General features: G+C 35.5%; 1 protein-coding gene across 1 annotated transcript; it reads right to left on the reverse strand.

The window, feature by feature from the left end:
• Positions 1-1,653: 1,653 nt before the first annotated feature.
• LOC131031540 (mitogen-activated protein kinase 15) lies at positions 1,654-25,551 on the reverse strand. The gene is made up of 10 exons (XM_057962677.2): positions 24,695-25,551; positions 14,136-14,544; positions 13,463-13,590; positions 13,229-13,288; positions 3,913-4,062; positions 3,575-3,730; positions 3,231-3,442; positions 2,954-3,055; positions 2,608-2,798; positions 1,654-2,419 (listed from the first exon to the last, which is right to left on the reverse strand). The coding sequence occupies exons 1-10, from the start codon at positions 24,716-24,718 to the stop codon at positions 2,121-2,123; spliced, it is 1,731 nt and encodes a 576-aa protein (XP_057818660.2). The 5' UTR covers positions 24,719-25,551; the 3' UTR covers positions 1,654-2,120.
• Positions 25,552-72,089: the final 46,538 nt, after the last annotated feature.

The raw sequence follows: 72,089 nt of genomic DNA on the forward strand, positions 1-72,089 counted from the left end.
GTCTATTGCTCAAGACACAAAAGACAATGGTTCAATTTTAGTGCACCAATTGAAGTGTTTGCTAATCTATGAAAACAAGACACATAATGAAAGATCAAAAACCCTTGCCAAAGTCTTGCAAAAAAGATCTATTAGTAGTTTGGATTGTTTAAAATAATCACCCTTTCCTGCAAGCACACAAGTTAAGTAAATTTTAAATTCAAAAAATTTTGTGACATAGGAGCCTTCGACAAAACGATTTTGCTTTCAAGACAAGCTGCACCAATTTCATTAGCTAGATCTGAAGATGTTAGCTCAAAATAAACCAAATCTGAAATCTGAATGACGCAAAACCGAATCAAAGAAAACCCAAGATGTGTGAAAGCTAGATGACCAAGGCCAATTTTACATAAAAGATAATTTGTTGATATGTTACATTTTCTCTCAAGATGGATACAAAACTATATGTTAATTGGCATTAGCATGCAAATTTCACCATTACAAGAATGTACTATAAATAGACTCAAAATTCGGCACACAAATATTAAGTATGAACAATATATATCTTATTCCATTCTCTTGTGCAAAGCATTTCATTATAAATGACCTAAGATAGTGAGACATTCAAGTTTATACAAGGAATGCACTTTTAATTGTGAAGGGTGCAATAAATATTGTCAATGTGAGACAAAATGCAAACATGGACAAGATTCCAACAAACATATGCAAATGTGTAAATAGGAAGATGTGTGAAAGCTAGATGACCAAGGCCAATTTTACATAAACGATAATTTGTTAATTTGTTGATATGTTACATTTTCTCTCAAGATAGATACAAAACTATATGTTAATTGTCATTAGCATGCAAATTTCACCATTACAAGAATGTACCATAAATATTGTCTAAACATTTATGGAATTTGATATTAATCACAAATTGAAAAGAAATAGCCCCACAATTAGGGATTCAGTGTATAGATGTATAGATCACCCAAACTTCTGATTTTATATGAATGTAAAGCTAATACGCCTAAAATTAAATATTTGACAAGTTAAAAAAACAATAATTCTTTTTTATAAAAGCTTTAAAAACTGTTGTTATATGAAGTTCAGATTCATTCCATTATCGGACGAAATAAGGTTTCCTCAAAGTTGCTCTTTACTTAGAATTCGGTAAAGTCCATAATAGCCTCAAAATTAATCCTGTATATGCATCGACAGAAAATAGGATTACAATAAACTGTTTTTACAGGTTTTAAGTCCTACGAATTTTAAATAGAAATTCAACTTAATTCAGCATAGAGAATTTTGCTTGAACCATCCATAGACGGAGGAGCCAAAAGGCTCCTTGTATGCAAGTTATAAGACATTCAATTTTGAAAATTTGTTAATTTTTAAAAATATTATTTATCACATGACAAGATAGTGATAACTGATAAAGACGAAATTTTTTTAATAATTTCTATGTAGCCAGTTAACAAGAACAATTCCAAACCAAGGGAGTAAATAAAATTCATAAATCAGTGATATATCTCAAGTGCGTCGCTGCTTATGGATACTAGTTCAAAATCAAAATTCGAAGAAAAAAATTGTACAGCTAATGGTAGAATTAATTTATAAAGTTTTCAAAGAAAACATATAGATATTATAGTCCAATAAGGGGAGTACTCAACCTAAAAAAATAAGAATGTCCATTGTATTAGACATCAGCTCAAAATGGATTGCTGATCATCTCACTGGAATTTTTTAAAACAAATGTTCTAGCGTGTAGTTTCTAATGCCAAACTGACTGTAAGCTTGATGCCCCCAGCCAATCATTATTTGCATGCGCAATATAATGCATGCTTGTTTCAAATACATAAATTGATAATATAATTTGAAGCCAGATTTATAGGAGTCCGACTTAGTGTTACATTATAAAACAGTGACGGGTTCTTTGCTACAATCACAAGAAACGTCTATCTGAACTGTTAGTCGTCCCAAAATGAGGTACATCTTTTGTACACGAGCATCTGATTTGCAAGTTATATCAGTCATTTTGTTTAGATGCTACAATGTGAGAAACCACAGCAACAAAGAATCGAGTCAGTTTACAGGCCTTTAAATATGTTAAGGTACGAAAACATGTGATTCGGCTTCATCTAATACAAGTGAGATGCCCCACTTTGAACTGCAGCTATGTTCCTTGCTGAACCAACACCAACATACTGAGCCTTTGGTTGTGATAAACATGGTTGATTAAGACCATCTGCCCTCTTATCATCCAACTCTATTTTTGCTGCAGAACTTCTTCGTGGATAAGAGTAAACTGGCACAGGGTACTGAGAAGTTGTATTAGCAGAATTTCTGTTTAATCTTCTAGGATTATATGGCTCCTTCACGGTGCCATTTTCATAGGGCAACACAGGACCAATAACTTTTCCTGGTTTTGCAGCAATTCCTGCAAGCATAGCAAGCCCTTAGCACATTTTCAGGTTCACACTCTAAGAACAATGTACAAGAATTGACTGTGAACTTCATTATTGAATATTTAGTACAATAAATCTAGGAATCCAAATATATATATTCTCCGGCATAGGCATTGGATGACATTGTGGATTCAAAGGATTATTTTAAGCTATTTATTACCTTGCAAAACTTTTTGATTTGTAGGCAATGGAACCTTTGCATTTCTAGAGCTCCGCTCTTGGTGCTCTTTCTCTGCCTCTCTAAAACATCTATTAGGTTCATTACGAACTTCAATAGTGTGATCCCTCGAAGGGCCTGAAGATGCTTGCTCTGACAAAGGGCCTAATGGATTTGAATAGATGACACAAGGTCTGCACATTACAATAATTAATTTAGAACCACTAGTTTATTAGAAGTTGAAGAACAGAATAAAAATAAATACAAAGAATCTCTATTTATAGTAAAACCCGCCCAACATCATCTCTCCAAATAACATATTTTATTGAGATGGGAACAGCAATCCCACCTCGGTAAAGATGCATGCTGCCTGTCTAACGGAGGCACTGTTGAGCCTTTACTATAGTGCTCCTCCAAATGAGCAAATTGCCTCTTAAAATGATCAACAGCACTATAAGGAAAACAATAATGAAGGTTAGATAGGATGAGAATTTTTCATATAATGAACTATGAAGATCTAAGAAAAATAATGTCAGCTGATGCCTCAAAACACTTTTTAAAATTTGTTAAAAGCAATTTTCCATGGACAGGATATCTCAACACAACTTAGGTTAAGTCAGCCATACCTAGGATACATAAAATTTGTACGATCTGTTCCATTCAGATACTCTTTCAGCATCTGTGGATGATATTCAAGAATTTCACGATAAATAAGTTCTCTCACGTCCTCTTTTGTAACCCTTCGTCTCTCAAACTCAAACTCCAATTTAGTTATTGGCTGAGCTACTGGTTCTCGTGACACTCTTGATAACCCTCTGAAATAAGGATCAGCCAAAGCCTGTGGCATTATCCAAGGTAAAATTCAGAAATTTAAAACTCAAATTTAGCAGGATGCAGAAGCAACTTTTTGTTGTAAACAAATATGATATGCATCTTATGCCAATGAAAGGGTACTATCAGAAGTTAGAACCTCTTCTGCAGTAGGTCGATCCTTCGGATCAAATGCTAGCAATCTCTCCAAGAGCTTTAGTGCTAAGGGATCTGTTCCTGGGAATTTCTGTACAAAGGATATAGGTTGCTTCTTACGCATGCCATTCAAGTACCTTTTAGCTTTTTCATTGCGAACCTGCACAGACAGAAAAAAAAGGGTGCATGTTGGGAAAACAAATCAAGATGAGGACCAAAAGAACGGAATATGACAATTTTCCAAATAAATTATTGTTCACCATATGAATGGAACAGCTACTTAAAAACCTAGAAAGCCACTGAATTTGTGTTAAGAAACAAGCATAAGGAGAAAAAACAAACCCTTGCAATTGTTTCTGGGGAAGGTGTGCCGAGAAGATCTGTCATCAAATCAAGCTGATGAACAACATTTTTGCCAGGAAAAAGTGGTTTTCCGGTCAAGACTTCAGCAAAAATGCATCCAATACTCCAAATATCAATGGCAGGAGTATACTGCAAATACAGAAATATCAAGAAAATGCACACAAACATGGTCAGTAACAAAAAAATAATCTGCATGATGTTTCTAACATAATTTGCTTGCTGTTTCTAACAGTGACCGAAAGAAGTAAGCAAAATATTTATACATTGAATAAAGTACATTCCTACTAAGACGGGATCTTCTGTATGTAGCTTGGCAACCTGTACTTGTACTCAATGAATCAAATCAATCAAAGAGATGAAATAATGAATTTAATGAATTTATTAGTTTATTTAATAGAGTTAATCAGAAAATTGATTAAATGGAAGTATCTTTAAGTATCTTGAAAATTGATAATGAATTTATTAGTTTATTTAATAGATTTTTCAATGACAAAATTACTAATTTCAAGATTGAGTTAACTGATGAAGTGAAAATGGAAATTTTATTTATTTACTAAAAATGAATAATTAGCCCACATAAATAGAATAATTCAATATTATTCATTTATATGGATAAAATATGGAAAATGATAAATAGTATTAATTAATTAATTCATGATAATTAATGATAAATAATTAACGATGACATAAATAATAAAATGTAAATTAATGATGATTAATAACTGATTAATTAATGCTATGATTTTAGATGGATAATATGGCGATAATTAAATGTTTTGATGATTAGAGGAAATTTTTAGTCTCTACATCACATCACCTATATTTAGTATTTCAGATTTGTATGTTTATCACGGAAAGAATACTAAAGGAATTAACATAAATCTTGATTGGATATCAAATATACTGAAATGGCAAGCTGAGGAGAAGGAAAAAAAACTGGGAAGGTAAACCAATTGAAGAATCTAGATGGATGTCCATAGCTAGGTAGATCATAAGGTTTTCATTTACCTGAAAACCTTGATCAAAAGTACAAGGGTCACTTTTCAAATGGTTGAGGTGTATGAGACAAGAGCATCCCAAGCCTAAAAGTAATCTTGTAAAAACCAAAAATATGTGTTTTTATGTTAGTTGTATTTTGCAAATGTCATTTTTGCGTTACTGCAGTTTCAAAACAGTGAATTCAAGCGAGTCAGCAATTATCTATGTGCTGCTGCATTTGTAGCCAATCAGCATAGTGGTTCGAATGACATAAACATGTCCATGTGTCAAGTTTTCTATATTACATCTTACTGAATAAGTTGAGAGTTGTTTCCATTGTAAAATAGTACCTAATTGGATCATGCACCAAAGTAGGGGGTTATCTATTTAATTTATTAATCTTAAGAAGTTTCATGTGAAGAGCCACATCATATTTTGAGATCCGTATCTTGAGGTACATCAAAGGATGTCATTTAACACATTTCTACGAGATGCGCCCAATTCCAAAGTAGATTCCAAATAGTAGTCATCTAATAACACCATCAATCCTTATCTCACATGCCTAGGGTGATGTACTATTGGATGAAAGGAATATGCCGAAATGCTTTCTAAGCTAATATTGGTAGTCTTGTGCAATTTTGTATTTTTGCAATTACAGATAAGTAAAATATACATAAAATATAAACAAAATCATACAACACTTGTATGTGTGGGGAAAACCCTTTTGTACGAAAAAAAATCCCACACTCCAAAACAATTTAACCTACTATTTAGTAATCTAAACATAGTTACAATAAATTTAGAGAGCAAGGCTTTACAAGCATATCACCAACCAAAGATCTAGAGTAATTTCAGTTTCATAACAATAAATAAAAACTCACTATCCAATACCTCAACCTCCAGCATCCTATAAATAGAAGCCATACATGAAACCATCAAATACTAATTACAAAACCATAGGCTAGAACCAACCAAAAAGTGGTGCCAAAATACCTAGTTAGAAAACCAACACCCAAATCCAAAGACATGTTCATAAGCTAAAAATAACATATTCCTTTCACATGTCATAATCCACTCACCAACTCAAGCATTCCATTTTGGCTTTATTATCTTCATTTAAAGATGCCTTATGTGTTGTTGTGTACCTAGGTCGGATCCCTTCTAGGGCCAACCTAGTGCACAAAATGCCAAGTGGCTTGTCGGCCTTGGCATTTGGATGAGTCTAATTTTGGGGCAGGCCCTATTTGGGCGAACCACTTGTGTGTAACTTGTGATTAAGTTAAATGTAACTTGCAACTAACGGAGACTCGTATGTAACTTGTAATATATAGGTCTGACCCCACCCTTGGCGCCAAAAGTATATGGCCGGCTTGGGGTCTATTAGGAGGTATTGATTCATATATATGCAAGGTCATGATCACATTAATAGACATGAATTCAAGAACATGGACATGTAGTGTGCTCGGGGGTGAGGATAAGAGCTTATCGTCTATGGTTGGGAAGGCAATAGATCTGATGTTTGCTTGTGGTTAACGAGCACTACCATAAAATCAACATGGTATCAGAGCAGGTTCCTTTTGTAGAGCCTAACCGCTTGAAGGTAGATCCTGTGCTTTTGAGAGAACTCAAAAGAGAAGAGAATTGAGTTGAGTTGAATTGAATTGTGAATGAATCCGTTCAAATTCCCGGCCCCCGGAAAGACAAAGACAACAAAGATGCCCTCGCCCACGAATGGGGTGAATTTCTTCATCTCCCCAGCAAGTGTTTTTTTTTATTTCGCCACCATTCGGTCGGAGATTCAGGCTAAGACAAAGAGAGAAGTTGGAAGGGTGTATCTGATAAGCAAATCCAACTGAAAATATATTCACCACATGTCCTCAATATAACCTTGGTTGCCTTACCTGGTATAACAAGGGTATCGATGGGCGATCAACCTTCTGATATTGAAGCTAGAATCAGAACAATGATTATGTCCTATATTAGGCATAAGACTTGCATTATACTAGTTGTTTCTCCTGCAAACTCTGATTTGGCAAATTCAGATGCACTTCAAATGGCAAGAATGGCCGACCCTGATGGGTCTTGGACAATAGGTGTGATAACAAAGTTGGATATTATGGACAGGGGAACTGATGCTCGGAATTTTCTTCTTGGAAATGTTATTCCACTTCGGCCATGGGGACGAATAGGGATTGTTAATCGAAGGCATGGGGACGAATCAGAGATTGCATTCAAGGAAGATTGCTTGCATTTCTTCGCTGAGAAAGAATCAACATTCAGAGGGAGTCTGACATATCGCTAGAAGTAACCTTGGACAAAGAGGTCAGAAGGTTGAGAGGGAGCTTGACATTTCAGCTTCAGAGGGAGCCACGTCATCATGAAGATTTGGTTAATGAGTTCTTCTCTGTAACTAAGGGAGACTCATATGTAACTTGTAATATGTAGGTCTGACCCTACCCTTGGCGCCAAAAGTATATGGCCGACTTGAGGTCTATTAGGAGGTATTGATTCATATATATGCAAGGTCATGATCGCATTAATAGACATGAATTCAAGAACATGAAGGACATGTATTGTGCTCAGGGGTGATGATAAGAGCTTATCGTCTATGGTTGTGAAGGCAACAGATCTGATGTTTGCATGTGGTTAACGAGCACTATCATAAAATCAACATTATGATGTAACACACATCATAAGTTGGTCAACAAGTGTAACTCTCTCTTACAACTCTGTTCTATGTTTGATATGCTTCTACATTTCCATGCAAGATGCCCAACCTTTAAAGGCCATAATTGTTGATCTAGGAGGCCATTGGGGTCCCTTTTTTAAAATTTGTAGAGCTCAAAACAATCCTCACAACAAGTATCCCAAGAAGCAAGCCAAACTAACCAAAAATTTCACTTTGCCCAAAACTAAATTCTATACTCTAGAAATGCAATTTCTATGTTTCATAGTTCGAACAATGCATTCTTCACATACTTAACACATTAAGAGCGAGGTTGAGACACCTTTCCTAGCATTCTCCCACTTGTTAAGGCATAGAGTGCCAACACTAATATATTAATTGCTAGAGGCATAGAGACCTATTGACTTATGGTACCACCTAAACTTTTATGTGCTCATTGGCTTCATCATACATTTGCAACATTCTACGAAGTGTCAACTTTCTCCCAAATCACTCTCCCATCCTTTACCATGTCACAAACAAAACAGTACTATACATAAATATGCTTTGTCCCTACATGAAAGGTCAATTTATTTGCCAAGCATATGGCACTCTGAATAACTCTTGGACTTAACCCTACATCTAAACACTATCACTTAAGTGGCTTCCTTACATGCATGAGTATCTGCCATGCACTCTACTTCTATAATTGACAAAATAACCACAACCCACCACTTATTCATCCAATTGATAGCACCATCAAACATAGAAAAAACATATCTTGTTGTCAACATCCCCAACCCAATCCGAACCCACAAATCCATGAACAATCACTGAATGATGGTCCCCTATAGTATTACCATGATAACAAATAGTGCTAAGGTAACATGCAAGTATCTTAAGACCCTCTTCACTAATTTTGGCCCAAAAAGAGTACTATAGAATTACCATGATACAAATAGAGTACCTATTTTGGCACAACCACTATTACCTTTCTAATTGCCATCCCCAAGATGAACCTAGCCACTCCTATGTCCTATATCTCAAACCATGTTGAAAACTAAGATTTCAATTTAGAAATCATAGTCCTCCCATATTCATAAAAGACAATATATCATCAACATATATTACAATAATAAGGAAACAATCAGTACCCATCTTATAATACATACAATGGTCCGATTTGGAACTCAAAAATCCCAATTCCAAAAGAAATGTATCGAGTTTTTAATACCACATCCTAGGAGATTGTTTGAAACCATATAAAAATTTCAAAACTTAAAAACCAAATTTTCTTTAGCTCTTTCAATGGTGTGCTCTATTTGTGACATAAATTTCTTCCTCCAAATCACCATGAATGAAGGTTGTTTTCACATCCATGTAAGCCTCAAAATCAAACATTGTTGCAATAGATAATAGGAAATCAATGGATGTCAGCTTAACCACTGGACGAAAAAATTTCACAATAATAAATTCCCTCAACCTGGGAATATCTTTTTGCAACCAATCTCACCTTGTACTTCTCAATAGTAAATACTACAATCTAAACCTTCTTTTTGAACATCCATTTGGATCCAGCCACTTATATCCATCAAGAAAAATACTAAGTCACATGTGTCATTTTTCTTTAGCGTAGCCACGTCATTTGCAACTATTTATGGTGAAGGTTCTACCTCCTCTTCAAAACTCGCTGAAGTATCTCAGTTCTACTCTTTAGATCCTTCATAGGCTTTTGGTTCAACTTTCTTGGTCATTAGAATTTAGGGGGTATTTAAAACACGTCTTTCTTTTCATCTTTTTCTAGTTGCAATATAGTGGAAAAAGGCCAATTTTCTCTAAAGATAACACTTCCACTATAGAAAAATTTCTTGGCCACAGGATCCCAAAGCATGTACTCTTTCACACCAATATCATAAGTGATAAAATAGATTTTACAGCCCTATTCTCCAATTTTGACTTCTTTCCCTAAGCACATATGCATAAGCCTCACAATCAAAAACTCTAAGATGTCCCAATGAAATCTTTTTGCCCAACCACGGTCTTATCAACAAGAAACTATGTAGGAGACCTTTTTACCAAGTAACAAATCATAGCAACCACTTCTACCCAATTTTTTTGTTCCAAGCTAACCCCAATGAGCATACTCCTAGCTCTCTCCATCAATGCCATATATCATCATATTCATTCTTTAAGCAACTTTATTCTATTCAAGGGTGTATGTAGTCATCTTATGCCTTTCTATTCCATGCTCATTGCAAAAACTGTAGAAATCTATTGAACAAAATCACCACGCTTATCAATCCTCAAAATATTAAGCTTTTGAGTTTCATACTTTTCCACAAGAGCCTTAAACTCTTTAAACTAACTAAAGACTTTATACTTGTTCCTATGGAAATATGTGTATGTCCTACTATAGTCATCAAACGCATCTTTGTTATCCATGTAAACAATGTTCACAGAAATTGAACTCAAGTTTAAAATCGTTAAGTCCTTCGCTCTTTCTCACCAATGTGACCCATCCTCTAGTGCCATAGCATAGTTTCCTCTATAGGAAGCTTAGTCTCCAAAATATGAGCACCTTAGGTGCCCAAAAAACACTACCATTAAAAATGGATACAATATTCATCTTTGTTGATGGTTTCACTTTCAATAATTAAGGTGATGATTTTGCACATCTCTTCACTACGAAAACAAAAGAACTATTGCACGCAATCATGCATACATCCAATTGTAACAAAGTACCTATCTAAACACCCTTAGTAAACACCATAGCTCCTCTAACCATTTTACACCCTACGCTCAAGAAAACAACTTGCACACCCAAATCATTCAATTTACTCACAAAAAGTAGGTTTCATGCAAAATCACATATATGCAATACACCATCAATCCCCTTCACTCGTCCATCAAAGAATTAAATCAAGACTCTTCCACAACCAACAATCATGATATAAGAATCATCTCCATAGTACAGATTTCTACCATATTCTTCATACTTTTGGAAACCAACCCCAATGTGAGGTCATGTGAAAAGATGCACAAAGTCAAACAACCTTGCACCTTATGATGCATGTGTAGCCAAGGCTACAAATGCATCACCATCATCCTAGGATTCCTAGGAGGACTTCTCATACTTGTCATTAAAATCTCTCTTTTATTTCCTCTTCCTCAAAATCTCTTTTGAATAACCAATCTTGTCGCAATTCCAATATTTTGTTTAGGACTTACCAAGAGACTTAGATCTCCCACCAAATTTCAATTTAGACTTGTCTTGCTTCTTATCCTTGCCATTTTCTTTCCATCTTGCCACAAACAACTAGGACCTTCTTGGCATATTTGAAAATCTTTCTTCACATCTCTTTGGAAAGCAATGACGCCACCACCTCATCGATTTTCAATTTGGTGGTGGTGCTCCCAATAGCCATAATAAGTTGGTTCCATTAATTTGAAAAGAACATAGCAAAGTCATCCAACAATCCTCCTCCATTTTTACTTCAACAAAGTGCAACTATGTAATAACCATGTTAAATGCATTCAAATGCTCAACCACAAGGCCACCAACCTCCATCCTAACAGCCTACAACTTCTTTCTTAAAAACATTTTGTTAACCAAAGATTTAGCTTGATAAAAATCTCCCAATTTCTTCCAAATAAGTGTCATTGTGACCTCTTCATGTACAGTCAGCAATACAAACCATCCAAACGAAATCTACTAAGACCCTTAGATTCTTTATCCATTTTGTCTCAGATTTCTTGTGACGTGGCAATAGGTTTATATTTAGATATTGTAGTCCATAAATCCCTATTCATGAGCATATCTCCTTTTTGAGCTTCCAAAGCTCAAAGTTTATCCTTGAGAACTCCATTCCTATTCTAAATGTGCTTACCACCTCTTCCTACAATAAGATCAAACCCTTCTACACAAGCTGCCACTCAATTGGAAACTAGAGCCAAAAACCCTCTATCGAACACCTAAAATTGGAGGTGATCAGGCTCTATTACCACACGAAAGCAAGGTATTGGGAAAAGCTTTCTAAACTAATATTAAAGGAGAGTTATGTAAATTTTAAATATTTAAAATTACACAAAAGAGAAACACATCTAAAACATTAACAAGATCATATCACAACATAGGTGCACATGAGGAAGCCCCTTCTTGGAGAAAAACACCTCTCCAAAGTGGCCCAATGTATTATTTAATATTCTAAACATAATTACAATACACTTGCAAAGAAAGCCTTTATAGGTGTATCACCAACTAGAGACTTGAAGTAATTTTGGCAGCATAACAATACGTACAAATTCACTATCCAATACATCCATTTCAAGCATCATGTAAACCATCAAATAATAAATTAAAAACATAAATTAAAACCATCCAAAACTGTGGTTCCCAAATGCCTAGTTAGAAAACTAACACCCAAATCTCAAGATAAATTCACATGCTAAAATTACCAAATTCCTTCCAATTTCATAAGTGCAACATAATCCACTTACCAATTGAGGGATTCTTAGTTTCATTATCTACATTCAAAGATGTGTTATGATGTGCCATAACACACATAATAGGTTGGTCAACAAACGTAATTCCCTCTTACAACTTTTCCTATGTCTAATATGTTTTTCACATTTCCAATTTTTGGAGGCCCAAATTCTTAAGGCAACTGAAAAGCCTTTTTTTGGTAAATTAGAGCTCGAAAGATCTATGCAACAGGCACCCTAGAAGCAATGCCTAACAACCTAAAAAAATTACTTTGCATGAAAACAAAATTTATAGCCTAGAAACTGAATTTTTATGTTTCATAGTCCAAAAACTACATTTAAATTCGGAGCAAGGTTTGGACACCTTTCCTAACGGTTGAAAGCTTCAATATCTTAGAAAATTTATATGATATTCTAAAATCTATGATTAAACACTGTTGAAGCTTATGAAGTGTATGATGTATCAATATTTTAAAACAATAAACTTTGTTTCCATTGTGTCAATTTCTTTTAACTGCTGTGTAAATGAGTTGTATATTGTCATTTGTCACATGGTTCAAAACTTAGATAGTCTTTAATTATTAAACACTCCAATTGTGACCAAATCATATATTCTCTATGAAACCTAGATGATTGTTATACGTCAACGGTAAGCATTATGTATCAAATACATTGATAACTTGAAAGCTATTCTTGGGAGTATCCTCTAAAATGATCCATAATCCACAACTTCTGACAGGAAGTTTGGTTCTCCAGAAGCATAACCATATAAAATACAATGTTAAAAACTAATTTTAGTTAAACCAAACAGAATATAAGTACATTGACATGCTGTGTTTCAAAATGTGCCAGCATACTTACTTATGCAAGTTCACTATCTTTGTGCAATACATGGTTTCAACACGTGAATTCTAATAAGGCATAACACAAAACACATCTCACTTCTTAAGAGTTTACTTTAACTCCTGAGTAGTGTGTATCCTCATGTACTAGGATAACAGAAGTATAAATACATTAGGAACTAAAAGAAACAAAAAATAAATAAGTGGACATGCATTCATACCTTACAACCAAGCATATGAAATTACCCACAGTTGAAACCATGCTTGATAGAAACTTGTAAAGGCTTAAAATTAAAATCAATTCTATAAAAGTCAAACTATGTTATACCTTGGAGAAAAAGGAACCGCACAACTCAGGAGCCCTGTACCACCTTGTGGCAACATAATCCTGCAAAAATTGACTGTAATTTCAGGCATACTGAAAGAAGAATATCTCTAAAATGGCTAACTTGTAGAACAAGTCAAGCATCAATCTAAACCAACTCTAATATGAAATAATATATTTTGAATGCAAATTCTGTAATATGATAAACAAGTAAAGGATTGAGTGTTCAGGGCATACAGTCCAAAAGATTGCTGTGGGAGTGTCACTGAAGGCAACTCTTGCTAAGCCAAAGTCACAAATTTTGAGCTTGCAGTCCGCATTGGCAAGGACATTCTTTGGCTTCAGATCCCGATGAAATACATTTGCTACATATGAGTATTGCCCAAAAAATAAGTATAGAATGTTGTACCTTAATCCCAAATTTCAACATCAAACATCACTAAACAGATGGTCAGATCTAAAGGCAGTTAGCCAGACACACCAGAGATCTGGATAGATTTAAAGACAAGAATATGTACTCAAGACTTTGTAAGCATATAAACGTGCAAAGAGAGAAGTGGCTTCTTCTCTATAAATACTCCTGTTAGTTGATCAAACTCATTGCTGATGACAAGCTACAAATAATTGCCAATTATTACCTTAGCTATACTCAAATTGTACTCTAGAATCTAGAAAACCATCTAATCTTCTAATCGCATATGTTATATGTCTACAACCATTTTCTAGTAAACAAAATAGCTTTAGAATAAACATGGTTAATAGCAGAACTGGAAGTTTCGATCTTCCATATTTCTACGGAAAACTTTTGGCCTAGAATCCAAATCCATTGAAAAAGCAAAATTTGTAAATCAGGGTGGAAAATTGTTTTGCAAACACACAAATAGGAAGAATATGCTAAATGGAAAAGCACCTGTATGTATATACTTCAAAGCTCGAAGAAGTTGATATAAGAAAAATTGGTAATGTTCAGGTGTCAGGTCATCATTAGCCTTTATAACCTGATGTAGGTCAGACTCCATAAGTTCAAATACAACATATATATCTTTAAATTCTCTCTGTGAAGGAGGTAACATGATGTGCTTAATTTCCACTATGTCAGGATGACGCAGCAGCCTGAGAAGTTTGATTTCACGTAATATCCGTGTGGCATCAGACAAATGTTCAAAGATGTTGGTTATCTTCTTAATTGCTACTTTCTCCCCAGTATGTGTATCAATTGCAGAGCATACAACTCCATAGCTTCCTTTGCCTATCACTTCTTGGATCTTGTAACGACTAGCTCCTCCATACTCTGTAAAGAACTCTGTCTCTGCAGAGCTCTGCAATCAAACGCAAAACACAGACAAATTAGACAATTGTGTGTAAATGTTCATAAAAAATAAACATGACAATGAATAATTCTTGTCATTTGTCATCTGCCTCTTTTCAACTGCTTTTCTGATATAAACTGGCCAAAAATAGTGGACTTGAGGTATATTCCAGTAACTGGTTTTATTGACCTGAATTTTAAAAATGGTTCAAACGAATTATAATTGAAGAATTAAATGATTCAGAATATGATTCCACCTGGCTAGCTATCATAAATTTGAATAGAAGTCAACTGCAACAAATTTCACATCACAATTATATTTTCTTCCATGACAGGAAACTAAAGAACGGATTCCAACAGCATGCCTTTATATGTTTATTAAATAACTAAAACAATAATGAATAACTAACGTTCACATAAAAACTACAGTTAACTTTGATATTACTAGGGAAACAAATATGTTTTATGTAATCACACATCCATGGCTACATCAGACAAGCAACATTTTGTTCTTTTTCAGCTGTAAGGTCATTTGGTGCCAGAGCTCCTTGCATTCCAAAATCAATTGAAAAATGTTCCGTGTTAAGACTTGTCCTTGATGATTATAAACAAAAAACATAAGAAGAACAGCTTTTATTAGCTTTAGACAGAAATGCATCTCAATAGGACACTTGCTGGAGGAGGTTGTTGAACACAAAATCCAATTACTTTTTCAGATTTCATGAAGAATTTTTCTTTGCTTTCATCCCATTCATGAAGTTGCAGATTGGGAAGCCACTCAACAAGTTTTCAGTTGAATGAAAAGAATGAAACAATAAGCTGATTGTGTAATGTCCTCAAATTTTTATTTTTTTTTATTTTTTTTCAAAACAAGGTGGCGGTGCCACTTAATATATTTTATTATATAATGTCCTCAAATTTTTATAAAGTGGCTTAATCAAATTAATTGATTAAGTTGTCCAAAAATTAATGTAATTTGACTTTCTAGAGGATGACATTTAATTAACTAATTTAAAAATAAAATAAAGTGAAAATAATAAAATAAGTCACATTATTAAATAAATTTCTTCAACTATGTTGGCCTAATTTATAATTTCTAAGGACGGAAACCTTCAGGAGTTTGACAGAAGAGTTGGACGAAAACCTGACTCTTCCTGAGAGTGGATACGTGACAGAGTCCACAGCTGATCCAAATTTGTGAAGTCTTCCTTCGAAGACAAATTTGCAGTAAAAAAGATATTAGAGGTGTTTTATATCTCTGTCTGATCTGGCAAATAAAGATTATTTTATCCTGAATGTTATATCGGCAGAATATTTATGGGTCCCAATTTATTATTTGGCTTAATTGGAAGTACTGGAGTGAGGATTAATATTTGCCAGAATTAACTAGAGAAGCTGTTTCAAATAAATGCCTCATTCTTTATATCAAGCCGATAGATCAAAGTTAATGTTTATGTGGTGATTGTATTTTATATCAGTTCATCTCAAAGTGTGATATATTAATTTCTGCTCTAGTCTATATGCCGTTGCATAAGGAATTTATGGTTGCCGTAAAACTTTTGTGTATGTAATCGCTGTGAAGAGAAACATTTTAGCGATTAATATTTCTTTAGTCGTGGCTTTAATGTATATTGTAGGTTTATTGCAAAATTGAATATTAAGGGTCTGGGTATTCTATAGCGGCATTTTAATATTTGAAGAGGGGATCGATTTATTGAAGAGAAATATTAAAGTCTGTTGGTTCTCCAGTGCTTGGTGTGAGTCAGGTTCTGAACGGTGCACATTTCTGTTCAAAGGTTCTTGTGAGTGAGCTTTAAGTGTGCAGGTCGGGCCTATAACTAGAACCGAAGCCATCATTGCTTAAGGCTGTGGAGGTGTTAGCACCTGGACGCAATTCTTTCTGTAGCGTTGTTCGTCTGTGACATCTGAAAACAAAGAGTGTGATATTGAGGGGAAGTTGTGATATTGATGGAAAGTTCTCAAACGCATTCTGCTAGAAAGATATCGCAGGTTTATTCTGTTCGGAAGAAGCACTCCTTCAACCACCAGTCTCAGCTATCTACAGAATTCAGGTTTTTCTAGAATATTGTGATGTGTCTATAACATGAATGCTCAGTGCATTGAAACGCAAGCATTCTTTCCCAGTTACTAATCGCACTTTCCATCTACTGTATGTGCTGCATTTCATTATCAGAGAACTGAAATAAATGTCAGGATTGCATTGTTATGAATTTGTTGGTTCTGTAATCATATCTGTTCTTAATGCTTAAATTCAATGCCAAACTTCCTGTCGTATGCATCAAATAGACAAATTTATCTAGCTTACAATTTCTGAAACAATAAAAAGCAGAATTAGAAATTTGACTAGTTCAGAATTGAGTGTTTGTTGAGGTATCTGAAGGGGTCACCACAGATTGTTTGGAATATTGAAAACAAATTTCAGAACAAGATGTGAATTTGTAGTTGTTAATATGAGTTCACAGCATTTTTGGATTGTTTTAACCTTTTCTACTGATTTTCTAGTTATTTATGCTCACATGGAGGCACGTAACATTAATGTCCTTATTATTTCAAGAGATCAACAGATGTGACCTTCTTTTGATATTAGGACCACATAAGGAACCATCCTCAATGTTGCTTCTTTTGTTAAAGAGTATACAAATCACACTCACTTTTTAAACCTCTCTCCCATTCACTGGTCTACCCAGCTTTGTAAATTTTATCACAAAATGCCATTGTCATCTTCATATAATTCTGGCGTGTACAACCACTACTAGCCACAGATTCACCTGTTTCAGGCCAATCCATTCTCTTAAGGATACAACTGCAAGCCCCCTGCTGCCGGTTGTTCTATATATCGTAATAAATGTAATAGCAATACAACAGAGAATGGATTTGGAGATATTTTTGCCAAAAAAATGTTTTGCAATAAATTTACGATACAATTTAATGAGAATTATCATTAAAAATACATACATAAATTATGACAACTCATAAAAAACATTATAAAAAAATACCAGCATGACTCAAAAAAATTCATATACATTATACATACAAGATTTATACCAACATGGCATTGAAATGTTTGATTAGCACAAAAAAGTTTAATGTTCAAAAATACACTAGATAGTCAAACATAGATATTAAGAAGATAATCTCACCACAAATGAGCTGGGAGTCAATAATATGCTACAAAAGATTTGAACATATACTAGACTCACTACCCACTGAATTATCCTAACAGATGTGGCCGCCCAATAGTAGGTTTTTGCTACTCAGCATGCCTACAGGCCAAAAAGAATACTGTCGTGACATTAACCCCTCTACAATCTCTAGTTCAAGTTTGCAAGTGAAAACAGTGTTTTTGTCAAAGAGTTTCAAAACATCAATCCAAATTATTTTCGTCTTTATTATTGTTTTATATGTATTCTTTAACAGCAATAGTTTCTTTTCATAATTCTGGCTGCAAATAGTGTTTTAATGATTTAAGATTGTTTTATGCGTTTGTTAACAGCATTTGCTTATTTTCATAAATTCTGGCTGCCAAACAGCCTCTTAACACATGGTCATCTAGGTTTCCATTTGCAAGAAAGTTGAAACTCACAAGATTGCAAAGAAACAAGTCATCTGTACAATGAAGTTCTCCTTGGCCCAAGAACATAAGTTGTACAATCCATCATGTTTCTTACATCTAAGATGAGGGCATATATCTGTACACCCCATTGTGGCAAGCATAATTCTATTTTATTGAATCACTATAAAACTTAAAAAGATGGACATGCTAAAGTTCCCTGAAACAATCTCCCACAAAAGAATCAAATTCAATAAAACTAATGATGCAATTTCACCAACATCTTATGCTATGACGGTAGCTTATATAAAACACAAGGCAAATATTGCAGAAAATGACACCTCCAACTTCAAGGATCATCCACGGATCCTCTTCCAGAATTCCACCTCTCCTATTTGACACAAGACTCAAACTTCCAAATGTTGTTTCACATGATTACTAACAGCTTCTGGTTCCTATCAAAGATATATTTTGAAAATTATGATTCTCTAGAACAGCAAGATCTGAAATTTTGTTGTAGATACTCTATGAAGTTCAAATTGCTCAAATAATAATCTACAACACCTTTTAATTTTAAATAAAGATCCTCAGATAGAAGCTAAAAATGACCCACTCATGGATGCTTCATCAGCAACACAATCTCACAATAAGCACTAGATGAACTGTCTAGCTAGACAACCTAAGGCCTAAATCATTCTGATGTGCTAGCTTTTCAAGATAATTACCTTGGGCCTCTTTTGAAGAAGGCCTCTTTGTCAACTTTGTATAGTGAGGACAACAATAGATAAAATGTAGAAACCTTTTTAAAGTAATTACAAACATATGGTGACTTGAAGCCAGCAGCAGCTGTACCTATAAATACTTGTTCAAGCCTTCACTAATATACTTGCCTTCAGTAATCATCTTTGATTTTTTGTAAGCCAAGCGTGCCTTTTTCAGAAGCCAGCGCAAACCTGACATTCTGTATTCACTGTTTAAGATTGTCTTGCTAATGACTTCATCTCTGTTTTTCATGCTATGCAACTCTTTGCATGCCACTAATAGATCAAAGAGGAAATTCACAGATTCTAGTTATGTCTAGTTTATGGTCCACCTTCTTGTGAAAAATGCTTCATGTTTTTGTAAATATGCACTCTATTAACATTTGTCAGATTTCAATTGAAAATGTTACTAACACATGCCTATATGTTCTGAAGACAATGATGACCCAGCCGGATTGTATTAGCCATTTGGTCAATACATAATTTGAAGTTCTTACACACTCTAAAACTACTGCAGCATGGAGCCTTTAGAACATATTTGCTAGAGAAGCCTATTTCGTGAGACTAAGTTAATATCAGATTTATAAGCTTTAAACATATTTTTCACTGAAAAAATTAAGGTTACGTATGGATACACCAGCTCCCCAAACTTTATTGATGAAAATTGGATATTGACAAACCATAGAATGAGTCAATAACTTTTTAACTATGTTTCATCAAACCTACACTGCAAGCACCTTACTGTCCCCCATGTGGGCAAACTCATTATTCAACTCTTATGAAGACATTTATTAACTTATTAAAATACTTCTATTTTATATGATCCAAACAACTCCGTCCCATTTCAGTCCCCTGCCAATGAGCTAATTACAGTACTTACTCAGGCATCAAATAAATGAACAAAAAAAAAACCTTCTAGTTGAAAGTTATAGGCTTCTAGGCTTTCACCTGGATTATCAGCAAACATTTGAAATCTCAAATACCTTAAAAATGAATGGTGCCTGCAATACCATAGATATGTTTGTGCAGACATTAATGCTAGATATGTGCGAACATACATAGCGATTGCTCTGTGATGACAATTGTTTTATCTGTTGCTCAGGCATCGCTCCAGTGAATTTGTATTGTTTATTAGAATCAGTAATAACTATTTCAAGTAAATAGCTAGTAAAATTTTTTACGCTTTTATACATTTGTGAAGGTGAAAATAATAGACAAGGTGAATTGAGACTTTAAAAAACTCAAAAAATAGACAAGGTGAATAAATAATACTCTGGATGTTGAAGTATGATCTTATAACATACGTTTTGTAATAAGGTGAGGCCGATTAGAAACTAAAACATGAAAAGGCAATGGGAATTATTGAAGTTTTCATCAATTATTTTATTTCACTAAGAAGAAGATTAGGATATTTTTTTGTTTTAATTCTTTTTACATGATAACCCTGCAGTTTTCAGCCTTGGTATGACTCACAGGAACCAGCTGAGTTGCAACTCAGCCAGGTTCATACAGCTTGACGAGTTAAGGCTTGGTGTTGACTCCTCAAAATTCCACAAATTTACAGTGTTCAATGGATACCCCCACCAAAAAAACCCGCATCCTTTGTAGGGTGATGTTTCCAAGACTTGGGAACTTGGGGGAAATGTCCCCCCACAGCACCACAACATCTGCCAGGGATGCCGCTGGGTTGCTTGCTATATGGGACATGCCATTACATACTGATTGCAACCTTTAACTTTGTCAAAACTAGTTGGCCTTTCATGGGCCACTTGCAGAGATGTTATATTGCGGATTTTGCCTTGAAGATTTCAATTCACCTCTATTTTTATATCAGCACCACCCCCCACCACCGCTCTGCTGCCATCCCCTCGCCGTCCCCAAATTTAGGCCCTTGGTCCCCCAGTCCCCAAAACCCGTCCCCACGTCCCCCCATCAGGAAACTCCGTGGAACATTACAAATTTATAAAAACAAAATTGATTTGGCCAGAACCTGACATTAACTTGGCATTTGAATTTACCATCCCCAAATAAAAGCATAACAATAACCAACATTTCAACTCTCTTTTTTCTGTTTTCAGTCTTGAACTTCATTTTTATGAAAAAAAAGGTTTTTGCAGGAGAAAAAATATAAGGCTACCAATATATTTTAAAATTTTGGATCAGAACTAAGTTCCATTTTATCTATAGTTTCAAAATTGCAATCTGCAATTGATTTCAGCGGTGGGCCAGAGTACCAGTGGCTCTTCTCCAAGCTTTTGATATTCTATCTATGTTGTTTATGCCATAGATATGATCAATGGACACCTTTTTATGCTCAGATTAACAAAATACTAGTTCTGAGCAACTGATTTAACATTTGCCAATTAGTACATACATTGACACTAGTCTGTGTTATGTGGATGCTTTGAAATTAAATTCGCATAGAATAAAAATAACAATATTATGAAATTTCAATTTCTTGAGCTTCGACGTCAACTGCCAAGTTTAAATTTTTCTCAGTCAATATTAATTGTCACCTTGCTGCATCCATGTCAAAGTCAAACCTCCACCATGCATAGTTAAATTCTATCTACCATGAAAACACACATTTTGGTGCTTCATAAGGATTCTGCAGATATGATCTTTTCCTAAAATTCATGACTTGAAATTTGTCTTATGCGGCATTGATACTTTTCCACCATGTAGTTAAAAATGATATATCCTAATACCTGCAATTGTGATCTCTTTGCCTTTTCATATATGACAACAATTTTTTAAATTAATTATACAGTCTTTATGCTGTTTTGGCAAAATAATCACTTCTTTTCACTCGTGTTTCTATAAGCTTTCTATCCTAAAAGAACATGATAAGTCTGATGATAATTCCTGTAGTTAAAAATGATATATTCTAATACCTGCAATTGTGATCTCTTTGCCTTTTCATATATGACAACAATTTTTTAAATTAATTATACAGTCCTTATGCTGTTTTGGCAAAATAATCACTTCTTTTCACTCAAGAGTTTCTATAAGCTTTCTATCCTAAAAGAACATGATAAGTCTGATGATAATTCCTGTCATATGCTCTTTTGGGTTCAACCATGCAATATACATATCCACAGAACAGACTGCACCAGAAAAATACTGATTTAGGTGACAACTCAAATTCTATGGTTGGTGTCAGCTTTCAACATAAACTAACACTCACTTTTTTGCATGCCCTTCTCAGCATGAGCTGCACTATCTGCGTGCATCATCACTGATGTACAATGATGCCAGTGGGAGACCACAGTCAATGACCTTCACTACATATGCTACCATGTCCCCTTCTCTTGTGCATGACAGAACTCCCATCTGTTGAGAGGGTTCTCTTCCAGGATCAAAGGCTGGTGTCTCCAAAGGATGACACAGTCAACACTGAGCAGGCAAGAACCAAACATTGCTGCTTGATACCACTTTATTGGTGGTAATGCCCGAATAAAGCCAGCCATTTCATCTGACACATAAGTTATTTCATCTTCTACAGCTTTATAAAAATAAAAGCATGTATTTAAATTAGTGGCACAGGCACAACTGCTCATCTCCTCCCCAAAAGTGTCATCTACTGCATATCAAATTAAACCATGTAACAATTACACGTCCTTCTCTTGATGTGGGGATAAATTTGTAGTCCTGTTTTCTGATTTGGCTTTCATGCTTTGCTTCTGCCACAACACATTAAATTCTACAATTTAGTGTGTCTTGCAGAGTACTTCTGGGATCTAATCTAATACAGACATGCAGATTATGCTTTTCCAGCTACTATTTTTCTACCCGGATCTGTTAGTGTACATTAGTTTCAAATGGGATGACTAAACAGAAAGGCACAGCATTGAAGATCATTTGACCTCGTTCAATATTGCTGTGGAATACATGACACCAGCTAAAAAGTAACACTTTTTTCCACCATGCAGTTAAAAATGATGTATCCTAATACCTGTAATTGTGATCTATTTGCCTTTTCGTATAAGACAACAATTTGGGTGAACCTCCAACCTGCATACTTAAATTCTATCTACTATGAAAACACACATTTTGGTGCTTCATAAGGATTCTGCAGATATGATCGTTTGCTGAAATTCATAACGTCGCATATGTCTTATACAGCATTGACGCTTTTCCACAATATAGTTAAAAATGATATATCCTAATACCTGTAATTGTGATCTCTTTGCCTTTTCGTAAAAGACAACAATTTCTTTTTAAATTAATTATGGAATCCTTGTGCTGTTGTGCCAAAATAATCACTTCTTTTCACTCAAGAGTTTCTATAAGCTTTCTATCCTAAAAGAACATGATAAATCTGATGATAATCCCAGGCATATGCTATTTTTGGTTCTACCATGCAATATACATATCCACCGAACAGACTGCACCAGAAAAATACTGATTTAGGTGGCAGCTCAAATTCTATGGTTGGTATCAGCTTTCAACATAATCTACCACTCACTTTTTTGCATGCCCTTCTCAGCATGAGCTGCACTGTCTGCATGCATCGTCACTGATGTACAATGATGCCAGTGGGGGACCACAGTCAATGACCTTCACTACCTATGCTACCATGTCCCCTTCTCTTGTGCATGACAGAACCCCCATCAGTTGAGAGGATTACTTCCAGGATCAAAGGCTGGTGTCTGCACATGATGACAATCAACACCGAGAAAGCCAGAACCAAACATTACTGCTTGATGCCTCTTTATTGGTGGTAATGCCTGAAGAAAGCAAACCGTTTCATCTTACACATAAGTTATTTCATCTTCTACAACTTTATAAACATAAAAAATGTCTATTTAAATCAGTGACATAGGCACGTCTGCTCATCTCCTCTCAAACAGTGTCATCTACTGCACATCAAATTTAACTATGTTACAATTCCACATCCTTCTCTTGATATGAGGATAAATTTTTAGTCCTGTAACTGTTTTCTGATTTGTCTTCCATGCTTTGCTTCTGCCATAACGCATTAAATTCTACACTTTCGTGTGTCTTGCAGAGTGCTTCAGGGATCTGAATCTAATACACACATGTAGATCATGCTACTATTTTGCTACCTGGAACTCTTACTGTGCATTACTTTCAACTGTGATGACTAAACAGAATGGCACGGCAATGAAGATCATTTGACCTCGTTTAATATTGCTGTGGAATACATGACACCAGCTAAAATGTAAATACAAGGCAGCACGTGAACATGGATCCACAATAATCATGCATATTATGCTTATACTAACCTATGTACTTTCATTTTCTAAAAATTTTCAATGCCAAACACCTATGGAAGACAGGCAGCATCCAAAAAAGATAAAGAAAAGGTCATCAATAACACCAATTGTACAAATTATTTAACTCCATTTGTATACTTAACCTTGCGATTCTCATTTGACCGATGCCCACGGTAATCTTCCGACAGGAAAAGCAAAATTATAATCGATTGTAAAAAAACAATTCGCGCCTTATGTCACGCAGAGAAGGAGAATTCGGAAATACTGCGCCCTCTGTTTACAAAGCTTAAAGTATCCAGAGCAGCATACACAGCATTCTTGTGGCGTTTACTAACGAGGATGTATTATGTCACGGTGACTTCCAATTGGGGTTAGAATAAGACAGCAGAAACTAGGGTTTGTCATGAGAACCGATAACAGTTAGGCCATAAAATCCATTCTGTGATTACATAGCTCGTATATTTAAACAGGCCATACGGATCATAAGGTTTCCACCAAATTGGCCATGAATTTCCTTTCTACAAACAATAAACCTACAAAACCAAGACAAAAATGTACAAAATAGAAATTGTAAGAAAAAAAAAACACCTTTCGCCGCTGGTCCGGCTGCATCTTTTCGCGCTCGCGACCGATTTCCGCAACGATCGAGAACTACAACCTTGGTCTACAGCTGACTTCTGCCAATTGATAGAAACCTTTTTTTTTGCGGAAATTACTCCAGATCTAGCGGAATATTCGGGGAAATAGAGGTCGAGAGTGGAACCCTATCAGCCACATTTGCCCCATCTGCCTCTGCTGCGAATCACAAAGCTGCTGTCCGTCCTGATCCTCCAATTGTCTCCCAAGGCTAAATTTAGTCGTGGCTTTAAAAAGATTGCCAGAAAGTTCAACAGAAAACCGATCCGTCTCCGCTGAGCAAATGCATCGAGGAACAAAACCAAAATCAAGAAGAAAAAGCAGGCCATAGCCTGCACTCGTAAGACATCTGCATTCCGCAGGCCCCTTCCACTTCTACTGCTAATCTAAAACGCGTCAATTGCCAGAAAAAACTATAAATATATACACAAATTCTGTCAGCTCCCTTTCCGCTTGAGCTCTAAGGGCATAATGGAATGGAATGTGCGTGCACTTTGTCCGCGTTCGCGCCACTTAAGGTGATGAATGCGATATTATATGAAGAGAAGAAAAGTCACCGAGTTCGGTAGAATATCCGCCGGGACAACAACTGGCGATGCGATATTGAACGGCGATCATTTCTCCTGTAGCAGGACGACAAGGGTTCGAGTCTCTTCGAGGTCCTCATCCTACAATGCACAACAAATTACGATGTCAAACCCCATATACGTACAGCTTGGCACCTACCAAGATCAAGACTTTGAAATTTTTTATTTACAGATCCAGCCAAGGACAATTGCATTTATGCACAGATTAATCGATCCTTCCAATTTCCATCCGTACCGACTCTTTTTTTCGTTTTTAAAATCGATGCGTGTTCTTTTTTTAAGCCGTTATGCGTGTTTATGCACGCTATTTATGTGACATCTAACCTTTTTCAATTTTTATGTTACGGTCAAGTTCGACGTCTTTGTGTTTTTTTCTAAGTTTTTCGTGTTTTTTTTCTAAGTTTTCACTTGGGATTTCATGGTTAAAATTGACTGTCTTGCGAGCGTGTTGACAAAGTCTATTCGTTAGGAAACAGAGCATGTATTAAATCTCTCATTTTGGGTAAAATAAAAATAAAAATTATTATTATATTAAAAATATTTTTCACTTTTGTTTGGGTTTTAAATTTGTTTGATTCTTTTGTGTGTATTTTATCACCATATTTTTTTAATAGTTTTTTTTTTTTTTAATAAAAAATGATATATGAGGTATTTATCAAAAATATATATTTTTATTTAATTTTTTGTGTTTCAAGTGATATATGACTTATTTATCCAAAAAAAAAAGAGGTATACTTACATTTAATTTTTGGTGTTTTCTTTTCTCACAATGAATTGCCCATTATTTTGTCATTCATCTAATGTGAGGAGAATAAAATCTCTTTTTACATAAATATGTTAGATAAATACAAGTATTTAAAATCTATTCTCCAATTTAAAAATAAATAAAATTGAAGATTATTAAAATCATTGTTATATTAAAAATATGGTTTTTCTTTTGTTTGGATTTGGTTTTGTTTAGATTCTTATATGTATTTCCTATCACCACATTTTTTCGAATTGTATATTATTATTTCTTTTTAGTTAATAAAAAGTGGTATATGACTTGCTTATCAAAAAAAAGGTACATTTACATTAAATTTTTGGTGTTTCTTTTTCTAACAATGAATTGGCCATTATTATGTCCTTTGCCTAATGTGAGGAGAATAAAATCTCTTTTAATATAAATTGGTACAAATAAATATACAAGTATTTAAAATCTAATCTAGATTTTTAAAGTTTGGTGGGTATGATAAATGTATTTAATTAAAAATATTGTGATAGATGATAGAAAATGATTTGTTGATAGTGTAGGTATATGAGTGATGATTAGATAAATGTTTTTGAACCTGTAATTATTATTTCTATTGTTGTGGGTTACTTATGTGACTATGGAATCAACTTAACAAATGCAATTCTAATATTTGTCTTGTGGATCTAATATATGTCCATAGATTCAATCTCTACAAATTTTCAAAGTGTTGTTTTTAGCTCATCTTGATATCCCTAGTTTATCCTAACATAAAAAATAGTTCTAATGTTAGATGATTTAAACTAGGCAAAGATAATTGTTTCCCTTGTGTCAAACTATGTGAGGACACTAATTCAACAACTATATAATAGATGAAAAAATGTGTTCTCTAATATGCAAAATGCCCTAGATGCTTATGCAATGTAAATATTCTTATAAATGCTCCTAATATTGTGTGCAAGTATTAAATGATTGCTCCTAATCGCAAGAGGTGTAGATGATCAAATGAAGTATAAAATAAACTTAGGCTACATGTCTCTTTAAATACAACATCAAGGATTAAAAAAATGATTCCATTACTTGGAACACCACAATGACCCTAAATTTGAGTTTGAATGTAATAGTTAACAGGTCATTTATGTGATTACAAAAATGACCTCACACTTTTGCAACTATAAATCTAACCTAAGATAAGAAAAGGTAAAATTAAAGGTCAAGATCAATCATTGTGGATAGGAGTAGATAAGGTGTGACTTGTGTGCCTACTCTTTACTAAAAATTATATCATTTGTATGTTTGTTATTGCATGAAGGTTAATCAAGCCAAATTGAGTCTAAAATGTATGCAAGAAGAAATTATATCATTTGTATGCTTGTTATTGCGTGAAGGTTAATCAAGCCAAATTGAGTCTAAAATGTATGCAAGAAGTGTAAGGAATGCATTTTTTACCATTATATTTTGTTGTCATTTTGACTTGTATGCAAATACATGTGAAATTAATATAATTAGTCAATGGTAAATTAAAAACACTCATAAAAAGGGCTATTGTTGTGGATGAAGAGTGTTCCATATTGGTACAGTAATGTATTGTTTGTAATCCAGAAAACAAAAATAAAAGAGAGGCGGGATAGAGATATTGTCTTTTAAGTAAAAGGGTAGATAGGTAGTACTTTAAGCACCCAAAAATATGTGATACCATCCATCGATAGCTTTAAATTATATGGTAGGTCTACAAACATGCTTAAATAAGAAAAACATTAGTGACATCAATGCTACCTCTAAGGATTTTTCCCCCACCATCTCTATATACTCCTAGGTAATCCCTCTATATATTCTTTGTTTGCATAGGTTGAGTTCCCCAAGTATCTAATTGAATCTAAATTAGTCATCCCCTTGACCTTTTTACAAAGGATGCAATAAATAAATAAGTGTGTGTGTGTGTGCGTGCACATACATACACACACATTATATATATATGCATATCTTATAAAGGTCACTAATGATGAAAAATATAGTGTTAGGCAATAGCCAAACATGGTAATATATTCTCATAATAGCCTTATGAATTGTAAGCAACAACATTCCCCTAGCCATACCCCTAATAGGACAAGAAATGCAACCATGAAGCATTAAATAAACCTATCTTATATAATATATTATCTTAAGCCTCGTAATCTTATGAGAATATGTAGGATACTATTGGTAAAACCACCCAACCCAGGAACAATAATCTGGAAGCACAAACCTTCACAATGAGAGAAGCAACAAAGATTATTTCACCAATGAGCATATATTAAATTGAGATGTTAAAACATGTACAAACACCTTGTATAAATAGAAAAGGTGTGATGAGGTAGAAACAAACTGATGTGTAACTATCGATTACAAACATTAAATGTGTTATGTAAATATTAAATGTTTTGCAATTAATATCTAATAAAGTATCATGTCGGCTACCTACATAAAACCTAAGCATATGTAAATGATCAAACCTCATTTACTCCAACACCCCCGCCCCCTTAAGTGCAACTTAGGAAGTAGATTATTATGCAATATGAAAGGAAGAGCCGAGATGGGTCCTGGCTACAAGGCAATGTTAGGTACCCATGTACAATGAAATAAAATCTCTCACAAACTAGAGAAAGGGAAAAACCCAATGGGAACAAAACTCCTCTCCAAAAGAGAGAAAAGAAGAAAACAAGACGATGCATGGAGGACTCCATTATACCTCCCAAGGACTATATAAAACAAGGATCCCCCATAGGAAGGAAAGAAGGAGATGGCATATCCCCCTATGATGAACAATGTCCTACAAAAATAGTGAGTTCTTGAAGACAAAACACAATCCAATGCCTATAAACAATAGTTCTCCACTTAGGAAGAAGATAAAAAAGAAGGAATTCTTCCCATTCTAGATGGGAATTGGTAGGAAGCAAAATCCAAACGTAAGATGATGATGTCTCTGAAATCTTCTTAGGTGTCACCAAGTCCTAGGATGATGAAGATGCCACAACCCAATCAGGTACATGCCCAATCACAATAGAAGGTGACAAACAATGAACCAATGGAAACTAATTTTGAACATTTATTCTAAAGAAAAAGATGAAGTGACAACAATTATACAATAACTATCATCAAATAAGATAGATAAACCCTTAAACATGTTTGCCAAATCAGAAATATGAGACTTCACAAGCAATGATAGTTACACATTAGTTTGTTTCTACCTCATCACACCTCCTCTGTTTATACAAATTGTTTGCAAATGTGTTATCTCATCTCAATTTATTATCTGTTCATTGGTGAAATAGCCTTTTGCTTCTCTCATTATGAAGGTTTGTGCTTGCAAATTGTTATTCTTGGGTTGGGTGGTAGCCCATACACACATCAATACAAAAGAACCCACCACATGCTTCACAAAAAAGCTTAAGCAAGTCCTAAAGGTTGTCCATATGCAATTTTCGATAGAGACACATGCTACACGTTACTTGCAAGTCAACCATGTCAAATGTGTAATATGTTTGGCCCAATAAGCTCATACATAGTTCCACATAAGAAAACACACCCTGCAGATCCTATAGATGATCAATCAACTTTCAAGGAACATCCACCCTTAATTTCTAGCAGCAACTACTCAAAACAACTACTACATCATTTAGGAACATGAACGAGGTATGTCAGCAACATGTAGTGGCTAAACTAGTGAAACAAACATTATGTTTAGCTACACCTAAATGTCAAAGATACCAAATATAGATACAACATGTGTAGGCATACTTTCCTTGCAAATTGCAAGTAACATACTTTAAGATTTAGCAAATATAGACCTTTGCAAGTTTCTCAAGTAGGCATAATGGTTGGGTAATTGCAACCAACTTTCTGCATTAGACTTCTAAAACACTTTCATCAATAGGAATGGGTGCACATGATAGTATAAACATGCCTCATCCAATTGTGCAGTCACATCAATCAATGGGACTGCATGGGATAGTTGCAACTCAAAATAATCTAACATGAAATGACAAATAATCAAAATTTTCCATTCTTCAAAATACAAAATGAGTAAGAAGCATGATTAAAACTCTACTAAAAACATCTCTCAAAAAATATCCCTCAGATACACCTTCATTCAACTTCCCTTTGATATCAATATCAAAAGACAACTTTCTTTGACATCAATGACAACTTCTATTCAATAATAAAATCCAAATCACACACCTCAAATACTCTCTATGTTCTCCTCTTATCTACATTCAATTTCTATTGTTTTTTTGTATGATGGATGTTGTCTTTGAGGAAACTCAAAATCTCTAGATTTTGTTGAACAAAATCACTGAATGTAAGAACTCTACAATCTAAAACTAATAAATTAACAAAAGAGAGTAAATCATAACCATAGAGAGCTCAAAAAGGAGACATACCAATAGACATGTGATAGGAGGTGTTATAAAAATACTCTCTTAGTGATGAGTTCTATTAATGTCCTATATTTAATTATTTTTCTTCTACTACCTGCTACTTTGACATAATTTATCATATTATTATTAGATTTGTTATATGTCTTTACCATCCTTAGAAACCATATTACTATTAATTATAAAATATAATGTACATTGATATGGATATGCAATATGTTTTAATGAAAGAAATGTTGTTATATGTTATGAATGATTTGTGTGGATTACTTCTATTGTTCGAACTAACATTTATTAGAAAGTCATAAAGCACAAGTTGGTCGAGTTCAATGTATATATGTGTCATCCACAATTGAAGAAGGTGAACCTTTTTTAGCACACGAAAGCAGTAAATGTGGAAAGAATAAACATGGTTGACGAGGATTCACAGTTGAAGAAGAGTCCCTGTTGACTTTGTCTCTCCATTGAATGTTAAGAAGAAGATAAAGCATCATAGAGTTGTGCATCATTACACTTTAAGTTAATGCAACAACCATGTTCTCAATTTCGTGTCACTGCTTAATAAAAGAGTATGATATGAAACAATGATGTTCCCAATTCTGTGTCACTGCTGAATAAAAGAGGTTGTTATGAAAAAAACTCTATAGTGTTAATGCTTTGTTTTCATTTTTCCTTTCAGGATATGTCGCCTCAATGTTAGGGAGAAGCGGAATTTCGTTAGAGTTAGTTGTAAGAAGTTAATGATATAGTTGCTTTGAATGCTTTAAATTATAAACGTGTCATTCCAGTCAGGGTCAAAATCAATGTACTTTTGTAATTTCAGTTGAGTATATGATGTAGAGAATATATATTGTGTTCTTCATGATATATCGAGCATAATCATTGTCTGGTTGTTCTAAACATGAGTTAAGAATGGTAGGATGATTATTGTTCTATAAGTTTAAGTATGTTGTAGTTCCTCACAGAGACTACATTTCTCAAGCAAGGGCCACTCGAGGTAATGTGAGCCTCCCTTTCTTTTATGTTGTTTAGTTTCTTGAATACAATAACTGAGTTATTAGTTTCTAGTTGTTGTTTCATGTTCATTAATATTGGTGTAGTTAAGAGTTTGGTTGCAACCAACTTCTAGTTGTTAGTTGTATTAATAGTTGTATTTGCAACCACTATTGTGTCAGTCTTAGAGTCACCTGTAGTTGTTGTGCTTGTGAAGTGTGATACCTGCAGCTACAACACAAACACTCAATAGATCATTACAAGCATGGTTAGAAAATAAGAAGCAAATGAAAGATGAACCATGACAAAATGACCTATCGCCTGCTAAGAGATGCGAGTATGGATTTACTCTCAGATCTGCATAAGCAATCCCAGTGACTTGACTACACCTAGGGAGGATTTGAAATGATAATGATATGCAAATATGAGATTGATTATGCTAGATTGATCCAAGAGACTAATCAAGCTAATGATATGCATGATTAATCTATGACGATGATGCAATTAAGCTATAAAAGAGATTGATTAAGCTACATGATTCAATAATTATGCTAGAAAATAATCAAATTAAGCTAAATCTAAGATGCAATTGCCTATAATAACAATGCTCAAATGATATGCTAGAATGGATATGCCTATAGTAATAATGCCTAAATTGATAATGAGATGGGATCCTTTGTGCTCCAAAATGGGGATATTTATAGGATTTCCAAGGCTAGGGGTGAGGTGGCAGGAATCAACGGTCAAGATTGAGTCTGAAGATATCAAGGGTGAAATTGGAGGAGGTTGGAGAAGAGGTTGGAGGAAGGGACACTTGTCATCTATGTGGTGACAAGTGTCAAGGAGCCTTGCTCATAAAAGGGCAAGTGTCCAAGAGAGGAGACATGTGGCCAAAGTGCCATGTGTCTCAATGGGGGAATATCCACACCATAGGAGGTTAGGATAAGGAGGTTAGAATGTGCAAGATAGGATAGGGTTGGTTAAACCTAAGGTTAGGTTAGATGGTTAGAAGTTAGGAGGCATGTGGGTAATTTGAATTTAAAAATTCAAATAATAGGAAAAGACTAATTAATTTTCAACAACTCATAAATTGATTTGTTTTAATTAATTAGAGGATTAGAAGAATGGATTGAAAATGGGGGGAGGATTAATTAATCAAAGGGGACCATTGAAATGAACCTATTAAATAAATCCTTAGATTTATGAATAAGTAGATGAAAGGGAGAATTTAATCAAATTGCTAATGAATTCAATTGAATTAGGAAGGGGGATTAATTAAATAATTGCTTATTTAATTAATCATCTTCATACCATTTTTAGGTGTATACAATAGAAATTGTTGTATTAGATAGGTTCTTGTTCAACAATTGTTTATGTTTTCAATAGTTGAATGTACTCCTTTCATGAAATGATAGGAAGCTTAGGAATCATGTGTTGCACATATAGTGTTAGTTCCATCTTTGAAGAAATGTCCTTTGTCAATAATTAAATGAGCCTTCACTTAGGACATAAGGTGAACAGCTCAACCGAGCTATGTGCATCACATATTCACCAACTTAATGGATATAGTGGAGATCGGTCACCTAGGTGCGACCATTTTACACAGGTAGTTGACGTATTTGAAACATAATCCTCAAAATTATCTCTATCCACTTATTACCAATTTCTATTTGTCCATCATTTTAGGATGATAACTTGTTCTTGGTCTGAGTTATGTGTCTATGAAATGAAAAAGTTCCAAAAATAATTAAGGAATCGTAAAAATCCTTATGTATATTAGGTGAGCTTCATGTCAATGATATATAAGATTAACGAATAAGAAAAATAATTTATTTGTTGGGTAATCTTGATAATGGTGTTGCCGATGAACAAAAGAGGTGTTGCTATGGCATAAAAAAATTCTAATATGTGGTCCAAGTGAACAACCAATCTCATGGTGTGGGCACAAAGCGAAATGAATGGAGGAACATGTTCCCCCACCTTAAGTAATTGCATATGCTAGCCACGAGTAATTGCCTTTAACATAGTATGCATTAAAAGACAAGTATGTTGCAATAACAAAATGTCCCCAAATATACACAAATCAATATGATGCCACATACAAACAAGTTCACATAAGGGATATAAATAAATGAGGTCAATATGAATATAGGATAAATAATTAGGAAAATCTAGAGGATGCCACATATAAACAAGATCACACAATGGATACAAATATATGGGATCAATATGAATATAAGATAAATAATGCATATCAATATGATTATTTTGAATTGACCTCATCCCAAATATAGTGGAACTGCAAGAAAAAAGGAGGAAGAGTGCATAAGAAGGAATAAAGGGCTTTGGGTCAACATGAAAGAGACCTAAATGCCTCAACAATTATCATCATCCCCAAAAGACAACACAAGAGCATAAGTATAACAAAATACATTTTCAAATAAAGAAGAATGAAGATACATGTACAAATAGAAGAATGCCACAATAGGGTCGGTGCCTTTGTATCCTTGTCCAAGAAATCATCAAGTGTCATCCAAAGAGATCTTAACAAACAAAAAACATACCAAACAACACGTCTTGGGGGAAAACACATTACATGCAAGCATGATGCAAGCACACAAAAAGAAATAGGGTACTACAGTTATGAGATAATCTATAGAAAATTGTCTGCCTCCCAATCTTGCTCGTCATAAGGAGATGGAGGGAAAGATGCTAAAGGAGCTAAAACTATTACATTAGAAAGATCCATATCTAGTTCCAAACATGGACCATTCCCTAAGGAAGGATCACTATGTGTGGCACTAAAAGCTAGAGCCAATGCTTTATACAAAAATTAAGGACAATTCAGAATCATTCTCCATAGTTTCAGCCATGTCATCTGAATCATTATCCAAGTTTATCCCGATAATTGGCACAATAGTGATATCAACATCATTTTGTGAGCATCATCGTCCACAATAGAAGAATGAATAGAAGAATCCCTTGAAATCGTCAAATTAAGCTTTTGATTGGGTTGGTCAAGGTAAGGGTTAATCTCAAGACAAGGTTAAGGTAATGAAAGTTGAGGAGGTGGGATCATATTAACATCTAATTACTAAGGAGAAGACTCACTTCTTGTAGCAAGCTCATGAACCATAGCATGATGTCATCTACAATATTCTCTCATACTGTGATTTTGTTAATTAATATTTATTACTTATATAGAAGGAGGTGGGGTATCACTCAACATTGATTCCTTTTATTCCTTTGCTATAGGAAGAAAAAAAGGAATTTCTAAAGTTTGAGAGATAGGAAAAGGTCCAAATTGTGCCAAGAAATTGTCCCATTGTCCTTTTTAGGATGGAGGAGGTTAGATCACAACATACACACTGGACTCTCAAAGAAGGGGAAGAATTATTGGTATAGGATGTAGTTTTATCACTATTTGTAGAGAAACAAGAGTTAATTTCATATCCATTAATGTTGTATGATCCTTTTAGGGGCACTTGGAGTGGGAACCAAGGAAATACCTAAGGATAAATCAACTTCTATTCTATTAGTTTTTAAATTTTTAATAAGAAAAGAAAAAAATTCCTCAAGGGGTCGAATGGGTTGAGGTGGTTGCATACAAAAGTAGTCAAGTGTAAAGTTTCGATATTTGGATAAGGGCTAGAATCCACTATGATATGTTATTGTTGAACACTATCAGATGGTTGAGAGGGGGGGTGAATCAACATATGCCAAAACTTGAGCATATTAAAACCATAACATCCATTCACCACATGCGCACAAAAATAAATAACTCAAACAACAAAACATCCACACAAGTACACCAATATTTTTACATGGAAAACCCAAACAGGGAAAAACCACAATGAGAGTCAAACTCATAATATATGTAATAAGTGTTTATAATGATTTAGGCCACAGGCTAGAGAGCTCATTACTCTGGACTTGTAGGCTAAGGCACACAACCTTAGGGAAAGATACAAAAGAGAGACTTGCACAACTGAAGAACACTTCTTCAGGGCAAGATACAAAATACTTGTCTAGATATAATAATAACAAGAAATTGAACAACAAGAGATAATAACATCTTTTAATATATAGATAAGAGTTCATAACTTAATACTCATCTGATCCAACTTCCATCACTGCACTATAACACATCCAAACCATTGTATCAACTCGCATCACATTCATATCATACTTCACTTCATTCCATGCCATATCTCTAATTACGATGTCTCTCTCATAACCTTGTTGATCTGTCCATTATATACCAACCAGATCATCAATAATCTATATTAGTTCAGCTTAAAGATGTAGAATGTATATGCATCATTAACCTAAAACATTACATGCAAAAGGAAAAAGACACGTGAATATTTACACCAAGTTGGCACACATTCCAGATTATCACCAAAAAGACTTTACATGTTTAAGTGTCATTAAATTGTACCCCTTTGCAAGTTCAACCGCATTAGGTCCTTACCTTAGCGTTTGTGCCCCTTGGCCTGCATGGGACCTAATTATGCTCATGCCTCTTCCATATTGCATCATTTTTTGACATTTCCTATTCCTTTGGCACTTGATCCTTGCCCCAAAATAAGGTAGGACCAAGGTGTGGTGTCCTAGTCCTCAATAGGACCATGGTGCCACACCATGGCCCCCCTCATTTTCGGGCCCCTTTAAACCAATTTTCTCATTTCAAATTTGAGTGGGAATTCCCTCTCTGTGTTGGCTCATGTTAGAATTTTAATTAGTTTTCTCAACAGACAAGTATATAAAGAGGAATTCCCCTCTCATTTGACAATCTATCAATTACAATAAGCATACATTATATACACAAGATCAAACATTCGAGCATTCAAGAGAAGTTGAGCATTTTTCAGTCTTCCATCAAGCCTTGGAGCAGCAATAAAGTCAAGATTCAAGCATTGAAGTGGAGATCTACATCCTATTTCATGAAACCCTAATTCCATGTGAAGGCAAGCAAAACTTCACAAGGAGGTATAATCATTCGATTTTTAGTCATAATTCAACATCTCCCTCAAAAGGAGAACATTTCCTTACAGTCATTTCAATTATCTTTATTTCAATTTCATGGTTAATTCTAAAACCGGGGTTTGACCAAAGGCAAGCCCCTATTCCCAACCTATTTCACTTTCTTTTTGTGTGTAGGAAACAGGTACAAAGGTGTACTCTTCAGAATAAGCTTCATTCACAGTGATGAATCGACCCTTTTTGGCATGCAAAAAATTCAGAGGACTGTGGTGCTGCGTCATTGTCTTGGATTTTTTGGAGCTTTTTCGAGGGTCAAATCTTACTCAGCTTATACTACTCAGACTTAGGTGCACACTAAAATCCTGCATCTGTAGCTCATTATTTTCTCATTTTTACCTTCACTTTTCAACACTTTACCCTAAATCAACATTTTAACTTACAAAGAGAGAGGAAAACCCCCCAATAATTAATCAATGCATTTAGTATTCAGTCCTTAAACTGATTTGTGACTGAATCAAGTGGATTCCCTTCCCTCTTTTGAATGTAAAGGGTTTTTAAGAATAAATGATTTGGTGATTACTCCCTTCTACGTTGCAAATTGCGAAATCAAATTTTCCCCTCTACATTTGTTTTCGGATCTGAGTGTGTATGCAATTTAAAATTCAAATTTACATTTACAAGTTTGATTTCCTTGTAAATTTTTAAAATTTAGAGGCTAATTTCATTAAAACCCTAATTTTTATTTTCAAAATTGAGCTTGTGAATAGCATAATTTGGGTTGATTGTTTCAGATTTGAGTGTTATTCAATTTCAAAATTCAAATTTTCACTTGCAAGTCAAATTTCACATTTAAATTTTAAAATTGAGTGGTTAATTACAAAAACCCTAATTTTCAAAAAAAAAAATTGAGCTTGTGGGTTGTTTAAATTTTGAATTTATCATTTTAGAGTGGCTTCAAATTCAAATTATTTTTAGCCCTAATTTTAAATTTGAATTTCTATCTCCTAGTGGGTGATTTTAATTTTAAATTAAGAGGTTATTTTAACAAGGCCCTAATTTTAAATTTCAATTTCCTAGGGGATTGCATAAAACAATTTGCTTATTTAATTGAGTAATCATTTTTTCTAAAAATTTTCATTATTCAATTACTTTGAAATTTTCAAACTTCAAATTTCAAATTTCCCTCCCTTAATGCATGAGTTTCACTACTGTTAGTCCAACATATAATATCCCCGTGAGAAGAAGTTGTAGAATTAAGGCTTCTCAAGGTTTAATTACCAAGGAGATGGAGCCTAATTTCGATAACTTATTCCATGAGGATGTTGGTGGTTATTACAATCCTACAAATGTCCCCATTTATCCTCATTCTTTTCATAATTCTCATGATGTGGAGGAATCACTAACTAGGGTTTCCATTGACCAATTGGAGAAGATTGACAATCAATTTTAAAATCTTCAACAATGGATGAGTCAACAATACCCGAAAAGTGAAGCTCTCCCAGTGATTGATGGATTAAAAAGAATGGTTCAAAGTGATAAACTTGGTGTTGATATCTTGTGTGGTATTGCTCACATTGTTGATATATTGTGTGGTATTGCTCATATTGTTGATTCTAATATTATGCCTATAAAGAGTTGTGCTAAAGTACTTGGTTACACACAACCTCCTAGTCAAGTTAATCACTCCATTCCCTTGACTACCTCTATGGCTAGTGTTCCCACTTTTACCTCCAACATCATGGCTACTTATACTCAAAATGTCATACCTACAAGTGTTAGCCAAGGGGGTAACTCCTCTAATCATAATTCTTGTATCCCTCCTCAAATGAGTCTTCTATTTGTTACCCAATCTTCTCCCACACCTACCTATCATGGCATTCCACCTCCTTATTCTCAACCATCGTCTTCCTATAACAACATCCCTCTGTATTCTCAAGTTCCTCCATCATTCAATAATATTACCCCTCCTTTTCAATCCAAAATGTCCAATTTCCATCCTTTTACCGAAGCTACCATCAATAGTCTGGCCCAAACAGTGTCTTCTTTGCAACAACAAATAACTTCTATGAATCAATCTAAGTATACTATGCCCACATTTGATGTAGCAAGCTCGTTATCCAATGACATTGTTTGAGTTGTCCCTCTGAAACATGTGGAAGTCCCTCAATTCTAACTTTATAATGGAAAAGGTGATCCCTTGACTCATGTGAAAACATTTCAAACTTTGTGTAGTGACTTTGCTCATGACCAAAGATTAATGGCTAAATTGTTTACTAGAATATTAAGGGATAAAGCTTTGCAATGGTATTGTTCTTTGCCTCCTTATTCTATTACTTCATTTCAATAATTAGCTAATGCTTTCATTCAACAATTTCACAATAATATTGGTCCTAAGATTACTTTGACTAATTTGATGCATTGTAAACAAGGTGTTAAAGAAAAATTGACTGATTTTATTGGTAGATATAAGCATTTGTATTCTCAAATTTCTTTTTTTGTGTCTGATCAAGATATTCAAAGAATTTTTATTTCTAGTTTGCAAAAAGATATTAGGGATAAACTTCTCTTTTTTGAGTTTGCTTCCTTTACGCAGTTGTATGCAATACTTCACAATTATTAGCTTACTATGAGTCAATTGGAACAATCCTCTTCAATGGATCCGAATGATAAAAATGAAAGTGCTCAACAACCTTTTGTGAAGTTCAAACTGAATAAGGGATTCACCAAATTCAATGACAACAACAACAACACTCAAGTAGTAGCCGCATCAACAAGTGTGCCTCCTTTGTCCAAATACTTTAGAAAAGAATTCACTCCTCTTAATGAATCTTTGCATAGTACAATGTCTCAATTGTTACAAAGGAATTTGTTGAAACTTCCCCCTATAAAACCAATTGATTCAACTAAGCCTTTGCCACCTGCCTTTGATTCCAAAGTCTTTTGCCAATACCATCGTCAACCCGGTCATGACACTGAAAAGTGTTATTCCTTGAGGAGTAAGATTCAAGAGTTGATTGATAAAATACCATATTTGTGGCTGCTATGAATGATAAAGGAAACAAACTAGTAGCTCCTCCTAATCAAAATCTTAAAATTTTCATTGGTCTTTTACCTTCCCATTCCACTATGTGATTGAGATTGATCATCTTACCTTCTCTCCCAATGATGTTGGCCTTGAATCTAATAATGTGGTGAACCTTGTAGATCAAATATAACCTGCTAAAGACTTATGCATTGCATTTGATCCTAGTGAGACTATTGAAGCACCTGATGGCCCATTATATATATCTATAAAAATCAAAGGCATACCTTCTCGAGGGGTTCTTATTGATCCATCTTGTATGGCTAATGTGATAACTGAAGAATTTCTTTATACTTTGTAATTGCATCAAGTGACATATGATGAAACTGATGTGGTAGTTAGAGTTTTTGATGGCTTCTCTTGTCCTGATATTGGTTGTATCACACTTCCTATTGATGTTGGTACTAAATGCTTAGATGTTGTCTTTGCTATCATTCCTACATCTGATCAATTTCGTGTGAATTTTGGACATCATTGGCTCTGTTCCATGAAAGCAATCACTTCTACTATTCATAAGTGTTTGAAATTTCCTCGTGATGGTAAAATCATAATTGTTAATCATAGCATATATCAACCCATGGTGAGGCATGGAGATGTTTGTCTTGACTAATTTTGGTCTGAATAATTCCAACCTCTTCAACCTAGAAGTGATTCTCTCTTTAAATCATATCAAAAATGGAGAAATGAGATGATTTTATCCTTGAGTAAACCTATAAATCCAACACTTAATCTTCCTCCTGATGATTATATGCCTCTTCTTATGGATAACTCTATTCTTCCTCCTAAAAGAGATATTATTTTTCCTAAGGAAAAATCTATTTCTTCTCCTAAAGAAATACTATCCTTCCTCCTAAGGAAAGATATATTCTTTTTAAGGAAGAATCCATTCCTTCTCCTAAGGATAAGTCTATTCTTCCTCCCAAAAGTAGAAAGTATCTTCCTCCTAAGCATCAAACTAAGGATAAACATATCATTCCTCCTAAGGATAGACCTATTTCTCCTCATGATGGACCTGGTCTCCTTCCTACACCTCCCATTCCTCCATTATATGGTGCAATTTCTCCTCCTACATCTTACAAATGGAAGTGACTAGCCTCTCCTGTTTCTCAACCTAAAAGACCTTCTCCTATGCATCCTTTCTTCAAAGAAGAAAAGAAGCATATACCTGACGAACCTACACCTTCACAACCTTCGGCTAAAACTAAATGAAATTGTTCTATGAGAGAACGCCAACAGAGACATCGTGCGAGAGCTCGTAAAATCACGTCTCAAACAACTTCTTCTCCAAAGACACCATGTGTTGACATAATTCCATTTGTTCAACCTTCTCCTAATGAGGAAGTTCAAACTAAATCTCCAAGATGCAAAATGATTAGACAAATAATGGTTCAAGTTCTAATCCTATTAGAGCTCCTATTTTTGTTAATATTGATGAAGAAATAGGTGAGAATGTTGTCAATGATGAAAATTTTATTCCTAATATTTCTGATCATGAATATGAATATGTTGATGTTGACAATGATTTATCTAACAATCTTCAAAAGCATTAATCCTAGCTCCTAGTAACAGACAAAGTGACTCATCATTAGAGCATGGTCTTTGTTTGGAACTTGTGATAGCTCCATCTATTGCGCTCTATGTCACTCCTTTTGCATGTTGTCCACCTTCCCAAAACATTGATGAGCAAGATCGAGGGGCAAATGATGTGCTTGATTAGATTCAATGGCACCATAGATTCTTTATCTCTTCTCTTGCTTGTTTGTGACCTTCTTCTATTTGTCTCTCCATTCTTCTATTTGTTTTCCCTAGTGTTTTCTACTTGAGGATGATGCAAAGCGTTGAGATCTCTTTTGGTCTCTCCCATATTGACTCAAAAGACACATGTGTCCCCTTCTTCCATGGTGGTTTCCTTTCTTTGGGCGATGAGGATAATTCTATGCACACACACACACACACATGATATACATTGGTTATCTTAAAAATCATATTGACTCCAAAGTTAAGCAAAACCACCTCGTGCTTTGTGTTTTGTGATCGTTATCCTTTGATTTTTCCTCTCTTGGGGGCTAAATTATTGTGATCTAACATTTTTGTCTTTTTTGGGTGTATCCTACCTTAAAGCAATTTCTCTCGATAAGGTGTACACAATCACTTTAATGTGGGTACATACACTCTACTCAATGACTCTCTCTCTTGCATATCTCGATACTTTAAGTTACTTAGTGAACTTTTTCTTTTGCTTTGTAATTTTTGGTATTTTTATTTTCATGACTCATAGTAAGATAACTTTACTAGTTTGTAGTCATGGTTCTCTCTCTCTCACGATCTTCCCTTTTACCTTATCATTGAAGTTGTAAGACCATAAAGTCCATTGGGGGCTTGGCGTATCTTACCTCCTTGATGACTTGATGAAAGTTTTTCAATGTGAACCCTTTGTACTTTACCGAGAGTATGATTGACTTCATACTTCCATTAAGTGGGGGCTAAATGTAGCATCCTAAAATTGCACCACTTTGCAATTTCGTCTGCATTGGGTCCTTACCTTAGCATTTGCACCCCTTGGCCTACTTGGGACCTAATTATGCTCATGCCCCTTCCACATCACATCATTTTTTGACATTTCCTATTCATTTGGCACTTGATCCATTCCCCAAAATAGGGTAGGACCAGGGTGGGGTGCCTTGATCCTCAATAGGACCATGGTGCCAGGCCATGGTCCCCCTCATTTTTGGGCCCCTTTAAACCCATTGTCACATTTTAAATTTGAGTGGGAATTCCCTCTTCGTGTCGGCTCATGTTAGAAAATTAATCAGTTTTCTCAATGGGTAAGTATATAAAGAGGATTTCCCCTCTCATTTAACAATCCATCAATTACAACAAGAATACATTACATACATGAGACCAAGCATTCAAGTATCCAAGAGAAATTGAGCATTTTCAGTCTTCCTTCAAGCCTTGGAGCAACAATAAAGTCAAGATTCAATCATTGAAGTGGAGATCTACATCCTACTTCATGAAAGCTTAATTGCATGTGGAGGCAAGCAAAACTTCGCAAGGAGGTATAATCATTCACTTTTAAGTCATAATTCAACATCTCCCTCAAAAGGAGAACCTTTCCTTACAGTCATTTCAATTATCTTTATTTCAATTTCATGGTTAATTCCAAAACTGGGGTTTGACCTAAGGCAAGCGCCAATTACCAACCTATTTCCCTTTCTTTTTGTGTATAGGAAACAGGTACAGAGTTGTACTCTCCAGAATAAGCTTCATTCACAAAGACTAATCAACCCTTTTTGGCGATGCGGAAAATTCAAAGGACTATGGTTTCATGTTCTAGTCCCAGATTTTTAGGAGCTTTTTTTAGGGTCAGATCTGACTCAGCTTATACTACTTAGATCCAAGTGCATGCAAAAATCCTACATCTGTAGCTCACCGTTTTCTCAAGTTTACCTTCATTTTTTAGTACTTTACCCTAAATCAGCATTTTAACTTACAAAAGAGAGGAAAAACCCCAAAATAATTAATCAATCCATTTAGTATTCAGTCCTTAATCTAATTTATGACTGAATCTAGTGGATTCTCTTCCCTCTTTTTAATGTAAAGGGTTTTTACGAAAAAATGATTTGGTGATTTCTTCCTTCTACATTGCAAATTGACAAATCAAATTTTCCCCTTTACGCATGCAACCACTTGGACCAAAACACATAAGATAATTCATATTGTTATGTTTCACCCAAACACTTAATCCAAAACCAAAGACAAGATATACAGACCACAACAAAAGTAGCATTAAGTGCTAGGAACATAATCCAATGATCCACAAAACCTATAGAGAGCTAACAAGATGAGGAATGTATCACATTCCTTCACAACATCCTAAAATTGCACAAACTCTAATCATAGACATGGATAGTGCTCACAGTGAGACACTTGTCCAATTTTAAACTTAAATGTAAGAAGACCAATCCACCATAACCATTATATACCAATCCATAAATCCATTTGATACATATTCGATACAATTATACATTATTAGACAAAGATACCATTCACCAAAGCAGTTTCTGGACCAAGCAAAAAGGCATCCATCCTCTGAAAACATGGTACATAATCAATACTTATCATCTAGAACACTTACAATTAGTTTCCATAGTATATCCACATATTTCGAAAAGCAACGCATCATTTTGCATAACAAGTAATATCACTTATTGACAAACATCCAGAGCAACATCCATATACAACCATATACTTTTGCATCATGACACTTCTAAACCAATAGCTGAACCACCAACAAAACTAGATATCAACAACCAACAATTAGACCAATAGCACTAACAACTTAACCACCAATAAGTTTGACATCATAGTAGCACCATCAATCAGACCCCCAATAATTTTGACATCAATGACAACCAAGACTCATATGTGCAACAATTATATGCACTTGTATTTCAAACAAAATTCTTAAAAACTTATAGACTACGAAAGGGACTACTTTCATGGAGGTGAGCCAAGGATGACCTGTATTCACACAAAATCGGTCTAAGGTAGGTATTATGGTAATGTGTACATCTAAGCTTTTAGTTCCAACCTAAACACAAAGGGTTATTGAACTAATAATGAGACAAGTGAAATTGTCATGCACCTAAATCAAGACTTCAAAAAATCTCGTAAGTATCTTGATAAAAGTTGTGTAAATAAACTCAAGTCTATAACCCTATTTACCATGCATTTGGATTAAAGTGCATCCCATGTGTGCGTTTATCATTAATTCTAGCAGTGATGTATAATGGTCCATCAGGTACATGAATTGAGTTATCACTTTGGGTGAAGGTAATACTTGGTTTAAGCATATATTTAGGTTTTTCTTGCTCAAGGAAAGGTTATATCACATTATCTAAATGCTTTACTTGGTTGGTTTGGGAATCAATATTTGTGTAATCAAAATTTGTCTCTATAACAATTTGTTGAATGAGAAGGTAATGAAATAGTGAAAATTTTAAGGTTTTGATTAGGAGGTGCTATGGATTTATTCCCTTTATAATTTAAACCAAACACATGTATAATGTTAGACTTAATGAGGTCTTGGAATTCATGTCTTAAATGCAAACATCACTCAGTATCATGTCCAAGAGTATAATGATATTGATAAAAGGCCTTTGGGTCAAAAAAAGTAAGTAAAGGTTTAGAAGTACCTATTGGATGGATGGGAGGAAGTATATTTAAGTTGTTGTTTATAAATTGAAGCATACTATAATTTAAGGACTTGAAATTTTGGGAAAATTGTAGATTATTTGGTCTAGAAGAAAAGTAAGTTGCAATAGGAGGAGTTGTAGTTGCAACTTGTTGTTGAATATTGTTATAAGAAGAAGCATTTATCTTAATAATTAATTTACCATGTTTCTAAAATTCTTGATAAGATTAAGGCAATCCATCAGATTGGTCAACTGGATGGATGGATGAAGCACCCTTATATTGATAAATCGAAAGTTTATAATCATGAAGGGTTGTGCACAAGTGTGGAATTAAAGGAGATTTCATAAACAATATCTCATCTCTAATTTGGAGTTGTAAATTTCTAATGAAAACTTTTTGCATATCAACATCTAGAAGATAGTAATAAATTTGTGAATACAAGGTTGATATCTACCTATAAAATTAATCACTTTTTATTTCATACCATTTTACGATGAACCAAATCAGTTAATATTACTTGAGGTTAAATATTGTTTTAATATTACCAATAGATACCAATTAAGCCACCAACATATTGAATGCTTCTAGGTGGTTTGTAATCCATCCACCCTCTTCCATTCTCAAGGAATACAATTTCTTCCTCAATAAAATCTGATTCAATAAAGATTTGGCTTAATAAATCTCACCAAGCTTATTTCATAACTTCTTTGCAGATGTCTCTTCATGGACATTGATTAGAATGGAGTATTCCAAGCATAATTTGATTAGAGCCTTAACTTTATGGTCCATAACATCATACTAAGTAGCCATAGTAGGATTTGAAGGTCTTGAGACATTTGCATCAACAACATCCCATAAATATCGATCTATTAGAAAATCCCACATCTTTAGCTTCCACATTTCAAAATTAGTTTCAAAAAAATTCTCTACCTCTATTCTCCCCGATGAACTTGCCATTTGAAAATTCCTGAACTAGATAAAAAATTACCTTTTTCACAAGCTCCCACTCAAATCTGGATTAGTTAAAAAAAAACCCAACAACCCACAACTGAAACTAAAGGTTATTAGGATCTGATACCACTTATAAGGATAAAAAAATTCTACACTAACGTAGAGAGGAGGGTAATGTAAAAAATATTCTAAACAACAATAAATTTTTTAGAGAAATAAACATAAATAGCATGCACACCACAATATAGTGATTTACGTGGGGAAAACCCTCTTGGAAGAAAAACCCCGCACTCCAAAAGCCACCCAATATATTATTCAAAAATCAATAAGAGATTACAATAAAATTGCAGAGAAATATTTTCACGGGAGTATCACCAACCAAAGATTCAAAGGTAACTCAAAAGCTATAAGACTCTTATAGTCAACCTCCATCTCACACACCTCATATGTATATAGGAGATACAATACATGAAACTATCAAATGATATTACAAAAACATGGGCTAAAACCACCCAATAAAGTGGCACCCATCTTATCTCCAATTCTAGATTCCCTATGATTTATCAAAACACAGATCAACATGTATACCTCCCTTTTATAGCTCATTCATGTGCCTGGTGCATTTTTATATTTTCTATTTCAAGAGACCCAAATTTTGGATGCCATAACTTTTGAATCAAGTGTTTGATTGACGAACCATTTGAAAGCTCGTGACATGCTCTATCAAGACATATACAACTAAGCTAGTTATGGACGCTTTTAGGTCATTTTAGAGCCTCTAAAGTCCTCAAAATTGACTCTCAAACTCATTCACAACTATTGAAAATAGAAAATTTAGCATCTTCAAATCTAGACATGATATTACAACAGATATTTACTAGCATTTTCTCAACACGAAGCTTTATGGAAAATTTTGAACCAATCCATGCTCAAATGAAAACTAAAAATAGTAACCTTATGTATATGCAAGGTTGAGACACCATTTTCTCAACACTGCAAGCTACATCAAGAAACAAAATAAGACATAGACAAATGGTGCACAAAGGCCAATGGGTCTTCTTTATGCGCAAGACCAACAAAGGACCACAAAAGAAACAAAAAAAAAGTAGAAAGACCTACCTGAATCAGGCTTCTGACACCACTGATGTCTGACACTTGGGAATGGTATTTGTAGGCCTGATAGATTCAACTCAAAGGATGATAATTCACAAAGGATTGCTGAGAAAAAAATGGAGCTCAAGAAAATTCAAAGGAAAAGTGTGTAAATGAGTGTTTCACACCCACTTTTATAGGAAAAGGAATGACATCATCAGATGTTAGGTGTAATTAATGTGGTTAGGGATCACTAGGATGACAACAAAGTTCATTTTAAGGGTCAGGGATATGGGGGGTCTAGTATTTATATGTGATCCCCAATATCCCAACACCCAAAAATAATGTGATCCCTAAATCCTGGACCTCCAACCTCCAAAAGGCAAGGCACCAAAGGTTAGGGATTGGGGATGAGACATCCTCAATGCCTAAACCCTAAAAGACAAAGACAAAGGGAAAATATAGACGTTGGATATTGGGGATGTTGAGCCCCTCCATGTAACACCCTGCCAAGGAACCCTATAGGATAAGTGAAAAATACACATAAAACACATTTAAATATGTATATTTTGAAGTAATAAAGTGTCATCATGCATAACATATGCAAGTATAACATGCAAACATCAAGATTTGATCAAATTGTTAAAAATCAACAATGCACATAAAAAAGAATAAGCAGTTGAAACTCCAAAAGAATAAGGGGATATGTTTCCTTAGGAAATCTCAAAGAGGTGATTAGGACCACTCAATGCCACCCCTAAAGTCGCAAGACTTGAATCGACAAACAAGACCAACTACTAGGTCCTATGTGTCAAAATGAGCTCTGACAAAACCCTTGTCACATACAGATGGCCCCAACACCATCCAAACCCAAACAAAACCTACTCAAACCACCTCTAAGGGTTCTCTGATATTTCTACCTTTGGAAGGCATCCTCTCTAAACTAATCAACATAGGACAATTTTCAGAAACTTGCACAAGTGTACGATGACAATTTTTTGAATTCTATAGTCCTGATTAAACACTAGTGCATTTTGAGGAAATTAGCACAACATGCAAGTGTTCATGATTCATGCAAGTGTCCTTTGGATGCATTGGCATCCTTTGAATTGGTGAACCCACACTGTTGTCTCTAAGACATACATTTTTATAGACTATTGATCTTCTTGATTAGAATATATTACATCTAGGACACCTCGAACCCCAAGGCGAAGTCAAAATGTGAACATGGTCCAAGAATTGGGATAATTTGATAAAAAGGTGCAAAAATGGGTCGAGTGACACTGTGTCACCGAATGACTCCTACAAGATAAGGTAAAGTCCAAGTGGAATCCTTTCACCACAAATAAACCCACAACCATCACATATGGACATAAAATAGTCTAACACAACTAGAATCCACTATCGGACTCCAAGAAACACCCATCGAGTGGTTCTGGTTAAGCCCAAATTGGCTCTAAAGGGCTCAATCCTACTAAGTCTTGGTCAATATTTTATGAGCACAATAGGAGATGACTAAATCAATCTCTAGAAACTATAAGAAACACAACTATGTTCATTTTAAAGCACCATTGGAAGTGTTCCTATGATAACAACACAATATACCATAAAATGAGAAGCATACATAATCATGTTTAGTGGTCGGTTCCAACATCAGTCCATGAAAGTCCACTTGGAGTGTCGATAATACATAATTCATCGATAATTACAATACTTATATCAAATTACATTCAATTACAATTTGTAGTGAAGAAGGATGAAGAAGGTCAAGTGTTGAGGAAGGTAAAGAAGCTCTCCAAGGTAATCACAAACTAGTCCACCAGTCCTGAATGATGGTGTACAATGCCACCTAACCATGTGTACCCATAGGTCCACCCCATGATTCTTGTGGATTTAGTTGCAAGGCCTAAACACACATGCAATGTAAGGAAGAATGCAATAGGATTACACACACCAAACACATAGCATAATGGCATACATTATCATACAATATGCAATGAAAGATCAATGAGGGGATAATACCAATATAAAAGTCTATCAAGGGTATCTACTCAAGTTAATAAAGGTATTATATTCTCAAGTGCAGTGGAGGGAGTGTCATCATATGTGCTCATGAGGATGCACCATATGAAACTAATAATTCTCTCATATAGACGAGAATGACGACTATGCAAGTCCCAATGCTACTCGAGTGGGCATGTCTCTCTAGACAAGTCCCTGTTGGGAACTTGAAAATTTGGCTAAATTTTGAGGGCCCATGTAAAATTTTGCATATGCACTCAAAAAAGCCTCTACAGAATCTTGACTGGGTAACTCACTTAAGAGAGCTCCATTTTGAAGCCTGATGAATATCATGAGAAGTGCCTCTGAGAAATGCCATTTAATAATGGGCACATTAAAGAATTTAAGCCCTGTGTTTGGTATTCATTATTTTGCTTGTGAATTGATGACTCGACATCTTATTCATGAAGAAGATATAGAGGAAATGCATAAGGTTACTCTAGACTCGGCGAGATGGGTTGTCTTCTCTTGTCGATGGCCAAGCAGGTTTTTTGTTTGACTGAGTTGTCGACAAAGAAAAAGGGCCACAAGTGATTCCTTGCATGGCACATAGTGGGCCCACTTGAGATTCGATCAAGTTGATCCTAATAGTTCAACAAGCCCTGAGTCATGTTCGACGTGACATACATGGCACTTTTTGTGCGAGCTCAGAACTCGATGGAAGGGCGAAATATGTTTTGCCAAGTTCCCGAGTACGTGTGGCTGCAATTTTTATCTCGATACTCGCTGAGAGGTTCTATCTCTACTGGTCGAGTGGCCAAGAGGGTAGAGAAGGAAAGCAATAAAGTGGAAAATATGTTAGTTGGCGAACCTATCTTTCATATAGATTTTGGTGGTTAGTGTGGGTCCGGATCAGTGACCATGCCAAAAGTGTCGGCGTTTGGGTTTCGATATATGATAAGTCAGGTACAGATGTCAATAAAGCAAAGCTATTATGAATTTTTCACACAAGTTTGAAATGAAAAAGCTTAATGAAATTGATTTTTGCGATCGGATCAAATGTGTGAAGTCAGACGAATAATTGTCACAATTATGCATTTTTGCGTGAAGTACTCAAGCAAAGGCGACAAGATTGTTGTTAAATATAGAGGTAGTGTAAGAATAAAATGGCAATTGATTAATAGTTCCTAAAAGGCTAAGAATGGGATTTAAAAGTGTTGTAGATATGTCGAGGCCTTGTTAATTATGGATTGTGTTGCATAAAGATGCATAAATCCCAAAGTAACATGCGTGCGAAGTCCTTCATATAATCGAAGGGGTGTTGAAAATGCACATGGCTGATAGAAAGGAACAAGAGGCTCAAAGTGCAATTACAAGACTGCTTTGTAGTTTGTAGATACTACCATCTTATGCAGTGGCCAAATTTTCCCTTTGTAAGCAGAGAACTGTGGAGACAGTGAAGGGTGCATTCTCTGGTGAAGTGGGTTGGTAGTGCCATAAACCCACATATGAAAAATACTCAAAGGTCTACTTTGTTACTACTTATCAAATTGCCATTAGTTTTATATCCAAAGTCATTCTATATATTCTAGTCAGTTAGCATTACTGAATCATGCAGTTGGTACACACAGAGAAGTCGGTAGGAACAATCTAGTCGGTTACAGAAGAAAGCAGTCATAGAACGCAGTATACACCGAGCTGTCTACCGAGTGTTATTTCATGTCTACGGAGCAATAAAGATAATACACTGAGTTGATATACACCGAGTGAAACGTGTTACCAGATTCATTGAACTTGGACACACATATGAAAACGTGTTACAAGATCGAGGCACATAGAACCGTTATCACATTGGAAATTGCACATATAGATTTTGTATAATTTTGAGGTCATCTAACCAATGAAATATTTTGCATGGTTATTTATTCGAGAAATCATGTTTGTAAGATCGAAGCAATGAATCAGATCACCGACATAAGAAGTCTATTTATACAGCATGAATTTAGGGTTAGAAGATATGTGAATGAGAGAAATGTGTGTGCATATGTGTATGAAGCAAGACTTATGTGATACATGAGAAATCACAAAGTATTATGACTGTTACAGAGACACAGAGGTCACCGAGAAGGTTATCAGAGAACAGTCAAAGAACAGAGTAAACATAAGGGTTTACCGAGTTACTTTATGAGTTACCGAGGTATGCTATAGGCAAGGTAATCTTATTTTGAGCACATAGAATCTGCTACATCATTTCAGATGTAAAGTTGCAGATATTTGTAAAGTCTTATTGTAATATTTTGAAGTTGTAAGAGAAACCTTTAACAGGGTAAAAGACTCTAATCAAGTCTATAAATTGTAAAGCCTCTAACCAGGTGCAACATTTATATAGTGTTGTAAAATCCTTTAGCAAGGTAGATCTAACAGATCTTGTTACTCCTAACAGGGTAAGCTATCAGAAATAGCTAAATGTAGCTCTAACCGAGCACTCTTTATTATTGTAGTAGTGAAGTTGTGGGTGCCATCCCCACCGCAATTTTTCTCTCTAACCAAGAGTTTCCGCGTAACCAAAATATGTGTTATGGAGTGAATCATGTATGATTGTTACTTATTTTTTTTAGCTTTATGTTATGTTACAACAGTTTTTGGTTTATGCATAACAATAAAGAAATTGTTGATAAAAAGATTTGAAGTACTGATTCACCCCTCCCCTCTCAATACATTAGCTTTCCATATTGGGCCTAACATACTTTACCAAGACAAACAATGAGAATCTTGTATCCTGGCTTTCTCTACGTCTATAACCACCCATGGTCGGTGGTGACTCGACTCACGGGATGGTTAGTTCCCGTGAAAGCCCTTTGATCTGGGCATGATGGCTTTCACGAGTGATCATATTGATGGTTACACCCCAAGACAAGATAGAGGCAATCGTTTCCATTAGGTTATACTTTTGCAGAAGGGCTAATTAGGTAAAATGAACTGGACACATGTAAACAACCTGAAGCTTATTGCATTCCTGACCATTATAAAAGGAATTCCAATGCTGTTAGAGGGGGTTCTAAAATCTTTCATTTTTTTGTGCAAGTAAAGTAGGACTATGTATAGTCTAGCATTGGGATAATTTTATAGTAAATGAACGTACAAATTCCTCAGTGGTTTTGAATTGTCTATGATTGGTTTTAGAAACATTTCCAATAAAAATTATATTTCTTACCCTACCCTTTCTTTTTTTATAAGTTATTAGTAATTATTTGTTCTCTCTTACGTGCATAAATGAAATATAACCAAAATAGAGCCAATTCTGGATAGTGTTTTATGTATTCTGGATATTCAAGCTCAGAGTTATTTGTTATATGCATCATTTGCCTTAAATTGTGTCAGATTTGTAGATGTTGCAAAAGGTCTACCCGCCTAGGTTTTGCAGAGCCTGAAGTGTTGAAGGGTTGCTTAGTTCATAGGAAACCCTTGTCAATTGGCCAAGGAGCTCAAAATTCTGTTGATGGAAGAAGGCTAATTCTCGGGTAATTCTGAGACATCACTTGGGGAAACCAACAATCCCAACACCCCATGTGCAGTCATGCCTTCCCAACACATCCATAACCTCATGGCAGTGCTCATGGCATGCTTGAGGAACCCAACTTACCTTGTTAATGTTTACCCCAAGTTTATTATTAAGTTATCACTTATTTATAAAACTACCCAAACATGATTTCTAGGTGTACAATTTGTGGGATGAGGACACGAATGGGAACCACTCCCTATAATCACTGTATAATATAACCCTAGGCTCATTTCAAAAAGGGATTCCAATAATCTCAATACACATCGAATAGTCACATTCACAATGCCATCTTTCGTGCAACGATGACATACTCAATTGGCCATGATGCCAAGAGAATGGATCTGAATCAATCCCATAATGAAATTTATTCATATAATATCATGAATCCACAAAATAAAATTATATTAAAAAACATACAATTCCAAATTTCATCCAATTCACATTTTGGGCTAAAACCATTCATGGACGCCATCCACCATTGATGGACCTCTAGAAAACTTCAAACTTCAAACTTCACCAATCAAAATTTTGAGAATCCCATTGATCTATAACTACATGCAACACTCCAAAAATGCAATAAAATCATCATTTTACCCATCCATAAAAAAATGGGCAGAGTTTCCCCATATAAACCCATAATTTCAAAATTTAAAACAAGAAATTCAAACAATCAAATAAATGACCAAATTTAAATTATGGAGAGGTTCTTAATCATTCCATGAACCATTTAAAACAAGATTTAAACACTCAAATTGAGAAACAAATGATAAATCAAGATCCATACCTTCAAATTTGGAGAAAACTTCAAAATTAAAGTGAGATCCACACACACCAAAATAGAACACGAAATCCGAACAGCTTGTAGAGCTCACCAAAATGAATAGTTTGAGCCTTTACGAGCACAAAATTCTACCCAAAAATTCTCTCAATCTCCTCAAATTAAAACAACAAGAAAATAAAACTAAGTGTTGAACAATAATCTCCAATTACAAATTATAACTCACTTTTTGAAGTGAGAATATAAAAATAATAAAAAATCAAATTAAACCAATAAAGTCAATTAAACTCCCAAAAGACCCTAAAGCTAAAATCATTCAAATCTCATTAAATTAAATACATATAAGGCATAATGCACATTTAAATATTAAATTGCCATTATACAAATAAAACATTATTAATGTAAATATTATAATAGTTGTTAGTCCCAACCGGTGCTGAGAGGGGAGGGGTGAATCAACACTTTACCGGTTTTACAAAATTAAAACCTTTTTACTCAAGTCTGCACTAACTTAATATTCATCAATACAAATAGTTATTGCAGGAGAACATGCATGCATGAAAAGATACACAATAACACCAAGATTTATCTCATGGAAACCCAAATGGGAGAAAACCACGGTGTGAGTAGAAACTCACAAAATTTGCACTCTTTTAGAGTACGCCCAGTGAGGAGCCATCCCTATTAGGAGATTACAAAGACACTGTTAGGTGCCACCTAGTTAAGGGATTTTATTTAAGGCCTGTTAGTGCCTTTACCCTGTTAGAGGTAGTCTTGTTGAAGGACTTAGAATCATCAATTAAGATGTCACCTGGTTAAGGGATTTTACAAAGGGACCTGTTAAAGTCCACTTGGTTAAGGGATTTTGAGTTGAAATGGTTAGAAAGAAACATGAAGTTGATCTGCTGGAATAGCTACTGATAGCTTAATCAAATCACAATGAAATTCATACTCTGTCTGCACCAGTTGTGTCTAATCTGCACTACATCGGTCCTCTGCTCATACCCTCAGCTCTGCACTCTGTCGGTCTACTTCACACACACTTTGTTCTGCTAATTCATTTAGCACTTCCTCACTCTTCACTCTGCACTTTGGATCGCCTCTCACAGGATTTGCACTTTGCAAATCTTTTGATCAAAAATGTTTTGTATGAACTCAAAACACTTTATACACTTTGCCATCACCTTCAAGTGTTTCCTTAATCAATGCAATCAAAGATCTCGGTAGATTTCGAATTCAAATCTTCCCACTCTTTCTCTATGCACCCTGCAACAATTCTGCCAACTACTCATCCAAATTTGCCACTGCATCCCCCAAAAATAGTGACTTTTGGGTTGAGTTCAGTATTTTAAATGCGAACTAGAAAATCCACAAGTAATCATGGCTTAACTGCATGATGACTGAGGTTGTAATCACCAATCTTTAGTTTGGCATTGACACAAACTCACCAACTCACCTTTTTCCATTGCAATTGTGTAACCGATCACCGCTCTGAGATTTATGGTGACCACCTATCTTCCTTCAGCTTCATCGGTCTACCTGTATACCACTGCGTTCTCCACTACCGGTTCATCCTCTAATACCGGTTTGCAGTACTTCCATCAATCCTCTTTTCTTGTTTGCCAATGAGGTTCCAGTTTGCATAGGACCTCAAGCCTTCTTGCCTAAGTCACCTTTTGTAACTTCATCATCATCAGAATAGCCAACTTGAAGATATGACCTTAACACTGATCTTCTTGAATGACAAACCGATTAGCTTAGTCTGTCTTCCCTTGGGCCGATTGAACCTTGATCATCTATCTGTGATGTTGCTTTGATGTTGTTTGCAATCCATCACTTCTGCTACTGAGATACACCACTCCACTGGTCATTGTTAGTCATCAATGAAAAATCTTAGCTAATATATCGATTCACTGAATTAATCGGTTTACTCAATATCAATGATGCCAACAATCCCCCCCTTTGGCATTGATGGCAACACTTCATAAGATGTCTTTTCAGTTGCTCCTGCATGTACTTTCTTTATTTCTTTCTTTTTCTTTGTACCGATCATTACTTCTGCTCTAAGTAATGTGTATCTCCCCCTAACACTGGCAATACTTTGTTTCCAACAAACCACTCTAACCACTTCTAGTAACCTTCTGCTTCAGCAACTTTTGCTCAACACTACTTCACACATTTTGCCCACTACTCACCAATAATCAAACACTATAATAATCTCCCCCTTTGACAACAATGCCAAAGATGTATTTCAGTACACTTACAAGACCGCTCCCCCTAATCGAAGTAGTCCACACTTATCAATCTAGTCTTAGAATTTTTTCATAAAGAAAGCATACCAGATTGATGTAGAGCCCTTCTTTTCTTACTTTAATGCAGGTAGGGGTATCACCCCTAGCTTACCTTTGAGGTATTCAAAGGTGTCCTTCTGTAGTGGCTCGGTGAAGATATCAGCCACTTGTTATTTTGTTGGTATATTGGTGTAGGAGCACCTAACCCAAAGGTACACCAGGAGGTTAAAGATCATGCCATGAGTCATTTCACTCATATTTGAGTTTATATGGTCATTTTAATGTATTTTGAGTCATTATGAGGTCATATGTAAGGCTAAAAGAGCTAATTATAATGAGTTGTCCAAGTTGTCCTAATAAGGTCTTGATTGGGTTTATGAGGTCAAATTTGTATAAACGAGTCATGAAAGGGTAAAAAGGTCGTAAAAGGTCATTTGAAGTCCATTTTGATGTATTTGGAAGGTTCATGTGAAGTCTTACAAGTTTGGAGTTCATATTCATCAAAGTTGTCATTTGTGGCATTAAATGTTGGCAAGCAAAAAACTCATGTTTTGCAAAGTTGTAAAAGAGTGGTTGATTGGTGGTGCAGGGCACCTAACACTCCAAGCATGAAATTTTGATTTCTTCTAAGTTTTTGTGTTGTCTCTTATGATTTAATAATGGACCAACCATTGTGACTCAGTAGAGCCATGGTTGAGTTGTCCAAGCTGTTGGTTGTGTCATTTGTGTTCAGGATGCTATCAACCTAGGAAGTTGTAAGGATAATGTTGATCACAGGAGTAGTACTCTAAATCATTGTCAACATGCAATAGGGGTCTATTTTATTGCATTTAGGTCTTCTAGGATTCTTGAGGGGCTTCAGGAGCCTTGGAATGCACTTGAATGCAAAATTGCATCTCAAGTGACAAAATGTAAAAGTTGTTGAGCAACATTTTGCAACATTTTTGCAAAAGTTGCATTTTTTATGTTGGCATTGAAAATTTGGTTTAACCAACTGAAACATGGGAATATAAGCCAAAAACACCTTCATTGTATGGGTTGGAGGATTTGGAATGCAAGAGAAAGTTTTTGAGTTATAAGAAAATCTTGTTTTCTTCACCGTTTTAACAGTTTTCTTGGTTTTTGTTGCATTGTACGGTCCAGTACAGACTGGTCAGTAGATTGAAATTGTAGGGCATGAGAGTTTATTGAATTTTCTTTCCATCAAGGTAGATTAGCAAGTTTGTTTGTGTTTGATTGTAGGGATCCAGTTCATTCTCTGTGACTAGGTGCAAAACCCTTGCAAAATAGGGTTTAAGAGCAAAAAAGGCTCTAACCTGAGCATCCATTGATGGCACCAGTTGTAATCATGTGGAATTCTAGGTTAGGGTCTGTAAATAAGTTTAGAGTAGGTTTTTTGGTTTTTGCAGGCCTTTGTGTTGATTGTGTAATGGTGCCCTAGGCTCACAACTAGGAGTTGGTGAGTTAGGACAACATGAGATGTGTGTTTTAAGAGCACATATGGATTGGTGGAGCCAAAAATGAAACATGGTTGGATATCCCTATGAATTTCCTTCAATAATCCTCAATTTATTTGAGCAGATGTTTTGACTAGTGAAGGTTTTAAAGGACAACTTTGTAAGACACCCAGGTAGGCTTAAACCCTTGAAATTAGGACAGTTTTAGTTCCCACATGTGTACAGAAAACCCAGATGAAATTCTTCAATAATGTATGCAAATTTGAAAAGGGTACTCAAATCTACAATTTGTTTGTGGTCTTGTATGAAAAGTTTTTAAACTAAGCCCTAGAAATAGCCAATGGAGAGTTAATTGAATTAGGCCTATTAGGAGCCAGTAGAGACAAAGAGAGATTAGGAAACTTTGGCGATGGGTTTGAAGGTTCTCAAACCCCTTAAATTCATCAAAGAAATAATGTAAATGCATTTTGAACACAAAGAACCAATTAATGTATTGTGATCCTTTGCAGAGGTGATTGGAGCCTTAGGAGTGGAGTTGGAGATTGAGGTGGAATCCTCAATAGGCAGTTAGTTGCCAAAGATCAGTGGCTATACCTTGGAGGCAAGCCAAAGTGGATCAGACCTTGGAGGTATAGATAGAAAAACCCCTACCAAGTGCCATTGGATGGACTTGAGAAGTTAGAGGGTTGAGTAGACAAGTAACCCAAGAAGGTGAATAGGATTAGCTCTAAGGCTTTCTGCATCAATTGGTCTAAAGGTGGTTGAGTCATTTGTAACTACCAAATATCTTATAAAAGGCTGAAATAGTCAGATTTGAGGTGGTGGCAAAGTTGGAGGAGGTGTTGCAAAGTTAAATCCTCCAAAAAAACCTCTAATTGTCACATTATTTTGCAGGATAGATGTCGGTTCACAGTTGTAGGTCCATTGTTTGGATGCAAATATCCATGTAAGGATAATATAAGGAGTGGAAAGGGAATTTTTTTACTTGTACTTCATTTTCAATGTATTTTTGTTGGAGTTTCAATGAAGGAAGATAAGGCTTTTGTTCAAGTGTCTTTGATTCTCTCTGTAGCAGCACGTTGTTTCCCTATTTCAGTGCATGATTCTATAGATAAATGGATTAAATGAACACCAAAATCAATTGGAATATGTATCTCAATGAATATGCTTTGTTTTGAACCATATTTTAGCCCTAGCCATGAACCATGAAGGGAGAATGGATGAGTTTTCATAAAACTATCATAAAACCCTCCAAATTGGGGTTTGTGGAGAGTTTCACTAATATCTTTTGATTGCACCATTGGAGATAGTTGTAAATTTGGTATTTGCTAGATTTTTTAATTCTATTTCAAATTAATTCATTTTCAATGTGATTGGGTGAGTATTTTCAGAGGTATTTGATGCCCTAGGCGGACTGGGCATGCATATTTCTTGTTTTTTCTGTAACAGTCAAAACGGTCCCGGTGAAGAGGGTGTAACTCTTAACTCCACCGTTGGATTGTTATAAATTTTGGATATGTTTTAGTAAGCCTAGTTATCTACCGCTCCACTGGAGATATTGCAAAAATAGTGTCTAGCCAGAAAGATATGAATAACATAATTAGAACTATCAAAACAGGGACAGTCAAGTTTGTCGTTTTCGTTACTAGTCCAAATGCTTGAGTGCAGATTTAATTTCTCATACATTGAAATGTTGATTGGTTGGTTGTTGGGATAATATGTTAAGGATTTTGATAATGCCTCTAACTGATTGAAGAATTGTGTTGATACGTTGGGCTTCATGGATGGTTTGGAGTCCTAGAATGGGTTATGGTAGATGCTCTGCATCATATATACTCCAGCCTCACTTCCTTGTCTTGAACCCATTTCTTGAGGTAGTGGTATTTGATAGCTATATGATTTGTCTTGGCATACATCATTGGATTCTTGGATATGGTGATAACACTGGTGTTGTCATAGTGAATCACCACAGGTTCAGTCACCTTTTCTTGGATACCTTCCAATAATTGCTTGATCAATACTACCTGTGTACAGTTGATTGCAACAACCACATACTCTTCCCCAGCTATGGATTGAGAGATGCAATTTTGTTTCTTGCTTATCCATGACACAATCTTATCTCCAAGAAATAATGCACCTCCACTAGTGCTCTTTCTATCATCAATGTTCCCTGCCCAATCTGCATCAGTGAAGACACTTAACTTGAAATCTCCCTTATGTGGCTACTAGAGACCATACTCATCAGTCCCCTTAAGGTATCTAAATATTCTCTTAACCGCCACCATATGAGTCTCTTTTGGATTTGCACTAAATCTAGCAACCAAACCAAATGCTTTTGCTATATTCGGTCTACTGTGTACTGCATACTATAACTGACTGATCATGGATCGGTAAAGTGTCTCATTCACTTCATTAGCCTCATCATTTTTGGAGAGCTTGAAACCTGTAACCATTGGAGTTATAACAGGTTTGGAATCTTCCATTCCAAAAGTCTTCAAGATTTCCCTTATGTACTTGGTCTGGCTAATGAATATACCATTCTTTAGCTGAGATACTTGTAGACCGACAAAGAATTTTATTTCACCGATCATGGATATTTCAAATTCTTGTTTCATTTCATCTGCAAAACCTTTGCTCATCTCATCATCTCCCTCAATCTACAAAAATCTCTGCAATCATATGTTTTTCCTTTTCTCTGGTTTTTCAAATACAAGTTGCTATTGTCACTGGTTCTTATGAACCCTATGCTTAACATATATGAGTGCAACCTCTCATACCAAGCTCTTGGTGCTTGTTTTAGCCCATACAGAGCCTTCTTCAGTTGGCATACCATATCTCTTCTATCTTCTGATACAAACCCTTCCGGTTGCTCTATGTACACTTCTTCCTCTAAAACACCATTCAAGAATGCCGATTTGACATCCATTTGGTAAACGTTGAACTTCTTGTAAGAAACATAAGCAAGCAGGATTCTGACCCCTTCCAATCTGGCCACTGGTGCAAAGGTCTCTCCATAATCCAAACCTTCTTTTTGTGCATACCCTTTGCAGTCTAACCTTGCTTTGTTTCTTACTACTTGACTCGTTTCATCAATTTTGTTTCTAAACACCCATTTGGTGCCTACCACATTTTTGTTCTCCAGTTTGGGCACAAGAGTACAAGTTTCATTTTTCTTAATTTGCTCTAGTTCTTCCTCCATGGCTTTAATCCAGTCTTCATCTTTTAGAGCCTCCTTTTCTGTTTTGGGCTCAATTTTGGAGAGCAGACATGTATTCTCTCTTGATCTTCTTCTAGTCAAAACTCCAGCATCTTTGTCACCAATGATATGTCGGTAGAGTGATTGTTTTTCACATACCTTGCTAGTACCGGTTCGTTTCTTGGAGCTTCTTCTACCGGTTGTGTAGGTTCTAATTCACGTGCTTCCTCATTTGCTGCCACAATACTATTCTCTTCAACAGGTTCGACCGGTACAGTGTACTCGAATCCTTGATAATCCTCTGGTTCACTCTTGTTGTCCTATTCATTTTTCTCAGAGAACTCATCCACTTTGACATTGGCACTCTCCACAATCTTTCCGGTCCTTTTGTTCAAACATCGATATGCTTTACTCTTTGTGGAGTAACCCAAGAAGGTTCCTTCATCACTCTTGGGATCGAACTTTCCAAAGTAATTATCCCTCTTGATATAGCACCTTCTTCCAAATACTTTGAAATAACTCACATTGGGTGCTTATCCACACCATAATTCATAGGGAGTTTTATTTGTCCCTTTCTTCACTTGTATCTGTTCAAGGTATACACAATAGTGCTTAATTCTTCTCTCCAAAAGACATGTGGAATATACTTTTGTATCATCATAGTCCTTGCACAATCAATCAGAGTTTTGTTCCTTCTTTCAGTAACCCCATTCTGCTGAGGTGTTTTAGGTGCAGACATATGTCTCATAACCCCTTGTTATTCATAGTAATTCATGAACTCTTGAGAGGTGAAAGATCCTCCTCTATCTGATCTTAAACATTTCAGACTCTTACCTGTTCCTCTCTCCACTTGAGCCTTGAAGACCTTAAACATGTGAAAGGCTTCAAATTTTTCTTTCAATAACACAACCCACATCATTCTTGAGAAATCATCTACAAACAACATGAAATACTGGTCCCCATAGAAACTCTTGGTCCTAATAGGACCACACAAGTCTATATGAACTAAGTCCAGCACATTCTCAGATAAATAAGATTTGCTGTTGAAACTAAACCCGGTCAACTTTCCTAGTTGGCATTCTTTGCACATAGCATTTTCAAGTTTCCTAATATTAGGCATACCTTTGACATACTTCATTTTACTGACTTTTGCTATGCTATCAAAGTTAACATGACATAGTGTTTTATGCCACAACCAACTGTCTTCTACCTTTTCCATCATACAACTACCTACAATGGTGTCTAGGTGAAACATATTACCTCTAGATTGTTTACTGGTAGCAATCAAACTTCCTGATTTATCATTTATTTTGCATATTCCTTCATTGAATTATAACCAGTAACCCTTATTGTTAAGTTGTGCAACACTTAACAGACTATATTTTAGCCCTTCTACCCAATAAACATCTTCACAATTTGTTTTATCATTTATGTCTATATATCCCTTACTTTTTACTGCACAATGAGCATCATTGCCAAATCTCACCGTTCCTCCATTACAGTCCTCCATGCTAAGAAATTTGTTTCTGTCACCGGTCATGTGGTGAGTGCAACCACTGTTAATTACCTAGTCTCCACACTGGTTTGAACTAGAGATCAGTGCCATATCACTTTCCTCTGTGTTATCTTCCTTTACCACTACAAATGCAATTCCATCTCCATCAGATCATTCTGATTCTTCATTGGTAACTCCTTCTTCTGCAAGATAACACTCCTTCTTGCTCTTGTCCTTGTAGCTTCTAAACTTATCCTTCCTATCATTGTCTGGACATTTGGATGCAATATGACCTATTCTATTGCAAGAGAAACACTTCAAGGGAAGTTTACCTTTATACTTTCCTTTTCCTCTTGGCAACCTTCTTGCTAATAGGGATTCAATCTCATCTTGTTCCTGTTCTTCAGATATTAGGTTGTCTCATTCATGAGAATGACTAGTTCTTGTAGTAGAACTGTTTCCGGTTTCTTTTCTTCTCCTTGTTGGTGTAGATATCATGGAGGCTTTGAAGGAACATCAATCTTTGGTACACTGTTATCATGGTTGCTTAGTTCAAAGGTAGTCAACTTACCTATTAATGAGTCAAGCGAAACACTAACTGTTCCCAAGGATCTGAGTTCTTGAATTGTAGAAACCCTTATGGCATATTGTTGTAGCAAGGTTCTCAGGATTTTGCTGACCACATCATCTTTTTCAAGCTTTCCTCCAACACTTCTGATGGAATTTACCACATCCTTTATTCTTTTGCTATACTGTTCTATATTTTCTCCTTCTTGCATCCTCATCTCATCAAATTTGCCTCTTAAGCTATCCACCTTAGCCTTTTGAACATGAGGATCTCCTCCATAAACAATCTTCAACTTATTCCACATTTCATAGGTTGTTTTCAGATCTTGAACCTCAACATACTCATCATTAGATAGAGTGCTAGCAATCAAATCCATAGTTGCAGTGTTGGCTTTCCTTTCTTTGATCTGATCTGCACTGAGAACCCCTGTAGGTTCATTGTACTCTATGATTACATGATTCTAGTATTGATCTCCTAAGGTTCGTAGGTAGAGATTCATTCAACCACACCATAAGGTGTAATTCTCCTTAGAGAACTTAGGGCCCTCCTTTCGCATCATCTTAGATCTTTCCTTAAGCTATTAAGCTCTTTTGAATCTAAGGACCAAGGCTCTGATAATAATTGTTAGTCACAATTGGTGTTGAGAAGGGAGGGGTGAATAAACACTACCGATTTTACAAAATTAAAACCTTTTTACTCAAGTTTGCACTAACTTAATATTCATCAATACAAACAGTTATTGCAGGAGAACATGCATGCATGAAAAGATACACAATAACACCAAGATTTATCTCGTGGAAACCCAAATGGGAGAAAACCATGGTGTGAATAGAAACTCACAAAATTTTCACTCTTCTGGAGTACGCCTAGTGAGGAGCCATCCCTGTTAGGAGATTACAAAGACACTTTTAGGTGCCACCCGGTTAAGGGATTTTATTTAAGGTTTGTTAGTTTCTTTACCCTGTTAGAGGTAGCCTTGTTGAAGGACTTAGAATTATCAATTAAGATGTCACCCGATTAAGGGATTTTACAAAGACACCTGTTAAAGTCCACCCGGTGAAGGGATTTTGAGTTGCAATGCTTAGAAAGCAACATGAAGTTGATCTGCTGGAACAACTACTGATAGCTTGATCAGATCATAATGAAATTCATGCTTTGTCTGCATCGGTTGTGTCTGCTCTGCACTACACTGGTCCTCTGCTCATACCCTTGGCTTTGCACTTTGTTGGTCTACTTCACACACACTTTGTTCTGCTAATTCATTTGTCACTTCCTCACTCTTCACTCTGCACTTTGGATCGCCTCTCACATGATTTGTACTTTGCAAATTTTTCGGTCAAAAATGTTTTGTATAAACTCAAAACACTTTATACACTCTCTGCCATCATCTTCAGGTGTTTCCTTAATCAATGCAATCACAGATCTCGGTAGATTCCAAATTCAAATCTTCTCGCTCTTGCTCTGTGCGCCCTGCAACAATTCCACCAACTACTCATCCAAATCTACGAACCAGAAAATCCCCCAGAAATAGCGACTTCTGAGTCAAGTTCAATCTTTTAAATGCGAACCAAAAAATCTGCAAGTAATCATGTCTTAACGACATGATGACTGAGGTTGAATTCACCAACCTTTAATTTGGCGTTGACACAAACTCACCAACTCACCTTTTTTCATTGCAACTGTGTAACCAATCACCGCTCTGAGATTTACGATGACCACCTATCTTCCTTCAGCTTCATTGGTCTACCAGTATACCACTGCGTTCTCCACTACTGGTTCATCCTTTGATATCAGTTTGCAGTACTTCCATCAAGCCTCTTTTCTTGTTTGCCAATGAGGTTTTGATTTGCAGAGGACCTCAAGCCTTCTTGCCTAAGTCACCTTCTGTGACTTCATCATCATCAGAATAGCCAACTTGAAGATCTGACCTTAACATCGATCTTCTTGAATGACAGACCGATTAGCTTAGTTTATCTTCCCTTGAGCTGATTGAACCTTGATCATCTATCTGTGATGGTGCTTTGATGTTGTTTGCAAGCCATCACCTTTGCTACTGAGATACACCACTCCATCGGTCAGTGTTAGCTATTAATGACAAATCTTAGCTAATATACCGGTTCACTGAATTAACCGATTTACTCAATATCAATGATGCCAACAATAGTGACAATTGACAACTAGTTGAATATGCACATATAATATTTATTGGTCTCTCACAATAATGCATAAGGGTAACTAGACATTACTAGACTAATAACAGGAGTTGTAGTCATATGAATAAAGTAAAAATCATGCAAATTAGGACCAATGGCTAAGGCTAGGTGACATAAGTGGCCATTGTGCTATCTCCTATAATCATTAGCATGAATATGGGCACAATCAAGCACATGGAGCCAGGTGGAGTCAATGCCCTGCACCTGCAATCACTAAAACATTCACACGTCAAGTGTAACTGCTCATGCATATATATACATAAAGATAAAATAACTAAAATAACTAAAACTAATCGGAAGGGGATTTTAACATTGCATGCATACTCATATATTCGAATGGTGCAATATCATCCCTTTCCCATCTAATCATCAATCAATGCACAATAATAATAATGTCATCTAATTAACTATATTAAATAACAACATAAATATTATTTCATTGCAATGATAAGTATATAAATATTTCTTGAATGGGTCAACATCATCACAATCCACTAAGTCTAACATGCATATAATCAATCATATCAATAAGAATTTAATCTCCATAATGATATAAAATAACATAAATAAATTTATTACTTTTAAATCAACCAATCAAGTTAACCTCACTTGTTTCATTCTAATCATTAATGAAATCACCATGTGACCTATAGTAACTCTGAATCATAATATTATTCTAGATCTTAATCATCAAATCACAACAAGTCAATATTACATCGTAGCAACAACCCAATAGGTCATGTAGCCAAATCAAATATGCAATAATGGTCCACACTACCATACACAAGAAGTTTTCACACATCCCAATGCAATAGCATAATCATGATCTTCATGAAGCAATCCAACACATCACTAGTCTAACACAATCACAAAACATATATCAAAACAAAGAATGAGATAAGCACCCACGTCCCATATTGCAACAACAAAGTATTAAAAACTATATCAAGGCACAACAAGAATGATCCACATCCAAACCATAGATGACACAACCACATGCACAAAGCCAAGTCCACACCTGGAAACATTAAATTCAAAAGAGAAAATGAGAGGCACATTACACTCTAACTAGCTTGGGATTCTACATACCCCAAAGCTCGAAGCTCAACAAGACCAAAAAAAATAAAGAAACAAGAGAAAAAGGAAAGAGAAATAGACAAAGAGAGACCAAACAAACCTAAGACAAAAACACATAAGCAAGCAAGAAAAAAAAGAAGGGGGATCTCCACCAAGTCAAATGACAAGTGGAATGTGAGTTATGAAGCACAATAGGAATCTAACATAGGGTTGGATGTGATGAGGTCTTGCAACATGCTATTGCATGTTTTCATCATGAAATGACATAAGGTACTTGATTGTGATTATTGTAGTAGACTTGAATGCTTCAAGGTTGAATGCAGATCTATGCTTGAGTGGTTTGAATTGATTTCTAGAGTGTTAGGAATTTTTTTTAACTTGATAGAATTTGAAATAAGAAAGGGAGTTAAATTTATATGTGTATATGGTGAAAATGGATAACAACAATGTTGAAAGACTAAATGAATTCAACCAATAAACCCTAGCATAACAACAACAAAAATCTACCATAACATATGAAGATTACCTAAGACAATGCAAATCAAATGAAATCACAAAGATTATACCATCACATGTCCAATAGGGTTTGAATCTCCATTCTTCCTATCTCCATTGATCTTGCTTGATATATTTGCTCTCAGATTTTATATGTGCACAAGAGCTCAACAAAGAATGGAAATGTGGTTGCAAGTAGGATCACATGTAAAAGTGCAAAGGCGTAGTATAGTCAATTGATCAAGTAGTCAGTTAGTTGGGGTTGAATTCATAATGAGGGTTTGATAATGAAGGAAGCATCTCCTTATATAGAAGACACTATATGAAATGGAGGGATAAGATTGAGAGGTGTAAAAGATAAATGGTCGGCTATGATTAAAGGGTAGGTAAAAGAAATAATAAAATAATAAGAGGGTAGGTAGTGTATGAATTAAGAGATGGATGACATGTGTCATAGGTAGAAAATGTTAATGAATTAATTAAATAAATAAAGATTTATTTAATTAATAGAAGAAGTGGGATCAATTAAATAAATAGAAGTATTTATTTAATTTAGGAAAAGGGTAATTTAAATAAACAAAATTATTTATTTAAATGAGAAATAAGGCTAGAAGAGGATAAATGAATTAATTAAATAAATAAGGATTTATTTAATTAATAGAAGAATTAGGCTAAAATAATTAAATAAATAAAGACATGACAATTTTAGGTGTCTACATTTTGCCCCTCTTTGAGACAATGCAACTTGTTGCGTTGTTTCAAAGAAGATGATATGAACTGATACAAAGTTGCCCCAAGATGGGAATGATATGCCCCCTCGAGAGATTGGATGAAAATGTCTGAAAAGATCACAAACAATCTCTCGATAAGAAAGAAAGGCTAGAATGGACTGACCGGATAGAGTGATAGAGTCACGGGATAATGAAGACTGACTTGGGCGAGGGCTAGGGTAGTCTATAAAATAGACTACGAGGGCAAAACATCCTCATTGTCATCCACACATCCAAGAGATCAGAGTGTAGAGAGAGAATAGAGCAGTAGCAGTCAGCAACGATGGCATTGATTCATAGATTCGATCATGTTCGCCGATATCAGAGGCCAGCAGAGGCAGGAGAGCCGGTAAGTACCACAAAACCTCTTTGTACTTTGTCGCAATAAATATTGTCATTAATGCATGCTAGGTGGTGCAATAAATTCACTTTAGGATAATGTCAAAAAATGTCAAAAAATGTCAAAAACGTGTAGGCACGTCTGCGTTGGTGCCAGGCGCATCTATGTTGGCTAGGCGCGTCTGCGTTTGTGCCAGGCGTGTCTATGCTGGGAAAAGCGTCTGTGCTAGATGCGAGCGCGTCTACGTTGTTCAGGCACATTTGTGAAATGTGGGCACGTTTATGTAGGATAGGCGTGTTTGTGCAGAGCATAGGCACGTCTGTGTATTTTAGGCGCGTCTGTGCAGAGCAGGCGCGTTTGTGCAGTCTGTAAGCGCGTTTATGTCATAAAGGCACATTTATGTCTTCAAGGTCAAATTGACAGTTCTGTGATGAACATACGCTATCGATTGGATAAGTTGTTGAGAGGATACACTCAAGAAGGTCCTCTAGGGAAGACTAGGATAACAGATAGGGCTAGGATTGACAATTCTGTGATAGAACATACGTTGCCAATTAGGAAACTACTCAAGAGGATACACTCAAGCAAAGGCCCTAGGATAGGATAGATCAAGGCACTTTGTGATGAACAGTGAGTACCAAGACATAGTACTTTGTGATGAACATGGAGTACCAATATGAGCAACACTTTGTGATGAATAGGGAGTGCAAATATGAGCAGCACTTTGTGATGAACAGGGAGTACCAATATGAGCAACACTTTGTGATGAATAGGGAGTGCAAATATGAGCAACACTTTGTGATGAATAGGGAGTGCAAAACACGTAGTACTTTGTGATGAACAGTGAGTGTCAATATGAGCAGCACTTTGTGATGAACAGTGAGTGCAAAACACGTAGTACTTTGTGATGAACAGGGAGTACCACTAGGGTAGATAGCAACACTTTGTGATGAAAAGTGAGTGTTGTTGGGATAGTTAGCAACACTTTGTGATGAACAATGAGTGTCACTAGGATAGATAGCAACACTTTGTGATGAACAGTGAGTGTCACTTTGATTGACATGATTGATTTGCTTGACTGCAGGAGTATTTTCCTATGCTAGAGTCACGAGAGAGATTCCTGTCGACGCAGAGATTATGACCAGAGCTAACATTCGAGGACCAAGCTGCTATTGAGGTTATGGGTCTGCGATACATTCTGTATGTGCCTGAGTTTCGAGTGAACATGGGTTTGCTGACTGCACTTGCTAAGAGATGGCACTCTGAGACTTGTACTTTCCATTTACTGATGGGTGAGATGACAATCACCTTGGAGGATGTATACATGATATTGAGGATATCGATCGATGGGGAGCTGATACCCTATGATCGAGATGGAGATAGGGAGGCCCTGAGATGAGTGTTTCAGGATCCTGGACTAGAGATGAGAGCTGGACACGTGGCTTGGGTTACCATGACATGGACAAGATTAGCACTACCAGCAGTGTTGGTAGGAGTAATAAGTGGATTCCTCTATCCAGATAGGGCAACATGAGGGTTGATAGTGTAGCCATATGTATTTTGACATCATTGTATCATGACACTTATGATTTTGATATATATATATATGAGATGATTCATCCTTGTGGCAACTATATGCATGTGTACCTATGTGATGTATCTTTCTATGTGGTGCTTATGATATGGATGCAAATATGTACATGAGGAAATGCAATATTTTGTTCTTTTATGTTTTTAATGTTATGCATATGCAAATGTGAATGTATGAAATACAGATGAATATGATAATGCAAATGTAAAATGTGCTAACATGTGTTGTGTGCAGGATGTGATGTAATTGTGCTATCTATATGTATGTATGAAATGCTTATATGTGGAAATGCAAGTGCAACTATATGAGATACAAATGTTTTTGGCGTGTCATTATACTCAGTTATGTGATAGTAGGCTACACGGACTCAAGAAGGACGATGGAGGTCAACCAAGAAAGGGGGATGGAAGATAGAAGATATGAAAGTGAAAGAGCTTCTTGTGCGTTATCATCATTGAGCTTTATTATGGCAAGTAGGTTATGACAATCGAGGCATACATTCGACCCAAAAAGTCATTGTACCTGTTTGCATAGAGATAAGACAGTCACAAACAAGGAATGCCCCAGTTCATACTAGACTCTCAGTGTCCTCATATCCTTGGACAAGTCATAGCATTACTAAGAGACAATTTGCAGACAACAAATAAAATAGGTGACGATACCCCATCCTCCCCTTTCTAGTCAAAGACATCCTAGAGATAGAATCTCTAGTTAGAGACATCGTGGAAAAGCTAAAAGACATGTCACCAAAAGATAAAATCAAAAGAAAACCAAGACTCAACACAAACATTCATTATAGTCCTCAAGTTTAGTGTCTCTTGTCACTTGTATAAGTCTTATTTGATTGTAGTCACAATGTTCACTTTCACAGAAAGGATAGATAGCACTGAACCATATGTTGTCTGAGTCTGTTGAAAGATTTGATTTGTTGAAGCCCATTGTTGCTGCTGTGTCTCATCTGAAACTGACTGAATCCATGCAACTGATACTTTATTATGGAGAAGACGAAAATTTATTGCGGATTGTGCACGGATAGATTGAAGAAGAGTGGAAGAAACTGTACTCTTCAAAACATGTGATGTTCTCAGTTCCACACCGATCATTAGACGTAGGATTTGCCTTAGCCACAGATAGGAGCTGATTTATTATGGATGGAAAGAGGTGAAAAGGGAGGTTTATTATGAATGGCTTACCAATCTTGGGTAGATCAATAACAAGCCATGATGGGAATGTGTAAGTTTTATTGTGGATGAATAGGCTGTGAGTGTGTGCAAAGTAAAGGATGAAATGGAATCTTGAAGGAGGGAGGAGCAATGTCTCTACACATGGCGCTGGTGACCCAATTTTCACCATGGTACTTGCCCAGGGTGCCATCAAAGTGGTTTTCACCGTTGGACGAAATGTTTTTCATTACTTTTTTGATTTTTTTTGATTTTTTTGTGTCACAAGGCACCTGTTTGCCAGGTTTTCACCAAGTAACAATTTTTTTTATTTTATGATTTTTTTTTTTGTATTTTTGAATTAGGATATTCTGAAGAGCTATGTGTAAAACCTGCGAAGGTGCATGCTATTGATAGGATCCTCCAAAGGTTCGCCATCTGGAGTTGAGAGTTGATATGCACCAGATCCATAGGCTGCTGTAATGATGTAAGGACCAAGCCAATTTTGTTCAAACTTTCCCTTCTCTTTGCCTTGCTGATTTTTAGGTTTTTCTTTGAGAACTAAGTCACCAACCTCAAATGTGCGAGGCTTAACCTTATGATTGCAACTGTGTTTTTCCTTGACTGAATAATGTGTAGCTCGAGTAACTATCTTCCTTGATAAAGGAACTGAGGTAGAACTAGTAGAGTATGGACAACATAGGCCCGTATGCGTGTCACCTAAAGAAGTTTGGGCATCCCTGATAACAAAGTCCTTTGAGGAAGCTACATTAAAGGTCCATGATGTATCGCCAGAAGGGAAAGAATGTGCAGAACAAGTGGATGAGTTATGAAGGCTTATGATTGTGAAAAGAAGTGAAAGTAGGATAGCATGATGGAGACTTAGGATCAACAAGTATGTTTTTTGACTTAAAATTGTAGAACTTTTGCCCCCAGTTATTTTGATATTAGGGGAGATCATCTCTTGCTCTTTTTCTTTCATAGTATTTTTATCCTTGACTTTGATTTTTGCAGAGTCCAATAGCTTTTGATTTTGATTTGGACTAAAGGACTTTTCTTTATTTTTGACTTTTAGATTTTTCTTTTCAAAGCTTGATTTTTGATCCCCAATTAGTAAGGGCTTTTGTAATTTTTGTTGATTTGAGTCTAGGAGCGGAGTGGAAATGGAATGAGTGGATGGTATGGTAAAGCTATGTGAGTTCTCAAGAGGGTTGGCGATACGCTCAATAGATTCTTTGTTGGAACCACTCTTAGGACTATTGATATCAAGGGTTGCTTGCACCACTAGAGGAGATTTGCATTCAGACTTAGTAGCCACAACACTAGGTGGTTCACACCCAATTCCTTGCAAATTGTTTATAGATTGTTCCTATTGACTCAATCTCTTAGGAGATAGTGGGAGTTGATCAACATGAAAGATATACTCACCACTCTTAGGAGATAGTGGGAGTTGATCAACATGAAAGATATACTCACCACATCCTAGGTCTTTAACCTTGAATTTTTCTTTGAGCTCTGTTTGTTTTGATGTAAAAGCTTTCAAGGATTTTGGATCCACATATGCCAATGAAGGAATAGCCTCTCGATTGGCTGGAATTGTTATTTTTGATCTAGGTCCCAGATTGTTGCAATATATGAATGGATTTGGGTCAGCTTTGACAGTCACTTCAACTCCATTGTGAGGAAACTTGATACATCGATGATATGTAGATGGGACTACACTCATCTCATGAATCCATGGACGTCCTAGCAATATGTTGTATGTAAGCTCTAGATCAAGGACATGACAAACCACATCCTTTGTAACTGGTCCAACCCTGAGAGGTAACGTGACTGTGCCTTTGGATGAACGTTCCTCATCATCATATGCTTTGATGGTAATTTTGTTTATAGAATTCACAACTTTATCAGAATATCCCAATTGTTTAATAGTGCTTAGTGTACAAATGTTTTTGACCTGCTCCTCCATCTATCAGGACTCGTTTTATTCGGTGTTTGTGTAGGAAGGCTTCAATGTGTAAAGGTGCATTATGCGGCTGACTTACGGAGGTGTCATCGGTTTCTTTGAACGTAAGGGAGTGTGGAATGGAAAGGTATCCCACCATGGCTTGAAACTGGTCCACATTCAGATCAGTAGGGACAGAAGTGTCTCTCAAGATTTTGTCAAGAATAACTTTATGTGCGGGGGATATGCGTAAGAGCTCAAGGATTGAGATAAGCACGAGTGTCTTCCCTAACTGTTCTACAAGGTCATACTTAGGTTTGGTTGATTAAGAAGTAGTGTTTTTAGCTGGAGCACCTTGCAAAGTGAATTTACC

Source organism: Cryptomeria japonica, chromosome 10, assembly GCF_030272615.1.
Source record: "Cryptomeria japonica chromosome 10, Sugi_1.0, whole genome shotgun sequence".
NCBI lineage: Eukaryota > Viridiplantae > Streptophyta > Pinopsida > Cupressales > Cupressaceae > Cryptomeria > Cryptomeria japonica.

Excerpts from the sequence above, each read along its gene's own strand:
- LOC131031540 (XM_057962677.2), bottom strand. The coding sequence starts at position 24,718 with ATGCAGCCGGACCAGCGGCGAAAG. Across the intron at positions 3,731-3,912 it reads CCCCAGAAACAATTGCAAGG|GTTCGCAATGAAAAAGCTAA; the intron begins GTTTGTTTTTTC and ends CTGTCTGTGCAG. Across the intron at positions 3,056-3,230 it reads ACAAATTTTATGTATCCTAG|TGCTGTTGATCATTTTAAGA; the intron begins GTATGGCTGACT and ends TTTTCCTTATAG.